The following is a 72,089-nucleotide window of genomic DNA, read 5'->3' as shown; positions in this document are numbered from 1 at the left end:
CATATATTTTGGAGATGTACCTTCTGTAAAAATGTTCTTTTTTTTTTTTTGAAAATAGTATATACTTATGCCATATACTCAGATAATTTTCAGAGTGAAACAGTCTTTGCATTTTCAATCAATCAGCTTGATCAAAGTATTATTCATTTAGTCACAACTCACCCAAATCAGTTGATTAACCCAAACAGTGAATACATATTTATTGTATTCAGTCTCAACTGGGAACATGAACTCCCTAGCTTTTGCTATGTTTCCTGGGTAAATTATTTGTTTCACACTAAATAGATTCAATAAGATTTTTCTTTCATATGAAATCTTTCTACAATTACCTACAAACTTTCTACTTACATGTATGAATCAATAGCAGTAATAATACATTGCTACTTTGCACTAGGAAAATCCTAAGCAATTCACTAAAAGCAGTCTCATTTATCCTCATAGCAACCCTATGAGACAGGGGCCTATGTTCATCAGCATTTTCCTTATATGGAAACTGAAGCATACACTAATTCAAGGACTTGTTAATATCAGAGAGTAAGTGGCAATGATGAGATTAGAATTCAAGCCATCTGTGTATAAAGCTTATGTTTTTAAATGCTACACTTAAATTTCTTCTATTTCCTATGCAATAGGAGCCTTATATTTGAAATCTTTCCATTTTTTGCTACAATACAATAATTTTTACTATACGCATTTAACTTTTCCTCATTTTTATTGTTTGATTAGATAAGATATTGAACTTCGAAAGCTAATTTTCCCACTTACCAATCAGAGCTTATCCTCTCCATTTTTTTCATGGCACCTTCCATCCACTTTTTAATCTCCCCTGGTTGGTGAATCTCTTCTTCATAATTTATTATCATAAGAATTTAATTATGATCAAGTGTCTCTAGGCTTAAAACAATGAAACAATAAAATCCACAAATAAAGATCTCTTTCCAGCTGCTCTTCTTTTTTTTAACCATCAAAGTATAATATTATATACTAATAATAATAAAAAAAATGACTCTTCTCACTTTGACTTCCATTTACTTTGAAGGCCACTGTTTATTGACTATCTCCTGAAAATAATTTGTGTCTTCTACCCTCTGTGTAAAATCCATAAGGCAATTTCAATTTCTTTTCAGTTGTTCATTTTGCAGTTTTGACTTTGTCATTAATTACTTCTTTCTTGAAATATTCTTTTAAAGGTGTTCATATTGCCATACTATCTGATTTTCAATAACTCTTACCTCAGAGACTTACTCATTGAGCAACTGTTTTTCCCTCTCCATACTCCCCTCCATATTGTCATTCCTTAAGGATCACTCTTCATCTCTCTTCTCTAGCTTTATGTTGTCTCAAGCACTTCATGTTCTATCTTTTTATCATTAAGTTATCCTAATATTTATACATGGAATTATGATCTATACATACACTGGTCTAGCTGTGTTTAATACATAATATCAAGTTTCCCCAAGAGCTATCCAGTCACAATATCCTTTCAAAAAGATTTCCTCATTGTTCCAAATTTGTCTATCCATTACCCCATTCACTCGTATTTAGTCACTCTGTCATATTTGACTCTTATTGACCCCATGGACTGTAACCCAACAGATTCTTCTGCCCATGGAATTTCCAGGCAAGAATAACGGAGTGGGTTGCCATTTCCTTCTTCAGGGGGTCTTTCTAAACCAGGGATCAAATCTAGGTCTCCTGCATTGCAGGCAGATTCTTTACCATCTGAGTCACCAGGGAAGCCCACTCCATCAGCTGTTATTACTTAAATAAAGACCACATCCATTATTATTCAAATTATTATAACAGTTTGTTAACTTATACTCTTATAAAACCTAACTTTGTCTAATTCCTTTAGTCACATACATGTAGAGTGAACTTTCTATATCTTAAGTTGGATTATGATCACTCCTTTGATCAAAACATTTCACTGAGTCTCCATCACATTTAGAATCAAGTCCACACTCAGAATCTTGGACTTAGAATCAGGTCCACACTGGCCTGGTAGATCAGATGGTAAAGAATCCACCTACAATGCAGAAAAATGTGGTTTGATTCCTGGGTTGGGAGGATTCCCTGGAGAATGGAATGGCTACCCATTCCAGTTTTCTTGCCTGGAGAATTCCATGGACAGAGGACCTATGTCATTGCAAAGAGTCAGATGTGACTGGGCAACTTTCACACACATATCCACACTCATTAACATGATCAGATGGTTGGATGGCATCACGGACTCAATGGAGTTTGAGTGAACTCCAGGAATTGGTGAAGGACAGGAGGCCCACTGTGTTGCAGTCCATGGGATCACAAAGACTCAGGCATGACTGAGCTACTGAATTGAACTGAACTGAAGTTTTCTTTTGGCCTGGTTCTAATGAGCTCTCTAGGCATATCTCATCTTGCTTTGTAAATTGTAAACCCTTCTTAATGAATTTTTTCCCTGATATTCAGTTTGCTACATTTTTGTCAGCCAGTTTGTTGTTTCTGCCAGGAGCACTTTTTCATGCTTTACCTCACTCACATTTTTATGCATATCTAAGCTTTTTCTGGAAAGCCTTGTTCAAGTCTCCAAAAATGAGTTAGGTGTTCATCCTGCATGTTTGTAGTATGTTCTCTTAGCACTTAACAATATGCTTTGTTACTTCCTGTTTCCTTGTCTCCCTATCCACTATGTTCAAGTTTCATGAAGCAAGGACAATATCTGACCTCTTCAATGATTAATATTTAGTTGTTTCTCAGTAAACATGTGTTCAATTAATACATTATTAAATATTTTTTCAAATAGTGAAATTGTTTTGTGTATCTGTTTTCATTCTGATATATCTCACCTTCTACTCTAGATTTCATTTACATTATTTTCTTCTACACATATTCAGTTGTATTCCCCAAAATTATAACATTGCCAGAATTCAATCCTATGTGGTTGAGGGAATGATGGTGATATTTATAGAAACCTGAAAGTTGAAGGGAATAAGGCTTGAGACAAATGTTAGAGATGACTGAAATTGTCTTGCAATTTTGAGTTTGTGGAACTAGCAAAGTATTTGGAAAGCAATTTCTGGTAGGTAATAGAATTTGAAAGCCTGGAGCTTATAAAAGAAGCCAAAGCTGAAAATCTGAAATTAATCTGCATAGAGTTAATACATAAACCTGGGGTTTTTATGATATGGTTAAGTAAGATGACTGAGAGAAATGAGAACTGTGAACCATAACCTGAGTTTTATTCCCCCATATTTAAGGTATGGAAACAAGAATAGAAGCAACGGAAGCAGAAGAAAAGAAGTCACAAAATTCAAGGGAGAAATGGAAATACAGAGAACAAGAAAAAAAAACAATTTTAAAAAAAATCAGTGATTTTTTTTTAACAGTATTATGCTGAAGAACTATCAGACTGGTAGGGTCTGAAAAAGAACTTTGGTTGTTAGGACATCACTGACTTTTTGACCAGAATATTTGATTTGCAAATAATTAATTTAAATACATAAATATGCAATTGTTTATTGAGCAATGACTATTTGAAACGTTTAAGACTTGCTCCCTATTTCTAAAGGTTTAAATCCTACTGAGAAAGGTAAGCATAGTAGTGCTAAGATTTATTGAACCATACTATGCACTAGGTGTTGTATTGAGTACTCCTTGCAGTATGTATTCTTGTAACGAGCCTATGAAATAGGTACTAAGTTACCCATACTTAACGGAAACATAAACTTCATAAATACTAAGTACCTTTGCTAAAGTCACAAAGGTAATTAGTGATAGAGGCTCTATTTGAATATGTATTTGATTTCAGCTCTATTCTTTCCGTCACAATTATAGAAACTGTAATACAAGACAGATTGCAGTAAGTATTATCATGAGGGTGTCTTTCATATAAAATAATTGGTCGAATAGAACTTCTATGTGTAATGGAAGAAAAAAGTGTGTGAATAGTCTGAGTATTTAGAGGTTAAATATTATAACCAGCTATTGGTTGTTGGCCTACTATGATACAACATCCCATGAAACACAACTATTCATGTGCTACCAGAGATGACCTTTGTTAGCCAATGTAAGCAATATTAGTCTTTTACTAGACCTTTGTGGAGATAGTATCATCTAATTTAATTTAACGGTACCATGCTTTACAAATTTAATTTTCAGACAAACCAATCTCTTTCTAATCCTGCCTTTTAAATAGTTGCTATGTAAAGTTTGGTGCTCTGGATAGCAATTTTATTTCATCTGAATAGTGAAGCAAAGAAAGTTCATTTGTAGTAAGAAAAATAAAGTAGATATTCAGACAGAAGAAAAGTCAAGGAGAAAATGAGAGCATTGACTATAAGTTCCTTCAATGTTTCACTCCATTTTTTAATTATGGGTGATTTCAGACATTTTATTACATAAACCAACTTGTAACTTAGAGGCAATTTAACCTACCCTCTTAATTAATGCCAGTGTATTTGTCATGTATAGTTAGATTGTTCTACTATAATTTTGCACTTCTCTGGTGGTCCAGGGAACCAGAGATCAAATTTCCAATATCTGTTGGATCATAGAAAAAGCAATGGAATTCCAGAAAAAACATCTACTTTGCTACATTGACTTCTCTAAGGTCTTTGAATGTGTGGATCACAATAAACTGTAGAGAATTCTTCAAGAGCTGGGCATACCAGACCACCTTACTTGTCTCCTGAGAAACCTGTAGGCAGGTCAAGAAGCATCAGTTACAACTGGACATGGAACAACAGATGGTTCCAAATTGGGAAGGGAGTGTATCAGGGCTGTATATTGTCACCTTTCTATTCACTCATATGCAGAATACATCATGCAAAATGCTGGGCTAGATGAGTCACAAGCTGGAATCAAGATTGCTGGGAGAAATATCAACAACCTCAAATGTACAGATGACACCACCCTTATGGCAGAAAGTGAAGAGGAACTAAAGAACCTCTTGATAAAGCTTAAAGAGCAGAGTGAAAAGCTGTCTTAAAATTCAACACTCAAAAAGCTAAGATCATGGCATTCAGTCCCATCAATCATGGATAATAGATGGGGAAAGTGGAAACAAGTGACAAGTTTTATTTTCTTGGACTCCAAAATCACTGCAAATGGTGATTATAGCCATGAAATTAAAAGACTCTTTCTCCTTGGAAGGAAAGCTGTGACAAATCTAGACAGCGTACTAAAAAGCAAAGACATTACTCTGCCAAAAAAGATCCATCTAGTCAAAGCTATGGTTTTTCCAATAGTTATGCACAGATGTGAGAGTTGGACCATAAAGAAGTCTGAGAGCCAAAAAATTGATGCTTCTGAACTGTGGTGCTATAGAAAACTCTTGAGAGTCTCTTGTACAGCAAAGAGGTCAAACTAGTCAATCCTAAAGGCAATCAACCCTGAATATTCATTGGAAGGACTGATGCTGAAACTCCAATACTTTGGCCACCTGATGTGAAAAACCAACTCATTGGAAAAGACTCTAATGCTGGGAATGATTGAGCGCAGGAAGAGAAGGGGGTGACAGATCATGAGATGGTTGGATGCTATCATCAACTTAATGCACATGAGTTTGAGCAAGCTGGGAGACAGTGAAGGACAGGGAGGCCTGGTGTGCTGCAGTTCATGGGGTTGCAGAGAGTTGGACATGACATAGTGACTGAACAACAGCAACTATAATTTTAGGTATGAAATACATAGCAAAGAAAGAATCAACAATATTTGAAAGTTTGTTGGCAGTTTGGATTGTGAGATATTTTTATTTTAGAGATTTTAATCAGATCAAGGGAAGAGATAATATTTATACTTGTGATTTGATGAATGAGTGAGAATATAGAGGAAAGGGTTAATATTAGAGATAATATAATGAGAGAAAAGAAGAAGACTGAAGAGAAATTTGAAACTGTAATTTAATAGATGTTATGTTGTTCCAGCACAGAGTAGTGAGTATCACCCTTATTCTTATACCACAAGTAATTGTAAAACTTGATAGGCTATATTAAATAAACTTTTTCATGTATTAGACAACAAATGTAAAGACACTACCATTCAAATAAGGAAAACATATGAGATCAGTTTCATAATTACTCTGTTTTTCCATGGTCATTTTTCAAACTGTACTACTGAGAAGTCAGTTAAAAACAGAACAAAATGATATAGAGCTACATTCTAGATTGCTAATGTATCTATAATTTTCAGCACAGAGAAGGGAACTATGGAAAGAAAGAGGTCTAGAAGTTAAAAGAGTGTCTCTTGACTCTCTGACAGATTACTGAGCTGCACGTGCTCATGGTGAGACTCCATGAAACCTGGCAGAGAATAAAGACCAGCTTTTTAGAAAAGAGCCGCTGAAAAAGAGCTCGTGAGGTGTATGGGAATTCTGGAGCACTCACAGTGATTAGAGACATATTTACACCAGTTAGAGAACAGTCTCACTCATTCCCCAGACAATCAGTTAAGATCTCAGAAAGGTCACACCTTAATAGGAAATACTCTAACCATTAAGGTAGTACTCTAAAATCAGCCTTGTAGAATGAAACATGAGCCTTTATAGGACAAAGTGAATCCAGGAGGAAAATTACTGTGTGTCTTGGTTCAGTTCAGTTAAATTCAGTTGCTCAGTTGTGTCCGACTCTTTGTGACCCCATGGACTGCAACATGACAGGTTTCCCTGTCCATCGCCACCTCCTGGAGCTTACTCAACTCACATCCATAGAGTCAGTGATTCAAAATCTTTGAAGGAATATAAGGAAATCCAGACTTTCAACAATGTAATATGCACAATGCCAACATACAAGGACAATTTTAGATATGAAAACAACAGGAAAATGTAACACATAATCAAGAGAAAAAACACTAGTCAATATAAACGTATACAGCAAGGAAACACAACACTAAAAACGTAAAGTATGTTGTTAAACAGAAACGTATATCATACGTACATGTGTCTTCATCAGTTCAGTCAGTTCAGTTCTGTCACTCGGTTGTGTCCAACTCTTTGTGACCCCATGAACTGCAGCAAGCCAGGCCTCCCTGTCCATCACCAACTCCTGTAGTTTACTCAGCTCATGTCCATTGAGTCAGTGATGCCATTCAACCGTCTCATACTCCGACATCCCCTTCTTTTTCATCAGGGTCTTTTCAAATAAGTCAGTTCTTCACATCAGGTGGCCAAAGTATTGGAGTTTCAGCTTCAGCATTAGTCCTTCCAATGAATATTCAGGACTGTTTTTCTTTAGGATAGACTGGTTGGATCTCCTTGCAGTCCAAGGGACTCTCAAGAGTCTTCTCCAGCACCACAGTTCGAAGGCATCAGTTCTTCAGTGCTCAGCCTTTTTTATTGTCCAGCTCTCACATCCATACATGACTACTGGAAAAACCATAGCATTTACTTGACAGACCCTTGTTAGCAAAGTAATGTCTCTGCTTTTTAATACACTGTCTAGGTTTGTCACTGCTGTTCTTCCAAGAAGCAAGCATTTTTTAATTTCATGGCTCCAGTCACCAACTGGAGTGATTTTTGAGCCTAAGAAAATAGTCTGTCACAGTTTCCATTGTTTCCTCATCTATTTGACATGAAGTAATGAGACTAAGGCTGTATATTGTCACCCTGCTTATTTAACTTATATGCAGAGTACATCATGAGAAACGCTGGGCTGGAAGAAACACAAGCTGGAATCAAGATTACCAGGAGAAATATCAATAACCTCAGATATGCAGATGACACCACCCTTATGGCAGAGAGTGAAGAGGAACTAAAAAACCTCTTGATCAAAGTGAGAGGAGAGTGAAAAAGTTGGCTTAAAGCTCAACATTCAGAAAACTAAGATCATGGCATCTGGTTCCATCACATCATGGGAAATAGATGGGGAAACAGTGGAAACAGTGTCAGACTTTATTTTTGGGGGCTCCAAAATCACTGCAGATGGTGATTGCAGCCATGAAATTAAAAGATGCTTATTCCTTGGAAGGAAAGTTATGACCAACCTAGATAGCATGTTGAAAAGCAGAGACATTACTTTGCCAACAAAGGTCTGTCTAGTCAAGGCTATGGTTTTTCCTGTGGTCATATATGGATGTGAGAGTTGGACCCTGAAGAAAGCTGAGCGCCGAAGAATTGATGCTTTTGAACTGTGGTGTTGGAAAAGACTCTTGAGAGTCCCTTGGACTGCAAGGAGATCCAACCAGTCCATTCTAAAGGAGATAAGTCCTGGGTTTTCTTTGGAAGGAATGATGCTAAAGCTGAAACTCCAGTACTTTGGCCGCCTCATGCGAAGAGTTGACTCATTGGAAAAGACCCTGATGCTGGGAGGGATTAGGCGCAGGAGGAGAAGGGGACGACAGAGGATGAATTGGCTGGATGGCATCACCGATTCGAAGGATGTGAGTTTGAGTGAACTCCGGGGGTTGGTGATAGACAGGGAGGCCTGGTGTGCTTCAGTCCATGGGGTCGCAAAGAGTCAGACACGAATGAGTGACTGAACTGAACTGAACTGAATGGGACCAAATGCCATGATCTTAGTTTTTTTTGAATGTTGAGTTTTTAGCCAGGTTTTCACTCTCCTTTTTCACCTTCATCAAGAGACTCTTTAGTTCCTCTTCACTTTCTGTCATTAGGGTGGTGTCATCTTAATGTCTGAGGTCATTGATATTTCTCCCAGCAATCTTGCTTTCAGTTTGTGATTCATCCAGCACCACTTTGTGCATGGTTTACTCTGCAGATAAGTTAAATAAACTGGGTGACAATCTACAGCCTTGACCTACTCCTTTCCCAATTTGGAACCTGTCTGTTACATGTTCGATTCTAACTGTTGCTTCCTGACCTGGATACAGGTTTCACAGGAGACAGATAAGGTGGTCGGGGTATTCCCATCTCTTAATTTTCCAAAGTTTGTTGTGATCCACACAGTCAAAGGCTTTAGCACAGTTAACAAAGTAGAAGTAGATGTTTTTCTGGAATTTCCTTACTTTTTCTATGATCCAACAAATGTTGGCAATTTGATCTCTGGTTCCTCTGCCTTTTCTAAAACCAGCTTGAATTACTGGAATTTCTCAGTTCACATACTATTGAAGCCTATCTTGGAGAATTTTGAGCATTACTTTACCAACATGTTACATGAGTGTAATTTTGTGTGTAGGCATTGCCTACACACAATGTGTCTTAGGCATTGCCCTTCTTTGGGATTGAAATGAAAACTGACCTTTTCCAGTCCTGTGGTCACTGTTGGGTTTTCCAAATATTTTGGCATATTGAATGCAGAACTTTTGCGGCATCATCTTTTAAGATGGCACCCCACTCCAGTACTCTTGCCTGGAAAATCCCATGGACAGAGAGCCTGGTGGGCTGTAGTCCATGGGGCTGCTAAGAGTCGGACGTGACTGAACGACTTCACTTTCACTTTTCACTTTCATGCATTGGAGAAGGAAATGGCAACCCACTCCAGTGTTCTTGCCTGGAGAATCCCAGGGATGGGGGAGCCTCTTGGGCTGCCGTCTATGGGGTCGCACAGAGTCAGACATGACTGAAACGACTTAGCAGCAGCAGCTATAATTCTATCACCCCCACTAGCTTTGTTCATATTAATGCTTCCTGAGGCCCACTTGACTTCACAGTCTAAGATTCCTGGTTCTAGGTGAGTGATTACACCATCATGGTTATCTGGGTCATTAAGATCTCTTTTGTATACTCCTTGCCACTTCTTCTGGACAAGCATTATGGATTGTCTTATTAGTATCAGAAAAAGTAGGTGTCAAAACAAAGATATTTGTGAGAAATAAAGATAATTCTAATGATGTAATCAGAGTATTTAAAATAAATAAAAATTTTAACTTCTCTGTTCTTCAGAAAACAAGATGTAAAAATGGAGAGAAACAGAGAATGAGATAAATATATGCTTAGGTGGAGATTTAATACTTTTCAGAATCCAGTATAAGAATAAAAATCAGTGAATGTTCAGGAAATTGTAAAGCTCTATAAACAGAATGAACATAATGACATTCACGCTGCATTACACTCATCACATATACTATACACTTTATTTTGCAGAGGCATATGGGACATTCCAAGTAAGTCCATGGGTCATAAGAAGGTCCTGGTAGATTTCAAAGTATTGCAATAATGCAGAAAATAGCCTCTGACAACAATGGGATTAAATTGAAAATTAATAACAGAAAAGTATATAGAACATTTTCACATATTGCCAATTAAGCAAATTATTTTAAATGAGTCAAAGAATATTACAAAAATATTGCACATGGAGTAACAATGAAAACAAGTGTGTCAAATCCTGTAAATTATTCCTCCTCTTTGCTTTCTCTTCTAAAACTGAACAGTTTAATATTAAAACCACTGTATGCTTTACATCAAGGTTAAGCATCCAAGATGGAGACTGTAGGAAGAGAAAAATTGGCCAAAATTGCAGTATTAAAGCATGAACAAATAAGAAGGGTGACTGTAGGATGGTGCCTCTTACGGGATGTCTGAAAATGATCAGAACTAAAAGCATAGTTGAATGATCAAGTTTAAAAAAGTGTCAAACATAAACTCATCTTGGTAAAGGGCGCCAGAGCTCATAAGGAAGAATTTAATCCTCATATCAGCCCTTGAAATGTTTCCTACATTTTGTGGTGTAAAAAATGAAAAACTTGAAGTTTAAATAACTTTTCCAAGTTCTTACAAATAGTAAGTGGGTGTGTGTGTGTGGGGGAGCTGGACTACATGGTGGTTATACTATGAGTCCATTACAATATATTAATACTTATAGAAGATGTCTGAAGATCATTGCTTTTGGAAATAAGAGAGATGCTTCCTTTTGTGCTGACATCAGAAAAAAAATATCAGTGTAAGTTCAGAAAATAAGCATATTTCTATGTCTAGAATTCCTTTTTAAACTGTTTTAAGAGCAGAAAAGAAAAGGAATTATTAAAATACAAACCAGTGAGTCATCCAAATAAATCCCTGGGACTCAAACAGTGTTGGAAGAATGAAAGAAAAATGTTTATTTCAAAACGTGACCAGTACTTTGTATCTCTAATAGTGGAAACTAAAGGTACATGACTCTTTGTTTGATACAATACATTCATCACCCTTTGGCTATTAAAGGAAAGGCATTGTCTGCAACAAAAAGTTTGAGATAAAATGGAGTTGGGCTACTTTGCATAAAATCATAAAATGGTGGGTATAATATTATTAGAACCTTAAATGATTATTGGGCTTTCTGTAGGTCTAGAAAATATTGTTCAGGTCCTTGAGACTCAAAAGGGAAGAAAGCTTAAAGATATATTGGGCAAAAAGTCTATCTTGCAACAGAAGAAAGAGACAGGGAGTAAGAAATGTTAAATAAAATAGCTAAATTTTAATATTCTAATTTCAATAGGTTAATAATGGTTTTTAATTCTTTTATTCTAAAATCCTTTTTTTCCCCTTTTATTAAACACAAGTACCTCCTCTTCAGTACCAAATTGGTACTCCGTCCTCTTTTTACCCTCCCACATTAAAGCTTTAGGTAAGCACTATTTTTACCTGTATTTGTTTCAGGGCTGCCTTGGGAAATGAAAAGATGATCATGTCTTTCCTGGAGAAAAAGAACAGAAGCAGGAAGATAATACTGGCAAGGTTACTACAGTTTGAACCATGGAGATAACTTAGTTTTTCACATGACTAGGGATAAATAATCAGCCTGGAAATGCAGATGTAGGAGATGCCGATTTTATCCTTGGGTCTGAAGATCCCCTGAAGGAGGAAATGGCAGACCACTTCAGTACTCTTGCCTGGAAAATCCCATGAACGGAGGAGTCTTGCAGGCTACAGTCCATGGGATCACAAAGAGTCAGATGCAACTGAGCACACACATATAGCACAATGTTTTGTTAAGGCTCAGAATTTTAAAAACATAAAAAGCTATAATAAAAAATATTTTCCCAGATTCTAATTGTTCTTGGCATTCTTCCACACAAGGGAATCACTCACATTTTCCCGTGTATCATTCCAGAGCTTTTTATGCATATTTAAACAAATACAAATTTACGAATTTCTGATTTCCTACCTTAAAAAAAAATCGTATTTCCTATGCACACTGTTATACTTTATACTTTTTAATTATAAAGATACATTTTAAAGAACACTCTGTAACATTGTAAAGAACTTTCTTAGAGTTGTATATTTGTGTTTAGATATTGGGTTGAGCATAATGTTTGTTAGGGTTTTTCCATACAATGTTACGGAAAAACCTGAATGAATCTTTTCGCCAACCCAGTATGTTATCGTTCAAATCTTAAGTAATATTTAGACTGTCTCCAATCATTTGATTTAGAATAAATGATGCAATGACATACTAAAAACTTGTCTGTCTGTTGTTGTTCAGTAGTAGCTCAGTCGTGTCTGACTCCGCAACCTCATGGACTGCAGCACACCAGGCTTCCCTGTCCTTCACCATCTCCCAGAGTTTGCTCAAACTCATGTCCGTTGAATTGGTGATGCCATCCAACCATTTCATCCTCTGTCATCCCCTTCTCCTCCTGCCTTCAATCTTTCCCAGCACCAGGGTCTTTTCCAATGAACAGGTTCACATCAGGTGGCCAAAGCACCGGAGCTTCAGCTTCAGCATCAGTCCTTCCAATGAATATTCAGGGTTTATTTCCTTTAGGATTGACTGGTTTGATCTCCTTGCTGTCCAAGGAACTCTCAAGGGTCTTCTTAAAACTGTATTTCGAAGTCATCAGTTATTTGGCGCTCAGCTTTTTTTATTATCCAGCTCTCCCTTCTTTATAGGACTACTGGAAAAAAACCATAGCGTTGATTATTCAGACGTTTGTAGGCAAAATAATATCTCTGCTTTTTTAATACACTGTCTAGGTTTGTCATAGCTTTTCTTGCAAGCAGCAAGCATCTTTGAATTTCATGGCTGCAGTCACCATCTGCAGTGATTTTGGAGTCCAAGAAAATAAAGTCTGTCACCGTTTCCATTGTTTCCCGCCTCTATTTGCCATGAAGTAGCAGGACCAGACATATCTCTATATACATCTGCAAATACATCATTTGGATGATCATTCAGAATTGTTGGATCAAAAGTCATGTGACTATTGCTATTAATACAATGCTTTTCATAGGGTTTGTGCTAGTTTATACTCCCGTCAGCAAAGTATGAGTAGCTCCTTCCCCAAAGATTTGCCAAGTGTAAAAGTAAAAGACACTCAGATATACCAACCAGAAGAAGAAAACAGTATCTTTTATGAGGGAGATTAAGCATCTTTTCATATATGTAAATTATCTTTTAAAAAAATTCATCACTGTTTATGGCCTTTCCAATTTTTTTGTGGGGTTTTAGTTTCTAGGTTTCTTCACATATTAAAAAATACAGATCTTTTATCTAAGGTATGAGATGCAATTTTTTTCCTGATTTGCCTTTTTTATTGCGATTATGCTTATGATGTGCATATTCATTTTGTTAATAAAGGAAGATTTTAATTTAAAAATTAATTTTGTCAATCTTTTATTGTATTATATTTAGTTATGTACTTGGAATTAGATTTAGAAAGGCCTTCTTTTGTCCATGTTTTCAAAGAAATAGTCCAATCTTTTGGCATATGGTATGAGGGATAATTCCAGGTTAACTCTTTTTGTTTGTGTCTAGAAAGAATATGTTATGTATATTCATTGTGCCAACTCTTCTTTTGTGTCTATAGTAGTATTTTAAGTTATTTTTGGTTTATTATAATACATGTCTAGTGTTTTTCTTTAAATTTATTTATAAAATATTATATTTAATTTATGCTTGTGCTATTTCCTACATATTGTTCTTCATATGCATGAATATAGTTGTCATGTATGCAATTGACTTGTTATAGTTTCCTAGTTGTTTTTAATAGTTCTTTGCTTTTTCCTTCCAGGTATTCTGGTGTATTATTTATGCAAATGTTGTTTTTATCTCCTTCCTTCATTTTTTATAATTATTGCATCCTTCCTTCTCTTTCTGCATTGGTGAATGCATTTGTTTTGTTTTTAGCTTTAGTGAAAATTCCAGTATATTTTCCCATTAAGTATGATATCCATTTTATAATTGAGGTAGAGCTGTAGTATCAGCTTGCCAATGCTGGAGACATAAGAGATGCAGGTTTGATCCTTAGGTGGGGAAGATCTCCTCTAGAAGGACATGGCAAACCACTGCAAGATTTTTGCCTAGAGAATTCCATGGACAGAGGAGCCTGGTGGTCTATAGTCTACAGGGTTGCAAAGAGTCAGACACAATGAAGTGACTTAGTATGTATGTAAATTATCATATAAAGAATATTTTTATCCAATCATAATAATTCTGATTAATGGTTTTACAATTGCTTTGCAAATACTTTTTCGACATCTATGTATATTGCCGGGTATATTTTATCTTTCGATCTTTTCAAATAATGTGTTCAGGTAACATATTTATTAAGCACATAATTTATATCAATAGTTTTCTAAATGTTTACCTAAATTTTCATTCCTTGCACAAATCTCTCTGTGTCAAAAATATTTCTTACTTTTAATGTGCCCATATCAATAATTTACTAACTATAGTTATCAATGATGTTCAACAAATATTTCTGGCTTGCTTTCTTCTGGCATATTGTACAAATGTACTTTCCTAACACTTTTGAATTTAGTTATCTTAACAGAGCTTGAGTGATGAGTTTATATGCAGATATTTTACTTGGGGAAGTAATTTCAGAGAATAGGAAAGAGGAAACTGGGAAGAATAAAATAAGCAAACAAAAAGGTGGGGAAGTCAATCCATGATGAATTATTGAGCTATTATTTCAATGGAAATTTGAAGTCAATCTTGGCAAAAACTCTTGAGAAATCATGCAGATTCAAACATGGTATTGACTGCCTGGAAAGAACAGGGTTATTTTAATCCCCTATTGGTCAAAGATTGATCCAAAGATAGATCCAGGGGATATTACCCTTTTTCAGGCATGGGTTTTTGCATTTTCCTGGATGACTTCATGAGCTCTCCTCCAAATTCACTTCAATGGCTGGGAAAGAAAACTACATGGAAAGAAAAATATACAACATGCCACTAAGCCATGGTACTATAAAGCTGTAAGAATACACTTATTTCAGTACAGCAAAAGTCAAAGCCAAATGGAGGGCTGAGCTGTTTTGAGATGAGACGTAAATGATGTTCAACACTTTAACTGTGGTCAAATGTCTTTCCCTAGAAAATAAAATGAATGGGGGTGAAATATGCCATTTCTAGATGGAAACATAAGAGCCACTGTGCATTTTTTATATCCCATTCCTTCTCTCAGTGACTAACAATATAGTCAATGATAATTTCTTCTATAGTTTGTGTCATGGGGCCTTCCTTGATGGCTCAGCAGGTAAAGAAACTACCTGCAAAGCACGAGACATGGGTTCAATCCTTGGGTCAGGAAGATCCCTTGGAGAAGGAATGGCAACCCACTCCAGTTTTCTTGCCTGGAAAGTTTCATGGGCAGAGGAGCCTCACAGGCTACAATCCATGGGGTCAAAGAGTAGAACATGACTGAGCACACAAGCAGCTTGTGTTACAGGTGAAGAAAAAAACAAACAAAAAGACTGCTCCTTGATGGTCATGCAGAGTAGGTGAAAAATAATCTTTTGTTGTGTTAAACTATTGAATTTGGAGGATTTATTTATTTTTTCTTTTTACATAAAGATAGTTTATTTTATTTTTTTTATTTTTTTAAAAATTTATTTTATTTTTAAACTTTACATAATTGTATTAGTTTTGCCAAACATCAAAATGAATCCGCCACAGGTATACACGTGTTTATTTTAGAAACATGGTCCTACTCTATATTTCAATGTAATAATTTTCTAACACAACACATTTGTTGTAGTGATGGACAAGCATTCTTTTGCTATAAAGGAATAATACATATAAAAAATGCAATGGATAAAAAGAGAGAGAGAAGTAATAGAACCCGCATATGCTTGAAGAAGACTTCTGGCTGTGTCAAAAACCGCGATTGTTTACCTCTTGAAGTGCGGCCCTGGAGCAATATCATTATCATCACCTGGAAACACATTAGAAATGTAAATTCTCAGACCTCTTTCAAATCTAGGAAGCATAAACCCTGGTGGTGGAGCTTTACAATATGTTTTAACAAGCCACCCAGGTCGTTTTGATACACACTCAAGTTTGAAAACAGCTGTGAATGATCCCATTATAAAAGCTCGAATCTCAGACACTGGAGCAATTGCTGCAGATGCACTGAAATGCTTCGATCTTGCTGTTCGGAGAGGTTATTTCCAAATGGTGAGTCTATGATTCCAAGATTCTACATGATTTTGTACAATATTTTTAACATTTTGGGGTCAACTTATCACTCACTGCCTGTAGATATCAAACATCAGTTTACTTTTCAGAATGCAATGATGCCACACACATAAAACCCCAAACAAACAAACAATTTCTAGCATTAATTCCAGCTTGGAGCTCATTTTAAATCCTAAAAATCAGTGTTTGCAGTACAAATATTCAGTAAGTTAGTATCGTCACTGAAAAATGAATGTTCATGAGACTGTTGTTGAAAAATAAGACAATTTAGGTGATACAAACAAACTTCAACTCCTTATGAAAGGGACTGTCTCCTTCTGGATAATGGCAAAATGGAGGAAAAAGTAGGAAGATTTTACAGGATAAGTAACAAGAAAGAGAAAAATATATCTGAAGGGCTGGGGTCACATAGTCAACCTTGTTTGGGGAAGAGGAAAGAAATGTAGGGTCCAGGGTTGGCTTGGCATTTTGGGGATCATTTGGCTGTATGTATTGCCTTTCTGGTTGAGCAGAGTGTTAACAAGGACACAAGTGTTGATTATAAGTTTTGGCTTGCTGACTTGTCACGCTGGATAGCAGCAGCTTATCTTGAGCCTAGAAATTTATTTCAACACTATTAACTCCTTTGTGTAGTCTTGGGCTTCTCTGGTCTCACCATTATAAAAGCAGCATTATCAAATGCTGAGTTTTAAAAAACTGCAAAGTAGCTTCCAATACTTTGGCCACCTGATGCAAAGAACTGACTCATTGGAAAAAACTCTGATGCTGGGAAAGATTGAAGGTGGGAAAAGGGGCAACAGAGGATGAGATAGTTGGATGGCATCACCGACTCAATGGACATGAGTCTGAGTAAACTCTGGGAGTGGTGATGGACAGGGAGGCCTGGCATGCTGCAGTCCATGGGGTCGCAAAGAGTCGGACATGACTGAGCAACTGAACTGAATGTAGCTTATTCTTTCCTACATACTGATGTTTTACTTAAGTTTTTTCTGAACATACTCATGAGTGAATTTGTTCTGTGTGTGTGTATGTGTGTGTGTGTGTATGTGCACACACACACACACAAGAAATAGGCTTGGAGTTAGAATCAGGATTGGGATTGATGGAAAGGGGTGGAGGCAGCCTGATGTTTATTAAGAACCATCAACTTAAAATCAAAAAGCAAAAAACACAAAATGAGAGTTGCAATTTGAGTTTTATTTGGGGCAACTTGAAGACTGCAACCCAGAAGACAGCACCTCAGATAGCTGAGAAACTGCTCCAAAGAGGTAGTGGGGAAGGATAGTATATATGAGATTTTGGTGGAGAGAACATGCAATCAAGCACATATTTTTCTAGAAGGTTACTGTTAGTCCTATGAAGCTTTGGCAAGTCACAAGGAACAGTTGTCAACCATGAAGGATTTTAATGCTTGTCTGCATATGAGGAGATACAAGAATTGGGCTCATGAAATAAGCTCCTGAAAATATCTGCGTATCTGGAGATCTATTCTGTCAGTTTTTCCTCCAGTACAGAGTGCTTCATTTCTGCTCTTCACCTTGAACTCCTTTCAGCAGGTTTGAAAGTCAGCAACTACAGCAGCACATAACTTAACCCTTGTAGAGGTAGATGGCAAGTGCCAATTTGTAGTTGAGACAGAACATTCTTTTTCTTTTAACATAGATAGCTTTAACAAAGATAGATTTATCTTTTAACATTTGGTAGTATTCATCTGCAAAACCATGTAAATCTACTCTTAATTGAACTTAATATTTTTAAAAATTTATTCATATATTTATTAGTTGAAAAATTATGTATTCCACCTATAGAAAGTCATCTTTTTTAGTCTGCTTTTATTTTTTATAATATGCTTAAATAAACTATTTTCCTAGAAAATAATTTAATTTTTTGGTTTTCAAATATTTTTCAGAGTATTACAAAATTTAAATAATACTGGTACCTCTCTGTTTCTGTGACAGTTTTGAGCTTATCAGTGTTTATTGGCATTTTTGCATAAAATTTTTCTTGAAACAGTTTATAATTTTCAATGATTTTTTAAAAGCCAAAATGTTTAGAATTTTTTTCTCTTTTATTTCTTTGTTTAGATTTCAAGTATTTTCTATATAATTTTTAATTTTAACCTTATTATGTGTTTGACCTTCCTATTTTTTTTTAATGCCCTTTTTCTGAACTTTTGGTGAGGTATTTAATTTAATTATTGTCATTCATTCTTTTATAAATCTAAGTATTAATTCTATCACTTTTTTCTGTTTACCTCTAAGAAGTACTTTATTTTATCACACAGTTGTGGGTACTTAATGTTTGTGTTTTTAATTTTAACATCAATATCTCTTATCTTGGATACAAGGAATTTTGATACTTTTTAATTAGCAAAAATTAAAATATTTTTTTTTAAATTCAGACTTTACTGCAATGGAAGCATATATTAATGTCTGTACTTAATCTATGTTTATAAAATTACTGAATATGGTGAGATTTGGTTATGGTCAATTATTGTGACTACTTTATCGACACTTTAAAAGATGATCATTCACTGTTTTAAGAAGACAATTCAATTAAATTGGAACTAATACTTTTAGCTCTTTTTTTATAATATGTATTATTAATTTTTTCAGTTAAGTATAGGGAAAGGCAAATTAAAATTTTGTATTTGTCCCCAAATGGACAGAACCTGAATATACACCAAATGATGAATGGACAAAATATATATTTTATATAATGGAATATTACTCAGCATTTTAAAAATGTGAATCAGTGATCATGCTACCTACATAGATAATTCTTGAAAAATTTTTAAGGTAAAGAAGTCAATTGTAAAAGACCACATATTTTATGATTCCATGTGTGAAAAATGTCAAGAATAAGCAAGTCTAGAGGCAGAAATAAGATTAGGGAAATGACTGGGAAAACTACCAGAGTAGGAAAAGTGGGAGTGACTACTAATGGGTACAGAGTTTTATTTGGAGGTAATCAAATATTAAAAAAAAATAATTGATTATGATGATAACTACAAAACATTGTGAATCTAGAAAAAGCCATTGTACTTTATAATTAAAACAGATCAATTATATGATATGTTAATTATATCTCAAAGGGGCTAAGAAAAATCTCTTTTATAATCCTACTGTGTTTCTTTTAATATATAACAACATATTTTGACATTTCATATGTTGCAATAAGATTGTATTATAGCAATTATTAACACCTCTGTGATATCACATAATTATTTGTTTCTAATGATCATTATCATTAAGATCTAATCTCCTAGCAGGTTTATAATAATGTTGTCTATAATCAGTAAACTGTACATTATATCTCTAGAGCTGATGTATTGCTTTTTGCATTTGTGTACCCTTAAATGCTATCTTTTGTATCCCCTCACCCTGTATCCTCTGGTAACATTCATTGTACTGTGATTTTATGACTTTGTAATTTTTATATTCCACATATAAATGATATCATACAGTATTCCTTTTTCTCTGTCTGACTTATTTCACTAAGTGTAATGTCCTCAAGGTCCATATATGTTGTTGCAAGTGGCAGGGTGTCTTTCTTTCTTGTGACTAAATAGTATTCCATTATATATGTATGTGTGTATTACCACATTCTCTTTTTTTCATCTGTTAACAAGAACTTAGGTTGCTTCTATGTCTTGGCTAATGTGAATAATAATGTAGTCAACATGGGAGTGCATATATCTCTTTGATATACTGTTTTCATTTCCTTTGATATATTCCCAGAAGTGAAATTGCTGGATCATATGATAGATCAATTTTCAACTCTTTGAAGAATCCTCATATTGTTTCTGTAATGGCTGAATCAACTTATATTACCTTCAAGAGTGTACAAGCGTTTCTTTTTTTCCACATCCTTTCTATCACTTGTTTTCATTTATCTTCTTAATGATAACCATTCTAACAGGTTTGAGGTAGTATCTCACTGTGCCTTTAATTTGTATTTCCTTAATGATTAATGGTGTTCAACAGTGTTTCGTGTACCTGTTGGTCATCTATATAATTTTTTTGGAAAAATGTCCGTTTAGTTTCTGTGCCAATTTTGAAATTGTTTTTTGTTATTGACTTGTATGAGTTGTTTATATATTTTGGACATTAAACACTTATATGTGCTTTGCAAATATTGTCTTCCATTCAGTTTGTAGTCTTTATATTTTATTGTTCCCTTTGCTCAAACTTTTTGAGTTTGGTATAGTCCTATTTGTATATTTGTAGTTTCAGTTTTTTGTGCTTTAGGTATAACACTCAAAAAATTCATTGCCAAGGCCAATATTGAGGATCTTTCATATGTTTTCTTCTAAGAGTTTAACAGTATCAGGTCTTAGGTTTAAGGTTTTGGTACATTTTGAGGTATATTTTGTTAATGATATAAGCTGGGGGACCAATTTTTTTCTGCATGTATTTATTCAGTTTTCCCAGCACATTTATTGGAAAGATTATTCTTCTACAGTGGGTGTTCTTGGCTGCCTTGTCCATTTTAGTTGACTGCATGTACATGCATGGGTTTATTTCTGGGCTATCTATTCTATTTCATTGATTTCTATGTCTGTCTTCATGCCGGTACTATAGTGTTTAGTTCCTATAACTTTGTGATATAGTTTGAAATCAGAATGTATAGTACCTCTAGCTTGATTATTTTTCAAATATTTTGGATATTTAGTGTCTTTAAGATTCCACATGAATTCAGAACTATTTTTTCTCTTTCTGTGAAGAATGCCATTGAAGTTTTGATGGGGAACACATTAAATCTAAATAGGAATGCATTGATTCTATAGATGACTTTGGGTATTATGAACATTTTAACAATATTATTTCTTCCAATTCATGTGTACTAGATGTATTTCCATTTGTATCTTCAATTTCTTTGATCAAAGTCTTGGAGTTTTCACCATCATATTTCTCTGTATAGTTTTCACTGTATAGATATTTCACTGCTTTGGTTAAATTTTTTCCTTGATATTTTAAAGTTTTTTATGGTATTGTGAATAGGATAGTTTTCTTTATTTCTTATTCAGGTATTTCACTATAAGGTTGTAGAAATGCAATTGTTTTCTGTGTGTTGATTTTGTATCTTACAACTTTACTGAATTCATTAATGAGTTCCAATATTTTTTTTGATTTGGGGGATTTTTTTATATACAAAATCATATCATCTGCACATACTTAAATTAACTTCTTCCTTTCCAATTTGGATACTTTTTTATTTCTTTGTCTTGCCTAATTTTTCTGTCTAAAACTTCTAGTACTATATTGAATAAGAGTGGTGATAATGGGCATACTGTTTATTTTCCTCCAGATTTTTTAAAAGATAAAAATCGACAAAACTTAAATGACGAAAGACTTAAACATATTAAATATTTATTTCTTGACCAGTTCTGTTTTATGTTCATTGTCTTGAAGGGAATTAAATTCCTTGGTCAACTGTTTGTATGATTCTTTGGAGGAAAGAAACACAATTGAATCTAAGATATTCTGTTCCTGTACTCTTACAGAAGGACTCTTTCCTGCACACATGGTTTGTCTATGGATTTCTTTGTGTGGCCCTGGCTGTTCTGCTTTTCTGATCCAAAATAGATCCAGAACTATTTCAGTCAATAAACTTTCTCAATCCTTGTTCTAAGAAGCCCATATTGCAATTATACCATTGTTTTGCATTTCATGACAGATTCTGCTCCTTTAATGGTTTGGTTGTTGTTTTCTGGGAACTTTAGTGGCTGATCTCTCTTGATACTGGTGAACTTTTTTCCTTACTTTTTCAAAAACTTCTACCTAATTTCAATTAAAAAATCTATTCTGCCCAATTTGCTTTTACAAATACTGCTGAAACTATGAAACTAGACTATATCTGTCAGATTTTTATACTGGACATGTAACTTTGGGACTTTACCCCTATTTGTTTTGAATTTCTCTGATTTCCATGAGAAAGGGAAAGATGATTCAATGCAGTTATGCTGTTATGCTTGTATATTTGGTTAAAGACTGGATCAAGATGTTTATAGCTCACCTTACTCTGTAATCCAAATAAAATGTTGTTGTTTAGTTGCTAAGTCGTATCTAACCTTGTGACATCATGAACATAAGCATGCCAGGCTCCTCTGTCCATGGGAGATTGTTAGTCACTACTATTTCATTATTATCTGCTATAATTATGTTATGTACAAGATACACAAGTAAAAATGAAAAAAAAATTAGTATGTTTAAGTTGGAAGAAATTGCCTGAGACACAACAGATGATACATGGAATACTAAAGGGGGAAAGATGGATTCCAAAAGTTCCAGATTTATTAAATGTTAACTGCTTAAAAAGTTTTAGAACAGCTAATATAATAGATGATGTAGTAGCACTTGGAAGGAAAATAATGACGTGTAGAAGGCAAACAGCAAGTTTAAATTCATAATGTCAAGATTTTATTTCATTTATGTATTTGTGTGATTCAGGAAAAGTTTCATAATATCTCATTCTAGGGGATAGAGGATATTTCATTTATGTGTAACATTATAGTTACTGGTTGATTAATTATACCTGGGGGATGGATGAATGGATTGTTTTAAACCTGGAGAGAGGACCCTGAGGTTATGATACTAGATTTTATTATTGATTTCACACTATTTACCAGGTTTTTTTTTTTTCAATGATATGGCAGAATATAAAGAAAGTTGTTTATAGAGAACAAATGGTTCTGTACAGTAGATAATACATTATTTGTTAAAATTGAAATTGTAAATTGTTTTTAAGTTATGAAAAGCCAACACATGAAGATATGTTTTAAAGTGTTATATTAATAAATTAAAACATTTAAGTTTAAAGTTCAATATAATTGTTATAATGCTGAGAAACAGTTTTAAAAAAAGCTTTATTGTTTCAAAAATACCTAGAAATCCTACTTGAAATTAAGCTCCCTACTGAATGACATGAGTTAAAATTATTGGTATAAAATTAGATTCAGTTTTAGTGTATGCACATCTTGGTGCCCTGTAAATGACAGGAAGTAGGAACCATATGTGCATTATCAGCTGGATGGAAATAATCCCACAGTATGTGTGATATATCAGATCAGATCTAACACAGTGACAAACCTGGACAGTGTATTGAAAAGTGGAGACATTACTCTGTTAACAAAGGTCTGTATAGTCAAGGCTATGGTTTTTCCAGTTGTCACGTATGGTTGTGAGAACTGTGCCATGAAGAAGGCAGAATGCCAAAGAATTGATGCCTTTAAACTGTGGTGCTGGAGGATACTCAGGAGAGTCCCTTTTGCAGCAAGGAGATCAGACCAGTCAATCTTAAGATAGATCAACCCTGAATATTCATTGGAAGGACTGATGCTGAAGCTGAAACTCCAGTATTTTGGTCATCTGATGCAAACAGACGACTCATTGGAAAAGTCCCTGATGCTGGGAAAGATTGAAGGCAGGAGGAGAAGAGGGCATCATGAGATGAGATGGCTGGATGGCATCACTAATGCAATGAACATGAACTTGGGCAAGTTCAGGAGATAGTGAAGGACAGGGAGGCCTGGAGTGCTGTAGTCCATGGGATTGCAAAGAGTTGGACTTTGGCATCGTCAATAAAGCAGAAATAGATGTTTTTTCTGGAACTCTCTTGCTTTTTTGGTGATCCAGTGGATGTTGGCAATTTGATCTCTGGTTCCTCTGCCTTTTTGAAAACCAACTTGAACATCTGGAAGTTCACGGTTCACATATTGCTGAAGCCTGGCTTGGAGAATTTTGAGCATTACTTTACTAGCGTGTGAGATGAGTGCAATTGTGCAGTAGTTTGAGCATTCTTTGGCATTGCCTTTCTTTGGGATTGGAATGAAAACTGCCCTTTTCCAGTCCTGTGGCCACTGCTGAGTTTTCCAAATTTGCTGGCATATTGAGTGCAGCACTTTCACAGCATCATCTTTCAGGATTTGAAATAGTTCAACTGGAATTCCATCACCTCCACTAGCTTTGTCTGTAATTAGAGTTAAAATAAATAATTAATATGAAATTAGACTAATTCCTTGTACTTAGTAAATGCTTAACAAGTGTTTAGCTGAATTAATATCTTGGTGCACCATATCTGTGAAATTTTAAATCAGTAAGAATAAATATAAAACTAACTCGCTCCATGAGAAATCTATAAGTGCCTTCATGTAGTAATCAAATATTACTAATCTAGGAAGACTGATTTTACATTTAGTGTTCAGTTTCTCTGATAATTTTAATAATGCTCTCAAGAATAACAATATAAATTAATATAGTCTAAAAAGTGTGAATTATAAATTTCAAGTGAAAAGTCAGTTATATACTATCTATATATCATTGAAGACTTCACAGATGTTGCTAGTGATATAGAATCCACTTGTCAATGTAGGAGACATAAGAGACAAGGGTTTTATCCCTGGGTTTGGAAGATCCCCTGGAGTAGGGTATGACAGTCTGTCAGTTCCAGCGTTCTTGCCTAGAGAATCCCATGCATGTATCATTGAAGACGTTATTCTCTTTGGAATAAAAATGGAATTATATATTTGTCATCCTAATTTGAAAATAAATATGTAGATACTTTTTAAGAACATTTCTAATTCAGCATATTTGCTTTCTGTGTCTTAGATTAAAAAAAGCAATGGGGACATTTTTAAGTTCTTTAAGTTATATGTCTGTAGAAATCTGACTTCACCAACCTCCAATTTCCCCATTTATTCACTTACAGATTTTGGTTTCCTTCTGTATTTTCTTTCTTTAATAACTAGGTAAAATGTTGGGGAGTATATAGTTAGTAATTGTAAGTAGGGAAAAGATTTTGGGCAGAAGTTTCTTTTTGTTGTTGTTCTCTTAAACTTGTCTTCCTCTGGAAGATTATATTTTATGTTGTAAAGAGTTCAAATTTCTTGTGACTTTTAATGTAATATTTAATGCACACAGTAAACCACCTGAATCTACAGATTCTACACTCACAGAACTACTCCATTTTTTATAAAGAACTTGAGCATCCTTGGAGTTTGGTTCTAGGACCCCTTGTGGATACCAATCTCCTACAGAAACCAAGGGAAGACTATTATTTCTGTATATGGGTGATCTTTATTTTTGTGTCTACAGTCTTTTCTTCCCTTCTACTTCCATGGGCAAGCATTTGTGATTCTCTTCCCAAATATAATTTTTACTTAAACACTTTTTTACAGAATATATTATACTGTAAAGCAACATCATATTTGATAAAGTATTTTGTTCCTTTAAAAACATTTATTTTAAATAAGATTTATTATAATATTATTGACCCAATTCACCAGTAGAAAATATTTACAAAGCAAGATTTTGCCAAGGTTTAGACAAATTTCCTTGCTTTTAATAAACAGATGGTGGCTATTAATTGTTACTCTGTTAAGCCATGCTAATAGAGCATCATTTATTATTCAGGTGCCAGATATGTCTCTGACAGATGGAACATCAGTGTAGCTAATGTGGGGTGATATGAGCATTGAAAGCATGATACTAAAGTGATAGCTGTGGCATTGCCACTTGGAACCATTGAAGTCATCTTGGCAGCACTGGAAGGGCTGCCGTGACTGGCTGGATGTCTACGGCCAACTGAGCATGTAACTGTCAGTCATACTATTTGGAAGGAAGGTATAGTCAAAACTAAAACTGGCCACTGTATGTTTCTATTTAAACCCAACTCTGAATTTTGTCAAGTCCATATGCTTTACTCTGTTTTCCTTGTTGTTCGTGTAACATTTAAGATAAGAAGACATCTGCTAACTTTGGCTCAGAATGCTACATGGACTTATTCTCAGTCATTCTGCTCTTGAAACAATTTTCTAACAACAAAAAAAGTTTTTCAGGAAGCTTCAGGCCTAGTCAGTCATTTTGTATAATTCAGTGTGTCTGAAAGATCTTTTTTTTTTTTTTAAATGATTTTTAGTGGGCTTTTCAGAATTACAATTGCAGGTTGTTTCCTCTCTGAAATCTCTGAACAAAATGGCCTTAAGCATGCTCCAAGAACAAGCTGCTCTTTGGCATAAGCCATTTGACATTCATCCTACTTCCTAAAACCTGATTCATCTGGACTGTGACATCTCACTGAATTTAGCCAGAAGCTAGAGAATTTGCCTTCTAGCATTTTTTTATGCATTTCCTGAACCTAGATACAGGTTTCTTTACATCCTGACCTTCAGCTTCTGCTGAGGTCTTGAAGCCTTTCTGTTCCTGAGGCATATAAGAGTCATCTAAGATTGTGCTGTCGAATATGCTTTGTGCTTAAGTAATATTGATTCCAACTGACATTCATAGAAAAATACTAAGTCATGCATGCCTTATCCTGTTTAGTATGTTCATTCTATCTTTGTAAGATTAAAAGCTCAGATTACAAAAGAGAAGCTGGCATTTAGCATTGGGAAACAAAGTAAAACAAGTCCTGCTTCAGCTACCATATTGAATTTTGCTGACTTCTATGCACTATGATGAATAGATAAATATGTTGTATTTTCATTGTCAAAATTGGTGAAACTTTCTTTTCAAATGTATGCTGGATAGTCCGTTAGCAGTTTCTGATTTAGACTTCAATCAATGTGCTGAAAAACCCAAAGGAGCATGAAAAGTACACTCAACGTTTTAGATATCAAACCAGGCATTCTGGTAAAACTGTCTTTTCATTAGGAGGATGAAAAACTAGCAAAATATAATGGTAGTTAAATTTTCATTAATAAACCACTATTTTAAGTACTCTAGAAATATTCTATACTATAAAAGGTTAAAAGCATTCCAAAGTGGATTGGTGTGTATTTAATTAATCTGTTACCCTTTATGCATACAACTAATTTTTAAATGATGTTATTGAAACATATGGTTATATATTATTTTTAGCATCTTTAGAAATTGGTTTAATTTCTTCACATTACTAAAAATATCAGTAATTTTATTGGCAAATATAATTTGTATCAACCCTCAATCTATAGAGGCACAATGATCTGTTTTGTTCAATCTAAGTTTTCTGGAAAAGCATGCCTGACAATTGTTATTTTTGGTAAACATTTGCTTGAAATAGCACAATATCTGATATGAGATAGGTGGAGCAGCTGTTTTAGTTTCACAGAAAATGTTGCCAAACAGAAATTGTGTCCCTAAGGCATGGACTGAGTTACAGCTTTAAAAAATTAAATTAGCTCAGCACAAGTTTGGCTCCCCAGTTACTTGGCTACCTTGTATCATGGCCCTCCACCATGGCTTCCTATTTGTTTGGCCCAAAGTTTTCTGTAGTTTGTTGACAGTAGCATGATAAATCACAGTTTCTACTGGGCACCATACCTGCTCACATGGTCGTAGTCTCTGTAAGGGGGCCAATAGTCATGCCTTCTCATTCAGGATTGTGAAAGTGCTCTTTTAAAAGCTTAGAAATTGATGTTCTATGAAACAAAGTGTTCCTAATCCAAGCAGTAATTCTTAGGGAGTTGTGATTCTTCTCTCAAAAATGACCACGATTCTGCATCTGAATTTGCATCTGTTCATCTTCTTGTAAGACACATAGTCATAAATATTCCATGTATGGAGGAAATGATAAATATAACTATGGATAGAAGAGGTAGACTTTCTGATTTTTAATTATTAAAACTATTTTAGGTGAATGTTAATTTTTGGATTTACATATCAGTTCTTAAATGGCAATAGAAAATATCCTTTTAATCTGAAACAATTTAATTAAATCTCATTTGACTTTCATTTATGCCATGAGTTTACCTCATATGTGAGAGGGAGAAAAAAAGGCATATTACTTGAATTATATGTCTCAATCCTTTTACTTACCTTAGGCCACTGTTCAATTAAATTTTAATTATAACATGTGTCTTGAATTTATGGATAACCAAAGAACCTCTATTATATGACATAACACCATCATAGGATAAAATTAAAGTCTCTGTGGCTACTTGGAGAGGAATGTGATATTGCAATGAAATATTAATCAAAATTTGATATAAAGCAAAAGGAGAAAATGAATAATGAGATATCTTCCAAATTGGCTTAAGTGAAAAGCCTGTGCTGTGATAAAAAATTATTATTCTATATTAAGTAGAAAATATGTGTGTTTAATATTGTACCTGTTGCTTAGGAAAAAAGAATTCACCTTTGACTTCTCATAGCATTGCTTAAGAATTGGGTGCTCAAATTAAATAGACTGCATTGTTTCAAACCAGTACATTTTCTACAAGTTTGTGTCATTTATTCATTTGACCTTGTTTTTAATAAATATAAGTAGAATTGCATTTCATAGTGACAAATGTATAATAGATATATTAAAATAAGCTGAAAATTTTAGAGTTTTGTAAGTTAAGAGGTCAAATGAATTGAGTGAGGTTCATGCTTACTTTCAATACTTTTCTGCCTCATGGTTTTACCCAGGGCTAATAATGTTATCCAAAGGACATTTTTAGAGTACATTTTTTGCTATTTCTTGGGTAGTTTGATTTGTTTTTTCAGTGTTGTCACTAACATAGTAAATCAATGTTCCACGACACTTTTCCAGTGATATATAACATAACTCTTCTTATTTTGTCTGGATTCAGAAGAAAGCTTTAGTAGACGAATCCCTTTCAGCCTGATTCATTTCTAGTATTGATTTCCAAAAGTCTAGAATAGGATGGCAGCATTTCAAGTTATTGAACACTTAAAGAGTAATCTACTTGAATTATTTTTTTATGCATCTTAAAACTTGATACTAAAGAGATCTTACTGATTTTTAGGTTATAGGGTATTTATAAAAGCAAGAATTATTTTTTTCCCTAACTTTTGGTTCTATCATCAGTTTGCTTAAGAACCAGTGATGGTTTTCTGTCTTGTGTATGGATATGGACCATGAAAATATAATGGGGTATCTGCTGTCACAAAGTTTATCTTCAAAAAAAAAAACAAAGAAGAAAACCTGCAGTAACTAAAACAAAACTCAGGAAGTTCATTTTGCTTTCATTTTAAGAGGGAAGGAATTCCAAGCCATTTAGCTTTGTGGTATGTAGTTGTTTTCTTACAAAAAAAAAAAAAAAAAAAGCATCCTTCACTTAAGATATATTTAATGAATATTGAAGTATAGTAGATATTCTTAGAATTTTAGTTTTTGTAAAAGTTTTCTATATATAATCTAAGACTTAAAAGACAATATTGTAAGAATAGCAACTGAGATTAAATTAAAAATGTTTTTCAAGTTTCTATTTGTACCATTTTAGTTTTTATAAAAGTTTTCTATATATAATCTAAGACAAAAGACAAAATTGTAAGAATAGCAACTGAGATTAAGTTAAAAATGTTTTTCAAGTTTCTATTTGTACCATGTTTACATATTGCTTAGCTTGACACTGTATTTTGGAAATATGGGTCAAATGACAATATTGCAGGGTAGTTCGGTTAAATATTTCATATAAATCTTAATTTAGTGATCTTTAATAAAAAGTTTTGTTCCTGTCCCTCCACCCAGGAAAGCTTTTTGTTTAAAGATCAGATGGAGTATGGCATTGACATTTACTGAATGCTTACATGAGTCAGTCTCTGTCTAGGTATCTCAAATTCCTAATTTTATTCAATTACCAATCATTTCTATAAAGGAAGTATCATTACCCTTATTGTGAAGATGAAATAGAAGCCTAGAAAGTTAACTTCACTTGTCTAGCAGTATTATTCAGTTAGTAGCTGAAACAACTACAGTTTGAACCCTGATGTTTAGGAAATTAAATTCAAAACTTTCCATTTTGCTAAACAATGGAAAAATACATTTTCAAATTACTTTTGTTACTGTTTTTACTTTCAAATTTTGTTGCTTATGCTACAAAATTAAATAACTTATATTCATCTCCATGTGTATTGTCTGAAGCAAAACTGCTGGGAACATGAGGCATGTAAGTTGCCTTCTGTTTTATTTTTTCCCCAATAATCTGTGCATTGGGAAAGATATTTCACTAATGCAACTAATCATAAAAGCATAAATAAAAATAAGACTTTTGATGACATTTGAAGAATTCATTTTTTGTAACCAGCTTAAAATATGCTATTTGGGGTATTGAGTGATCTGTAATATAAATTAATGTAGTAGTTAATAACATGGCATCTGGAGCCAAGATCCTAAGATTCAAATATCAGTTCCTTTACTTAAATCTTTGACATTAGGCATGTGGCTTACATTTTCTATGCTTCAATTCCCTCATACGTAAAGTGGGGATCAAAATGGAGTCTTTCACAGGTTTTTTGGAATTCTAAATATCTTTATAGAATTTATATATGAAAAAACCCTCCTCACAGTGCCTCAGAAATTGATAGTTATTGGTATTATTAATTTTCTATGCTATTCTCAAAATCCAACAGAAATGATTGTATATCAGTGTGTCCATATTTATATTGGGTAAAATATCTGGAGAAGAGCATGGCAATCTACTCCAGTGTTCTTACCTGAAGAACCCCATGAACAGAGGAGCCTGGTGGGCTACAGTTCATGGGGTTGCAAAGAGTTGGACATGACTGAGCAAAATATACTTACATGAGAGATTAAATTATATAAATATATATTATTTGATTTAATTTTAAGAAATAAAATATTTTAAATAACAGAACAGTGTTTTATCCTCAGCTAGAGAAATTTAGTTTCCATATATATGACTAAGGGATATGAAACATATTTATTCAGATATATCTAAGGAAATCAAGGGACAAAACAAGAATAAGGTTTAAACAAGATTTTTTTAGCACTTTTGCCTGGAAAATCCCATTGATGGAGGAGCCTGGTGGGCTGCAGTCCATGGGGTCATTAAGAGTCAGACACAACTGAATGACTTCACTTTCAGTTTTCACTTTCATGCATTGGAGAAGGAAATGGCAACCCACTCCACTGTTCTTGCCTGGAGAATCCCAGGTGTTGAGGTCCTTTAATGGACCAGAACTCGGTGGTCTGGAGTCAATGATAAGACAGTAAAGGAGAGAAAGAGGCTGATATTCCTTGGTTTACGCAGAAAGCCAATAAAGCCCCTAACATGGGACTTGCTCTGTTCGCGGAGGCCTCAGGCGCCCTCTCGATGGGGAGAAGACTCAGAGCGCCTTCTTGAGAGGGTCTTAGAAGCCCGGGCAGGAAAGTGAACTCAGAGGGCCTCTGCGCTCCAGGAGATCAGCCTGAAAAAGAGAAGGAGAGAGAGAGAGAAAGAGAAAGAAAGACATGGGGACCAGAGCTCTGATGGAGCAAAGGTGTTTTAATCAACATGGTGTGGGCATATATACCATCTTACAAAGTAGTTATTCTCAGCAAAGATAAAGATTAAAATTCCAGACTTACAAAGCATAGGCAATCCATATTGAAGAGAGAGATTTGTAAACAATCACTTTTACCATATGGTTCACAAGAAGGAAGAGGGTACTTATCACCATATAGAAACACTAATGAAGGAAATGACTGGATTCCTCAGCCCCCGGGAGAGGCTTGCCTCTCCTCTTAATTCCTGAATATTCAGGAATTAATAAGGAACAGAAAATTCCTGACAGATCCAAAACAGCACACAGGAAGCCTCCTGTTAAATGCTTCCTGACACCCAGGGATGGGGGAGCCTGGTGGGCTGCTGTCTATGGGGTCGCACAGAATCAGACATGACTGAAGCGACTTAGTAGCAGCAGACCTTAGCAAAAAACACCATAGTTAACAACATTCTCATAAAAATAAATAATTTTGCTCTACAATAGTCTTGTCTTTCAAGAATGTAGAATTTAAATACAATATATTAAGAAAGTGCAATGTCCTAGCTTATTAAAATATCTGAAACACTTTAATGTAATGTTTCTCTGCAGATTAATGATTCCATTTATACAGTTGCCTCTTAACCTGTGCATGAATCCCACCATTCTCTTGAGGTCACTAAGGGGATCAGGGGGGGCAAAATAATAGTACTTCCACTCAATATCAACACAGTCTCTCTGGTTCTATTCTCACTTTTTTTTTTTTTTTTCCTATAAGCACCTATATTTTAGTCTTTTGAAAAGCAAATTATACCCTGTCATTTTTCCTACTTTTTATAATCAACTGCAGATATCATAGTTACTCAACATATTAATTAAAATATTCCTGTGATAATATTTGATAATTTCAATATTTATCTTTATATACCTCTATGACTCAGGCAGTAAAGCATCTGCCTGAAATGTGGGAGACCTGGGTTCGATCCCTGGGTTGGGAAGACCCCTTGGAGAAGGAAATGGCAACCCACTCCAGTACTCTTGCCTGGAAAATCCCATGTATGGAGGAGCCTGGTAGGCTACAGTCCATGGGGTTGCAAAGAGTCAAACACTACTGAGCAACTTCACTCACTTCTATCTCAATGCTTCTCAGTCCTTGAATTTTTCAGGGATCTTTTCTTCTATACTGTGTCACCAGTGATTTTTGTCATTACCAAGAATTGTACCTATATGCTAGTCTCAGTTTTAAGCATCCCACTTTCCAAGGAACAGCCTTTCTATTTCTCTCCCACAAACAACTTGATTGCAATTTTTTTAGAACTTATTATATCTGAAAATCTATTGATTCTAACTGAATTTGTATTGTTTTATTTGTTGTTGTTGTTAGCCTATTCATGTGTTCAATTCTCTTTCTCCTTCTGAAGTACATGTCTAAAAAAACATACAAAACACTAGATTAACTCATCTTTAAATCCATTACTACCAATAACTGCTGGGTCCTTGATAATCCTATTTCTTTATTTTCCTAAGGACCTTGATAGAACTTTAATTCTACTAACTATTTAAGACACTTTAAGTTTTTTGGATTTCATATGCAGATAATCTTTCCATCTTAAGCAGTTTTATTTTTATTCATTTATTATTCCTTTTTGGTTAACAAAGTACTGGCTAGGATCTCTAGTCCACTATTGAACAAAAGTGGAGAGAGAGGACTGTCTTGCTTTGTATTCAACCTTAGGATCCCACCCTTTATTTAAGTCACAAGAGAGATCTTTCCCCCATACCGCTTTACACAAACTGCTCATCAAGATGAACATGAATCCCATTGTCTTAATTCTAATGGTCAATACTTAGACCTTTTACTTGACCTATTTTTTAGGCACTCCTTCCCTCTTTGGCTTCATAATATTACACAGTCCTGGTTTTATTCCTGGCTTACAAGCTGCTGCTTTTAAATTCCTTTAGTTTTTCTTTCTTATCCCTTCAAAATTTAAATTTCATTTGCTTCAATGCTAAGGCCTCATAATTCTTCTGTTCTCTATCTGGGCCAGTTCTATACATTTTTTCTTCTAGTTTCATGGCATATATCATGTAAATTCAGTCAAATTATTTTTTCCTAATTTGAATATATATGGAAGACCAATCTTGTGTAGATTAGTATATTTAAATGTATTTTCTTTGATTTATGTTAGATACATCAAACTTAACAAGTCACATTTAATCTCAAAATCTTCCCTCCAAAATTGGCTATTTGCATTCTCCACTTTTTCAGTTGCTCAGATCAAAAAACTTGGCGTATTTACATTTTTTTCCCATCATATCTCATAGCAAATTCTGCTAATCCTGTTTACTTTATCTTCAAAATATACCAGAATCCAACACTTTCCAGCACATATGTCGTAGTAAACTAGTCCAAGCTACCATTAACTCTTGGCAAAATTGTTCTATAACCTGAAACTGCTATCCATATTTCTGCCTTTTTTCCCCTTTCCCAATTCATTCCAAACATAGCAGCAGCTGTTGCTGCTGCTGTTGCTAAGTCTCTTTAGTCGTGTCCGACTCTGTGCGACCCCATAGATGGCAGCCCACCAGGCTCCCCCATCCCTGGGCTTCTCCAGGCAAGAACACTGGAGAGGATTGCCATTTCCTTCTCCAATGCATGAAAGTGAAAAGTGAAAGTGAAGTCGCCCAATTGTGTCCGACTCTTAGCGACCCCATGGACTGCATTCTACCAGGCTCCTCCATCCATGGGATTCTCCAGGCAAGAGTACTGGAGTGGGGTGCCATTGCCTTCTCTGAAACATAGCAGCTAAGGAGATCCTTTTCAGAGTTGGTCTTCTAATCATATTCCTCAAATGGCTTCCTAGTTTCTTCAAATTGGAATTAAAATTTCTCAGATAAGATTTTCAAATACGCTGGCCTCCCTTTCAAATATCTCAATTAATTTCCTATTCTCCCTTTGCTCAGTCAATCCAGATGCACACGTGTCCTCTGTATTCCTCTAGTGTGGCAAATAAAACTTGAGTACTTTATCGTTGGTATTTCTGAGCTTAGGACATTCTTCCCTCTGATACCCATGTAGTTCCATTTCTCATCTTTCATGCATTTTATCAAATGTTAGCTTATATTTGAGCACTTTTCTGATTATATTCTTTAAAATACTATGTTTTAAAAATATTTGTCAAACATATATTATCATCTAAAATGCTAATATTTAGAATTGTTGTCAAAGAAAAAAATTCTACTGAGTAAATTTTTAAGATCTTATTGGCTTTGATCAGTCATTCATGAATCAGGCAACACCTAATCTAGCAGATAAAAAGGATCTACAAAGGTTATATGCAGAAGGGAACAAGAGTAAGGGTATTATACTAGCATGAAGCAGATTTATTATTGAAAAATTTCTTTATAGGTGATGACTGTGTTGGGGGGGGTGGTTATCTGGCAGAATACCTAACGTTAATCATGTGATTTCTGATTGGTTGGGTAAGATTCCATTTCTGGGAGAGCCAAAACTGTAAGTTCATTTTTGGTTTGATGACCTGGGACTTTGTATAAGCAATTTCATCCTGGACCTGTTGTCTTTAACAGTATTCTTCCTTCACAAAAACTGCAGCTAAGTAAGACATCTTTTTATTTGCTCACAACTGTGTTCCAAACATATAGAAGTTTTAATGGTACAAAACATGTTTTTGAATGTCTGGATGACTGAAGGAAAAACATTTTCCGTTTTATTTTAAAAACATTTTCTCTGTTATCTGAAATGTCTTGTTTGTAAGAGATCAATGATAACTGTTAAATAAAAAGATAACCAGACCAAAATATAAACAATTCCAATTGTGTAAGAGCAAGAAAATTTTACTTTGCGAGAATCTTTTATTGTCAGGTACAGCATCATTCTTTTCCATATATTCAAATGTATAAGGTATGGGGGAGAGAAGGGAGGCTACAGAGGGAGGGGATGTATGTTTAATTATGGCTGATTTGCATTATTGTATGGCAGAAACCAACACGACATTGCAAAAATTTAAATATATATATATATATATATATATATAGTATGACATTTACATAAATAAGACATTGCAATAAAAAAGATGACTCAGAAAGTAATTATAAAAAAGTAAACATCTTTAGTCAAGAAATGTGTGAATATGTTGTTGTTCAGTTGTTCAGTCGTGTCCGACTCTTTGTGACCTCATGAGCTGCAGCACTCCAGGCTTACCCGTCCTTCACTGTCTCCCAGAGTTTGCTCAAATTCATGTGCCCATTGAGTAGATGCTGCCATCCAACCATTTCATCCTCTGTCGCCCTCTTCTCCTCTTGGTCTCAGTCTTTCTCAGATTCAGGGTCTTTTCCAATTAGCTGGCTCTTCACATCAGGTGGCCAAAGTGTTGGAGCTTCAGCATCAGTCCTTCTAATGAATATTCAGGGTTAATTTCCTTTAGGATTGATCTTTCAAGTTTTTAAAAATACCATTTGGAAATTTTTGTGCGTAAATTTTTAAATTAAACAGATTTTGTATCAGTATAGCCTATTTAACAATATTATGATAGCTTCAGGTGGACAGGAAAGGTACTCAGCCATACATATACATGTATGCATTCTCCCCCAAACACCCCTTCCCATCTAGGCTGCCACATAAAATTGAGTGGAATTATATTGTCTTAAGGTCTTCCCAGGTGGCTCAGTGGTAAAGAATCCACCAGCCAAGCAGGAGATGCATGTTCGATCCCCAGATTGGGAAGATCCCCTGCAGATGGAAATGGCAACCCACTCCAGTATTCTGTTGCTTGGGAAATCCTGTAGACAGAGGAGCCTGGTGGGCTCTGGTTCATGGGATTGCAAAAGAGTTGGACATGTCTTAGTGACTAAAACAACAACATACTAAAACAACAATAAAGAACACGACTATAAATCATTGTGATTCTGTATTAATGATCAGATCTGATCAGTTGCTCAGTCCTGTCTGACTCTTTGTGACCCCATGAATTGCAGCACACCAGGCCTCCCTGCCATTACCAACTCCTGCAGTTCACTAAAACTCACGTCCATGGAGTCAATGATGCCATCCAGCCATCTCATCCTCTGTCGTCCCCTTCTCCTCCTGCCCCCAATGCCTCCCAGCATCAGAGTCTTTTCCAATGAGTCAACCCTTCGCATGAGGTGGGCAAAGTACTGGAGTTTCAGCTTTAGCATCATTCCTTCCAAAGAAATCCCAGGGTTGATCTCCTTCAGAATGGACTGTTTGGATCTCCTTGCAGTCCAAGGGACTCTAAGAGTCTTCTCCAACACCACAGTTCAAAAGCATCAATTCTTCAGTGCTCAGCCTTCTTCACAGTCCAACTCTCACATCCATACATGACCACAGGTAAAACCATAGCCTTGACTAGACGAACCTTTGTTGGCAAAGTAATGGCTCTGCTTTTCAATATGCTATCTAGGTTGGTCATAACTTTCCTTCCAAGGAGTAAGTGTCTTTTAATTTCATGGCTGCAGTCACCATCTGCAGTGATTTTGGAGCCCAAAAAAATAAAGTCTGACACTGTTTCCACTGTTTCTCCATCTATTTCTCATGAAGTGGTGGGACCAGATGCCATGATCTTCGTTTTCTGAATGTTGAGCTTTAAGCCAACTTTTTCACTCTCCACTTTCACTTTCATCAAGAGGCTTTTGAGTTCCTCTTCACTTTCTGCCATAAGGGTGGTGTCATCTGCATATGTGAAGTTATTGAGATTTCTCCCGGCAATCTTGATTCCAGTTTGTGTTTCTTCCAGTCCAGCATTTCTCATGATGTACTCTGCATATAAGTTAAATAAGCAGGGTGACAATATACAGCCTTGACGTACTCCTTTTCCTATTTGGTACCAGTCTGTTGTTCCATGTCCAGTTCTAACTGTTGCTTCCTGACCTGCATACAAATTTCTCAAGAGGCAGATCAGGTGTTCTGGTATTCCCATCTCTTTCAGAATTTTCCATAGTTTATTGTGATCCACACAGTCAAAGGCTTTGGCATAGTCAATAAAGCATAAATAGATGTTTTTCTGGAACTCTCTTGCTTTTTACACGATCCAGCAGATGTTGGCAATTTGATCTCTGGTTCCTCTGCCTTTTCTAAAACCAGCTTGAACATCAGGAAGTTCACGGTTCACATATTGCTGAAGCCTGGCTTGGAGAATTTTGAGCATTACTTTACTAGCGTGTGAGATGAGTGCAATTGTGCGGTAGTTTGAGCATTCTTTGGCATTGCCTTTCTTTGGGATTGGAACGAAAACTGACCTTTTCCAGTCCTGTGGCCACTGCTGAGTTTTCCAAATTTGCTGGCATATTGAGTGCAGCACTTTCACAGCATCATCTTTCAGGATTTGGAATAGCTCAACTGGAATTCCATCACTTCCACTAGCTTTGTTCATAGTGATGCTCCTAAGGCCCACTTGACTTCACATTCCAGGATGTCTGGCTCTAGGTCAGTGATCACACCATCGTGATTATCTGAGTCATGAAGATCTTTTTTGCACAGTTCTTCTGTGTATTCTTGCCATCTCTTCTTAATATCTTCTGCTTCTGTTAGGTCCATACCATTTCTGTCCTTTATCGAGCTCATCTTTGCATGAAATGTTCCTTTGGTATCTCTGATTTTCTTGAAGAGATGCCTAGTCTTTCCCATACTGTTGTTTTCCTCTATTTCTTTGCATTGATCGCTGAAGAAGGCTTTCTTATCTCTTCTTGCTATTCTTTGAAACTCTGCATTCAGATGTTTATATCTTTCCTTTTCTCCTTTGCTTTTGCTTCTCTTCTTCTCACAGCTATTTGTAAGGCCTCCCCAGACAGCCATTTTACTTTTTTGCATTTCTTTTCTATGGGGATGGTCTTGTTCCTGTCTCCTGTACAACGTCACGAACCTCATTCCATAGTTCATCAGGCACTCTATCTATCAGATCTAGGCCCTTAAATCTTTTTCTCACTTCTACTGTATAACCATAAGGAATTTGATTTAGGTCATACCTGAATGGTCTAGTGGTTTCCCCCACTTTCTTCAATTTAAGTCTGAATTTAGCAATAAGGAGTTCATGGTCTGAGCCACAGTCAGCTCCTGGTCTTGTTTTTGCTGACCTTATAGAGCTTCTCCATCTTTGGCTGCAAAGAATATAATCAATCTGATTTCGGTGTTGACCTTCTGGTGATGTCCATGTATAGAGTCTTCTCTTGTGTTGTTGGAAGAGGGTGTTTGCTATGACCAGTGCATTTTCTTGGCAAAACTCTATTAGTCTTTGCCCTGCTTCATTCCGTATTCCAAGGCCAAATTTGCCTGTTACCCCAGGTGTTCCTTGACTTCCTACTTTTGCATTCCAGTCCCCTGTAATGAAAAGGACATCTTTTTTTGGGTGTTAGTTCTAAAAGGTCTTGTAGGTCTTCATAGAACCATTCAACTTCAGCTTCTTCAGCATTACTGGTTGGGGCATAGACTTGGATTACTGTGATATTGAATGGTTTGCCTTGGAAACGAACAGAGATCACTCTGTCGTTTTTGAGATTGCATCCAAGTACTGCATTTTGGACTCTTTTGTTGACCATGATGGCCACTCCATTTCTTCTGAGGGATTCCTGCCCGCAGTAGTAGATATAATGGTCATCTGAGTTAAAGTCACCCATTCCAGTCCATTTCAGTTCGCTGATTCCTAGAATGTCGACATTCACTCTTGCCATCTCTTGTTTGACCACTTCCAATTTGCCTTGATTCATGGGCCTGACGTTCCATGTTCCTATGCAATATTGCTCTTTACAGCATCGGACCTTGCTTCTATCACCAGTCACATCCACAGCTGGGTATTGTTTTTGTTTTGACTCCATCCCTTCATTCTTTCTGGAGTTATTTCTCCACTGATCTCCAGTAGCATATTGTACAACTTCTGACCTGGGGAGTTAATCTTTCAGTATCCTATCATTTTGCTTTTCATACTGTTCATGGGGTTCTCAAGGCAAGAATACTGAAGTGGTTTGCCATTCCCTTCTCCAGTGGACCACATTCTGTCAAATCTCTCCACCATGCCTGCCCGTCTTGGGTGGCCCCACAGGGCATGGCTTAGTTTCATTGAGTTAGACAAGGCTGTGGTCCTAGAGTGATTAAATTGACTAGTTTTCTGTGAGTATGGTTTCAATGTGTTTGCCCTCTGATGCCCTCTTGCAACACCTACCGTCTTACTTGGGTTTCTCTTACCTTGGGCGTGGGGTATCTCTTCATGGCTGCTCCAGCAAAGCACAGCCATTGCTCCTTACCTTGGAGGAGGGGTATCTCCTCACCTCCGCCCTTCCTGACCTTCAATGTGGGATAGCTCCTCTAGGCCCTCCTGAGCCCACGCAGCCACGGCTCCTTGGATGTGGGGTTGGTCCTCCCGGCCACCGCCCCTGGCCTCGGTCGTGCAGTTGCTCTTCCCCACAGCCGCCCTTGGCCTCGGGCTTAGGGGCGTGGGGCACGCCCTCCTCCTGCATGATATGGCAAAAGCATGTATGGCAAAAACTGTTTGGACTTTGATAGCAACCATATCTTTTAAATTTTACTACAAATCCTTAATGCTAATCACTACTCCCTCAATGTGCATAACCAAAAGTATTCACAGTTTTTGCTATAGTTATATGCATGCTTTTGATAGGTACCTTCTCAGCCATTTTTTTCTGATCTAACCCATAATGCCCTTGAGTTGTTAGTTATAAAATATTAATGGTGTCAATAAAAATGGAAACCAGAAGACAGTTAGACATAATTTGTCAAATGAGAAAAACCAGTAAAAATATAAATGCTTCCTTATCCAGTGTATACAATAGTTGAACATAATCTGAAGGCCTTGAACAATTCATTAACAGAGTATTTAGAATATAGAAATTATTATTGAGTTTTTATTTTTCTCCAAATATAAAGCACTAGAATATCTGTTTTCTACTTTGCTTGATAATGAAGCATGTTTACCTCATAAACCCTTCTACATGTTACCTTTTATCATCTAAATTACTGTTTTTACCAAAACCTACCTTATAAATAGTAGATGAAAGAACTTCTGGCCTTTTTAAAGTCCTTTCCTTTTAGAAGCTTTGCCTTTTGGAATGGTGATAAATCTATGTATCTGCCAAACTATTTCGTAGTGTAGGCTAGTGCCTTGTTGCTAATCCTGTATAAAATATTATAGAAAGAATAGCAATGTGATTTTAGAATTTTAAAATATATTATAGGCATTAGCTCATGTAAGCATGAGCCATAGATGGTCTTTGATAGCAACTGGTTAAATATTTATTATAAGAATTTCTTTGTGGCAAAATATAAAATCTCTTATGTTATTTAATTGTATTTGGATTCTTGGGTTGAGTGCCATTATATGACTTGTTAACATACTTTTCTTTATCCATCATAAGTGATAGATTCATAGCACTTATTTGGTGCTTAGTGTAGAAGAAGCACCCCAGAATATGGAACCTGTTATCTTGAATGGCATTTCTTACATTTTAAATAATTATGTGTGTGCATCATATTTGCTTAAGTGTCTCCATGACTTCTTCAGTAATCATCAGGTTCAGATTGTTGACCTGTTTGAATTGTATTTCATCTTTACCCAATAAACTGAAAAATTTATTCAGAAAGTGAAAGTCACTCAGTCTTGTCTGACTCTTTGTGACCCCATGCACTATACAATCTATGGAATTCTACAGGCCAGAATACTGGAGTGGGTAGCCTTTCCCTTCTCCAGGGTATCTTCCCAACCCAGGGATCGAACCCAGGTCTCCACCATTGCAAGCGAATTCTTTACCAACTGAGCTATCAGGAAAACCCATTCACAAAATGAACTTTAAAAGGAAAACAATGTAATTCGTCTTTCAACCAAATATTGCATAATTTCCTCAAATATTTATATAAACCATTTGAGAAGAATCTTTAAATCTTATTAATTAAATGAAGGCATAATAAGCATAGTTCCATTTATCCCCCCTTTTTGTTATTGTTTAGAATATCATCAAATGACATTTTGCTGTGACGATATACAGTCCATGTCCACAAATATTATTTGTTCCTTTTCCAAGAAAATACAAGAAATTCTTATCTGGAATGTAATTTTATTTTTTTTTTTTTGGCTTCTTTTTTTTTTAATTTTATTTTATTTTTAAACTTTACATAATTGTATTAGTTTTGCCAAATATCAAAATGAATCCGCCACAGGTATACATGCATCTCTCATGCAGTCTTTCAATATGCTTTTATTTTTCCTATCATATTATGGAAAATAAAAGCATATTAAGGATACCATTAAATATATAATAGTAGTCAACAGGTATTGATGACTAGAGCAGTGTCTGAGTGAGTATTAAGGGTGTGTCCATTTTCAGTTTGCTTTCTCTAACATTACTAATTCTTGATAAATCAGAAATGGGAGTCTTCAGTGGTGTGTCAGTGTGAAGCATTCTGATCTTCAATTCTAATAAGATAATGGTCATTTTTAATCAGATAAGTAATAAAAACTATATGATATTTATAACTGTCTTAAGATTACCTAATTTGCAACTGGTATCTCATTTAAATTTTAGGGCACAACTTTTTATAGTCATATTCATGATAAAGACATAAAGACTCAGAGTCTTAGAAGCTTTTAAAAGGTTATAGAAATTAATTGTCATGTGAACTTTGTTTAATATCACTATAGTTCTTATTATGAGCCATTTAGGAATTGTATATTCCTTTTTACTTTTTAAATTTTTATTTTATATTAAATATAGTTGATTACCCATGTTTTAGTTTCAAGTGAACAGCAAAGTAATTCAGTTATGCATATATATGTATCCTTCTTCCAATTATTTTCACCTTTAGGTTATTACAGAGTACTGAGCAGAGTTCCCTGTGCTATATAGCCCGTCCTTGTTGGTTATCTATTTTAAATATAGCGCTATGTACATGTCAATGAGAAGAATGGCAAAATAAGATGTGTTAAGTACTTTTATATGTGTAATCTATTGTGTTTAAGCACAATAAACCTGAAAGTTAGGAATTGTTTTTTTAAATTGCATAAAGTGTTATTCTAAAATGTTGTGCAAATTGCAGAGGATCACAGTTTGATAAATGGTTGACCTAGAAATAGGACTTAGCTATTTCTGATCCCACAAAATCTTTTTCCTGTTCTTTACTATCTATTAAAATATAGAGGACAAATGTAAACTTATTTTCTTATTTGTTTTGTGCTGGTACTCAAAATGGTTTACACTCTAAAAAATTTTCAAGAAAGAAAAAATGCCTATAATTAAACAATTTACCTTAATCCTTGTTTATGATGTTACTACAATGTAATGTAATTTTATAGAGCCTTTGTGCTTTCTTCACAAAGTATTTTTGAAGTCCAAAGTACTTGAAGAAGAATAAAAGAAACTTCTGAATATTCTGCTGTGTTATTGCTAAATTATTGGGGTATCAGTTCAGTTCAGTTCAGTCACTCAGTCGTGTCTGAATCTTTGCGACCCCATGGACTGCAGCACGCCAGGCCTCCCTGTCCATCACCAGCTCCCAGAGTTTACTCAAACTTATGTCCATTGAGTCAGTGATGCCATCCAACCATCTCATCCTCTGTCATCCCCTTCTTCTCCCACCTTCAATCTTTCCCAACAACAGGGTCTTTTCAAATGAGTCAGCTCTTCACATCAGGTGGCCAAAGTATTGGAGTTTCAGCTTCAGCATCAATCCTGTATACTTAGTTCTAATATTGACTAGTCACAACCCTCGTTCAGAATGAATAAATTAATAAAAATAACAGAGTGAGTTTTATCAGTATAAATTATCAGCATTTATAATAATACACAGTGCTGAAAAATAGAGATTGGTGTTGGTTTTAGGTGTTAACTGTATTAATAATCAATGTAATATATGGTAATGAAATGAATGTTTTTCTAAGTTTCCTTCATATTTTAATAGTAAATAATGTATCAAATAGATTTTATAAGGTCAAATCAAAGAGAAGTAGCTACTCTGGATACCTTAGTAGGAGAAATCTGGTCTTACTAGCAATAGGTTATAAACAAAAATGACACCTTTGTTCACAGTTGCATTAATCATATCTATAATTGTATATATCTAATTTCCTATTAAAATATTGCAGTGTTTCTTATTATAAAACTTAATATTACCTTGAATTTTAAATCATTTTCAACACATATATTCAAGAATTAGTAAAATTAAACATGTTATTTAATTATAGTTAAAGGTGCCAGATAAAAAATGAAGCATCTATCTCCTAACTACTGTGTTTTCTTTAATATTTTTAGATCATTATTAAGAAAAATTTGCATGGAAAATAATTAAACATTATATAAGCAAACTGATAACTGTAAACTATAAAAAATACTCTCATTTATATTAACATTATATTTTCAAGTTGATTTTATGATTTCCAATCACAAATCTCTTTTCAGTAGGCATTCTTCTTCAGGATGGTGTAAACTTGTCTGGGCATCTTGGCCTCAGAGCCAATCTGTGACCTTTTGGGCTTTGGATGGCCTAAAACTTTAGCATACATTTTGCATAAAAAGCAGATTTTCATATGTCAGAGAAGATACTATTTTTTATTGTATAATTTTGAATGTAAACTACTTTTGTATACTGGCAAAATGAATATTTGGGACCATTTTGTTGCTGCAGTTAAAATAGCTATTTTGTTTTTCAGTGGTATATTGCCCAGGGGGATGGAGATTCTGCTTACTGTGCAGTCTTTCAGGTAGTAAGATAAAAGGAGCTGAAAGAGGTTTACATAGAAAAGTGGGTATCTCTTTGTTTTTATAACAAATTGGAACTTTATCATTGGCAACCTTATCATTATTTGATAGCCCAATTTTGATAGCATGTTTTAATGCACTTGAGTTTTAATGGTTTTATTGATTTATGAAGACAAAGTACAAAGTGCTTTGCTTACCTGATCTTTCTCTGAACCCATTCCAGACTATTATTCCTTAAGGAAATGATACTTTTAACTTTACAATGAGCAGGTCTCAATTATCTGCTATCATTAAAGAACAATTGGGTGGAATATGATAATTTTTGTTTGATTTAAATCTTTATAACTTTTATGATGTAACATTTTTATTAACTGTATTATTTCACTAGCGCACTCTTCAGAACACTGTGAAATTATAGTTAAGTACCAGAGTGTGCTTAACAAGATCCTTCAAATGTTCTTCTATATGCTTGGAGACAAGTATGAAAAAAAATCATTTCAATTAATATGTAAGAGATGAAGGTGACCTCAATAAATTATAAAAAATTCCACTTCAAACTTTTAGATAGAGTTACTTTTGAATAATTAAAATGAGGCCTCCCTACCTGTACCCCATTTTTTTAGGCAATCCAGCTCATCATATTTTGGTATTCAGATGAAGTTTTCTCTAGGGACTGAAGTCTTATTGGTTTCCTAAGAAGCACATGTCCTTCATATATTTCATGTTAATGAGTAGGGTGAGTTGAGTGGAATCATTTTAGAAAGGGGATCAATTTTGATAAAAATTGAAGCATTATCATAAAAGCTCTGTTTCCTTGACTGCAATGTGAAATATCCTTATTTGCAATACATACTTGATTTAGCTAGCAGTTGCTTCTTGCCTTCCAATATGAATGACTCAAAGGTTAAAGCAAATTTTAAACACATTAAAATACCACATACTGAAACATGAGAATATGGTTGAGTTCCATTATAATTTTGTAAGAAAATTAATTAGTCTACATCAGAAAAAAAGTAATATATCTTTATTTAATCCTTACCCGTATGATACATACTATATTCACACCAGTTTTTTATTTATGGTCAAATATGTTAAAATTATGAGAAAAATAGTCTACATGAAATGACCATAATTTTAAAAGATATTATGTACATCAGTGTGGAAAACTCAAAAGTTCAGCATTTTGATATGAAGTAGAGTAAAAAGAGTAAAATAGTATAGACTAGTACAGAATTCAAAAGAGGCATTTTAAGAAATGCAAGGCCAGTATTGGGAAGTATGTGGAATATTAGAAAATATGATTTGTAAAGGGAAATTGGTTACAAGAAATTTAAAAGCTCGACACATAAATGGTTACATTTAACTACAAAAAAGAAATTTTGTATTTTCTCTTCAATGGATTTGAGATATCAGTAAATTAGAAAAAAATTCATTAATAGATACAGTGATCACATTATAAGACATTAATTCCTTAACATGGATAAAATAATTAGCAGGCAATAAAAATCATTTTCTTTTTAAGCTGTATTCTTTATAGAACTAAGAAAGGCCATTCATATATTTCATATAAATTTTCCAATCGCACAAACATTCCCATATGTGTGTGTGTTTACATGGATAATTTTGATGATACTGATAAAGGAAATGTGAAATTTGTCTCTTTAATAGAACATTAATTAGATTACACACACTCATTTTAATAGAATGATGGTTTATAAAGTCAAATGACTGAATAGTAGAATCAGTCCTAAGAATAATTAAAATATTAAAATAGATTAATATAATTATTAGCCAAGTTATAATTATCCACACCTGATCAAAACTGTACAATGCATAACTAAGTCGAAGATAAACAATTCAATTCCAATGACATTAATTACGAAGCTCAGCTTTTTGTATTTTTATGCACTAATACTTAACTTTTGAAAATCTTTAATTTGTGCCAAGCACTGTTAAAAAGTATTTCAATAAATTCCCTCAACCTGTCTCAATATTCCTATAGATAACTTGACTAGTATTGCATAATCAAGAAATAACAGAACTGGAATTTAATTTCAGTCTGTATTTTCAACCACTATCAATGAATAGTATGTAACTATAATTTTTGTCACATTTCCTGGTCAGGTCAACAGTTGCTGCTGCTAAGTCGCTTCAGTCATGTCCGACTCTGTGGGACCCCATAGACAGCAGCCTGCCAGGCTCCCCCGTCCCTGGGATTCTCCAGGCAAGAGCGCTGGAGTGGGTTGCCATTTCCTTCTCCAATGCATAAAAGTGAAGTCGCTCAGTCATGTCCGACTCTTAGCGACCCCATGGACTGTAGCCCACCAGGCTCATCCATCCATGGGATTTTCCAGGCAAGAGTTCTGGGGTGTGGTGCCATTGCCTTCTCCCAGGTCAACAGTGAACACGTTTTTATAGACCTCACGATCTACTTTATGTGTGCACCAGAAAAGAAGCTAGGTATTTAGAAGGCCTATTCTTATTATTATTATGTGGCTTCCCAGGGGTTACAGTGGTAAAGAATCTGCCTGCAATGCAGGAGACACTATAGATGCGGGTTCAATCCCTGGATCAGAAAGATCCCCTGAATTGGGAAATGGCAACTGGCTCCAGTATTCTTGCCTGGATGGACAGAGGAGCCAGGCAGATACAGCCCATGGGGTCGCTAAAGAGTTGGACAGGACTGAGCATGCGCACACATTCTAATTATGAGTATGAATAGAATGCCTGTCTCTGAGTTTCTCAGAGAAAATAAGTCTGAAACACCTGACGGATTTTTACATAGTTGGGACACTGTTTAGCATCATAGTATACAGATTTAAATACTACATATAGAGTAGTTCCCCAATTTAGTGTGTAAAGTAAAGTGTTAGTCACTCAATCGTGGCCGACTCTTTGCGACCTCCATGGCCCATAGCCCGCTGGATCCTCTGCCCATGGGATTTTACTGGAGGGAATACTGGAGTGGGTTTCTGCTGCTTCTGCTAAGTCGCTTTAGTCCTGTCCGATGCTGTGCGACCCCATAGACGGCAGCCCACCAGGCTCCCCCGTCCCTGGGATTCTCCAGGCAAGAACACTGGAGTTGCCATTTCCTTCTCCAATGCATGAAAGTGAAAAGTGAAAGTGAAGTCGCTCAGTGGTGTCCGACTCTTAGCGACCCCATGGACTGCAGCCTACCAGGCTCCTCCGTCCATGGGATTTTCCAGGCAAGCGTACTGGAGTGGGATGCCATTGCCTTCTCCACTGGAGTGGGTTACCATTCCCTTATCCAGGGGATCTTTTAGACACAGGGGTCAAATCTGGGTGTCCTGCACTGCAGGCAGATTCTTTACCGTCTGAGCCACCAGAGGCGTCAATGTGTAAAGGTAGAACTCTACGTTGTGAACCATATTTTTGAATTAGAATACCCTGGAATTAACCCCTGAAGAGGGGAAAGGCTACCCACTCCAGTATTCTGGCCTGTGGAATTTCGTGGACTGTATACTCCATGAGGTCGCAAACAGTCTGACATGCCTGAGCGACTTTCACTTCATTTAATTAACCTACTTTGCAACTTACTGTAAAAGAGTTGTATTTTAAACATTTATATCATTTAGTCAAATTATTGAGAAATCAGCATATTTTATGGAGAAAGTATCTTTCACTAGTACATTTGTTATATGAACAATTGTCTGGTACCAATTATCTAGTGCCTAATATGCTTCAGTTATTTATCAAATATTATAAGCATTTTCAAGGCCCACAAAAATGCCCACATTTCCCCATATTCCTCCAGCCTCTTTGAAGTTTGTCAGGGCCATGTATCACTTCTGAGTGAAATTACTTAGAGTCACAGCATGACAACTCTCATTATATTCCCTTCTGGGAGAGCTAAAAGCTACCATTGATATTACAGGACATAAAATGAAAGCAGTCTAAGATTCATGAGTAATTGATTGGAACAATGTAGTTCTAAAGATCCTTCTAATTCTCAAAAGATCTTCATGAGTATAAAATATTTGTTATATTTAAACAGTGAGATTTCAGTCAATTTGATACAGTCATATTGACTTCCATCCTAAGTGATAGTGATATACATTTGGTAAGGGATAAAACATGGTTTCTCACCACATGGATCTCATAATTGGCTACAGTATAAAGACAGTAATCAAAACAAAAAAGTATTCAGGTTAATGTTCCCTGTGATTCTGTCAATCAAGTTTTGGCAAAACTTGATTGATATTTAAGTGAACACAGCATTGCAATATCAATATCAAAGTGATAATATGACATATAATTATTTGTTAATATACTGAAGTAGGTGATTGAAAAAATAAAGCAAGAATTTTACTGTCTTTTCTTCAGGCTTCAATAGTACTTAGTGCTCAGTCTATCTTATTCTTTATCGATTTTTCCTCTACTCTTTCTGACTCTTTGTGTCTTCTGATGTTGTCTGTCTCTGAAAAATCACAGGGTTTGTACTTTTGGCCTTAGCTACTGATTTGTACTAGAACTACAGTGACATTGATAAGTAGAATCTTTTGTATTGCTCTGATTCTAGTCTTAACGGTGATATTGGGCTAGTACATAATTTTGTGGTTATGTGTTAGCACCAGACAACTGGGGATAAGAACCCAATTAATCTGTATATATCTCATTTGTTTAGTTTTTAGAAAGAAAACTATTATTTTCTTCACCAAAATATCTTCTCAACTTCCCTGAGAACCATATTTTCCAATTTGGAGCATTGAGTTATACTGGAAAAAGAAAAGAAAAATAGAAAAGAAAAAATAGATAATTTCAATAAAATACTATGTTTAAATAAACTCTTGTTCCCTAGCATAGTAAAGACAGATCCAAATAATTGAGTAAACTGGGCTTCCTTGATGGAGAAGGAAGGGACGGGGGAGCCTGGTGGGCTGCCATCTGTGAGGTCGCACAGAGTTGGACATGACTGAAGTGACTTAGCAGCAGCAGGGCTTCCTTGAAGGCAGAAACAGAAAGCAACTTGATTCTTCCACTAGATCACCTGATATGAACCAAAGCAGATGTTCTCTCCTTACACAGAGACATTTCATAATGGGTTGTGGGTGCAGGGGAAAGATACAATAGTAACAAAATTGTAGGCAGGACACATTCAAAGTAGAAGAGACAGACTAACTGGGAAGTGCCACACTGAAGCAAGCATTAACTCTTGAAATCTGTTCCAAAAACTATAGGAAGAAAGTGGGGTGGGGAGATTGACAACAATAATTGTCAACAGGAAGAAGGATATTTTCAGGTTTTCTGCCATTTTTGTTTTTGTATTATCAGTATTCTCCTGCATACTTGATTTGGCTATTTAAAACAATTGCCCTGTAGCAGAAATTATCTATAATAAACAATATTCATAAGGGCCAAACCATCTCACCTGTCTGTGTCTCCTGAGAAGCCTGTAGGTAGGTCAAAAAGTAACAGTTAGAACTGGACATGGAACAGTGAACTGGTTCAAAATTGGGAAAGGAGTATGATAAGGCTGAGTATTGTAACCCTGCTTATTTAATTTATATGCAGAGTACATCATGCAAAATATTGGGCAGAATGAATCATGAGGTAGAATCAAGATTGCTGGGAGAAATATCAACACTCTAATGGCAGAAAGAGGAACCAAAGAGGCTCTTGATGAGAGTGAAAGAGAGTGAAAAAGCTGTCTTAAAACTCAATCAAACTTAATAAAAAACTAAGGTCATGGCATCCGGTCCCATCACTTCATGGCAAACAGATGGGGAAACAATGGATACAGTGAGAAACTTTATTTTTTTCAGCCCCCAAATCACTGTGGATGATAACTGGGGCCATGAAATTAAAAGACACTTGCTCCTTGAAAGGAAAGCTATGGCAAATCTAGATTTCATGTTAAAAAGCAGAGACATTACTTTTCCAGCTAAGGTCCATATAGTCAAAGCTATGGTTTTTCTATTAGTCACGTATGGATGTGAGAGCTGAAGTATAAAGAAGCCTGAGCGCCAAAGAATAGATGCTTCCAAATTGTGATGCTGGAGAAGACTCCTGAGAGTCCCTTGAACTGCATGGAGATCAAAACAGTCAATCCTAAAGGAAATCAACCTTGAATGCTCATTGGAAAGGCTGAAGCTGAGGCTCCATTACTTGGCTGCCTGATGGGAAGAGCTGACTCAATGGAAAATGAGTCAGTCTTACCCACAGATGTAGGAAGGATTGAATGCAAAATAAGAAATAGGTGAGAAGGAGATGAAATTGTTAGACAGCATCACTGACTCAATGGACCCGAACTTGAGCAAACTCCAGGAGATTGTGAAGGACAGGGGAAGCCTGGTATGCTGCAGTCCATGGAGTCACAAAGAGTCAGACTCAACTAAACAACATAAGAGCCAGGCTCACATAGATTTAAACTCTTATTCTTGGAAGTCTTGTCTGGATATCTGGGCTATCATAAGTCTTCCTCATTAGGTGATTTTGAGAATCAAATAAGATGGTTGTGTGGTGCCGTGTAAACTATGACACATTTACAACTCTGGACTATAATGACAAGGGGTCAGGAAGGACATAGTGGTACTACATTAATCATGGCCTATAGTCTTATATTCTGGTTTATGTTTTTTCTGGTAACTAAGTTATATAATATAGGTGACCTCATAATAATAAATCATAGAATTTTGTCAAGTGATTTTTGACTATGAAATCATTTTATTTATGAACAAGTTTGAATTCAAAGGACTAATCAAATGCAAATTGTATCTGGCAGATTTTGGCAGATAATCTGAACTTGAGAATACATGATTAAGGTGTTGTACATCAGCTTTTCAAAAATCATTTTTTACATCTCATATCTAAACAATGAGAATGAGAAGAATAATTAGTAAAATACCCCTCCTGTTGTAGGATAATTATTTAATTTTGGGAGGAGGAAGCATGAGTTATTAAAGCTGCTGAGACTATATTATTTATTAAAATTTTAAATGAAGGGTATATTAATATAATTTATTTAATATATTTAATTTACAATTAAAACACTCCCCCCAAAGGAGTACCCTGCTATTTTCTCTCCTCTACCCTACTCAAGGCTGTTAACCAGCTATGCATGTATTTTCAAAATAATCAATTAAAAGTTTCTTCAATAACAAATAGTCACAAAATTTATTATCTTAATTAAATGAAAAACACATAAGTACATTGAATATAGAGATTTATTTTTTTGAATTCCATACTTCAAGTAGCATTGAAGAGTCCTGAAATACTTACAAATAAAAATGAATTTTATTTTGCCCAATATACAGATAACTAGTTATTATTTTCTATACTCAATGAGGTGTTCTGTTTACTCTGAATCACGTATTTAAGGTCCTATGAGTTCAATTATGTTTACCAAGAGTTATCCACTAAAAGTTGATAGCTTCAATAAATAGAAATAAGGCAACTTCTTTAGTGTCAGAAAAAGCATGATTAAAGGGAGATAAATGACAGAAGTAGTTGCATTAGGAAAAGGGCAAGGCCCATATTCTACATTATCCAACCTGGGATAGAAACATCTAGAACCAAAAGATAATTCTTACAAATTTTTGAACTAATATTTACTTGTTTTAAGGACCTGCCATTATGAATATTGGTATATTTGTGGCTAGGATAAAGTACCTAAGCTTTATTATTAAAATTTGAAATTGCGTTTTAAATTTGTTACATCTAAACTTTATTGTATTTAGGCATTCACAAATATTGTAGAAAAATATTCTTTAATAAAATTAATAAATTTATTGTATGTTTCAAATTAGAAAAATATGAAGGTTTACTCCAGTAGTCAGTTTAAATTATTTTGTCATCTAAATATAGTGAGCAATTACAATGAATATAAGCACTGATAAAACAAATTGTGTTTGCAAAGTGCTCATTTGCTTAATGTGATTTTTTAACAGATTATACAGTGAAGACTAATTGGCAAAAGAAAATAGTAACTAAAACAGTTCCTTAAAATCAGCACACACCAATATACACTCCTTAAATGGCTCTTTATCATAAAACATATCTCAAAAGTTCAATGCAGGCATAGTATTAACTAGGGCATACTTGAAAAGGTGTAATTGGACTTTATCCCAGAAAAGGCTAAATAAATTGAAATACGTTTTGAATAGTTTTTCATATTCTTCTGTGATAAAAATAACCTTATATTTCTTTAGTAGCATGAAACATTGTCCAACAAGGGAATAATCAGAAAAGAAGGAAAAGAAGCAATCAAAAGAGAAAGGGAAAGAATTTTAGCAAAGAAAGCAATAAATGACTTGTGTGAATAATTTCAAAGCCTTGAATAAGCTGCTTGTACCTCCCAGAAGACTTGTGGAAAAAATTAAAGAAATGTTTTAAACACTTGAAGAGAACATATAAGACAATTTTCTTGTTTTTTTTATCTAGAACATAAAAATGTGAGAAGTACAATATTTACTGTACAAAGCCTTATCTGAGAAGCCATTAACACAATATGGAAATAGCTTAATATTGCAAATCTATAGCCCATGAAATTTCTCCAGTCAACAAAAGATCCTCCCTAACGTGTAAATTCATTTTGGTGATGTTCAATGAAGAAATTGCCTTATTACTTCTATAAAACTTTTGTAAAGGGCTATATTTACACATACAAGGGAGGTGGGATCTATAATTTAGCATCATTTTCACATTTGTTGAAAGTGAAATATGGGGGATTCTACCACAGTTATGGGATTTCGATTTCTAATTTTTAGTATTTACGCATATGGAGACAAAATATTGCAACCCTGCCATTACTGGGATCTACATGATTTTTATATCTTGTAGTATTTCTGTGTATAAGCTTAAAATAGTAAACTGTAACCAAATTGATCACAAACTTCCAACACAATTATATAGATAGTAGTATTTACTCAATTATATATGAACAGCTTATATATTTCAAGATCTTAACATTTTGAATACTTCAAGCCTCACTATTATTAAGATTACCTTACTGATATGAATCATATTCTAGTTTTTATCTTTCACTTTTTTAAGTCCATCTCTTAGCATTCAGACTCGGAAAGAGTGAGAATTTTCTTTCTTGAGTGGATTATAGTTTTATTAGTCAAGGATTACAGTTTTATTAGTCAATTGAGAGCAATTCTCTTTATCTTAGAATAGGCTGAGTCAAAGGATTATAGAGTAACTTTGAAGAATAGATCTTCCTTTTGTTTACAGAAATCTCTTCAGATCTATTTCAGCCCATAAATCTGTAATCTTTAATCACTGTGTTTTACCCTTTTCCAAAATTACCACTTGCTGCTTAATTTCTTTGATTTTTCTTTTTATAGTCATCGATTGTGAGCTATAGACACTTGGTATATTTATTTAAATTATAGGAGTTATGAGAGGGTGTGTATTGTTAAGAGACTACAACTGAATTGAACAGATACAGAAAATTCCATTCTCTGGCTTCTACAAACTTAGTGTTTACACACAAAATGAGTAAGCCAAATACAATCTCTTGAATTTAATTATTTTTATAAAAATGTTTTTCTTTCAGATTCTTTACCGTCTTAGCCACCAGGGAAGCAACATAGACAATGGCCTTAAAAATCAAGGTATCTGAGGTCTGTCAAGAAACTTGCTTTGAAAACAAATATTTCAATTATTTAATTAAATGCCAGAATTAAATGCAATTTAATGCAAGAATTCATTCTTGCATTCTTCTTGAATTTAGCATTTTGCTTCATAAAATTCTTATAATTTATGATATTGTTGTTAAGTTGCTAAGTCATGTCTGACTCTTTGCAACCCCACAAACTGCAGGACCTCTGGCTTCCCTGTCCTTCAGTATCTTCTGGAGCTGCTCAAACTCATGTCCATTGAATCTGTGATGCCATCATGGTATAATAATATAATGATAAAAATTCTGTTCTTTGTCTATCTTAAAATTTTGTTGAAGAATAGTTCTTTATCATGTTGTCTTAGTTTCTGCTGTACAGCAAAGTAAGTCAGTTATAAGTATACATATAGCCCCTCTTTTTTAGATCTCCTTTGCCTTTAGATCACCACAGAACATTGATTAGAATTCCTTGTACTATACAGCAAGTTCCCAATAATTATCCATATTATACATTGTGCTGTATGCTGTGCTAAGTCTCTTCAGTTATGTCAGACTCTTTGTAATCCCATGGGCTGTATTAGCTTAAGCTTAATATATTTACTCAATCTGAGTCATGTCCGACTGTTTGCCATCCCTTGGACTGTAGGCTCTTCTGTCGATGAGATATCCCAGGCAAGAATACCGGAATGGGTTGCCATTTCCTACTCCAGGGGATCTTCTCAGTCTAGGGATACAACCCCTCATCTCTTGAGTATCCTGCACTGCCAGGCGGATTCTTTCCCACTGAGCCACCTGGGAAATTTTATGCATAGTAGTGTATATATGTCAATCCCAATATCCCAGTTCATCCAAGCCTCCCTCCCCCTCTTGGTATTCATAAGTTTATTCTCTACATCAGTGTCTCTATTTATGCTTTGCAAATAAATTCATCTGCACTATTATTCTAGATCCCACACATAAATGGTATTATATGATATTTGTTTTTCGGAATAGCTTCACTATATATGACACTATGTCTATCCACATCTCTCTGTAAATGGATCTATTTTGTTCATTTTTTAGGGCTGATGATAGGGTGGAGAAAGAAAATAAGGGTGCAGACTGCACATTCACCATCTACAGAGGTGAAGATATGGATTTTCCAAGAATCACACTATTATTTCAAAAAATAATGGGATTTAAATCTTCTTCCTTATACTCCAACCATGGTAGAAAAGGGATTCCTTATAATAGGGAAACAAATGGAAACAAAAAAACCCATAAACTTGTGGAGTATCTTTACATGAGAATATATATATTTTTATCCACATGAAAAGGTAACCCCTTTGGACCACTGTCACACACAGAACTAATTGTTGACTACTGGCTTATGAAAACAGTGAATATTAACAGGAGAACTACCAAACAGATACTTAAAGTATTATGTGTCTATTTTTCTCTTCTTTTTTCCAATGCTAACACTGTGAGAACTAGTTCTAGAAAAATAATAAAAATGAGGCATTTAAGAGTTAGCTTAAATTTCCTCTAACTTTATACCATGAAGGAATGAAACTTTAAAATTTCAGTCTAAGAATTTCAAACTGCTTTGTGTTCTATTTTAATAATTCAAAGTAAACATAAACATATGGAATCTGCCACAAGTGTCATTAAAAATTAAAAAAGTTTATGAAGTGTGATAAAAGCAGTACCAAAAAAAAAAAAAAAATGACTTCTTGTTTGTGACTCACCAGTTAGTAGCAATTACATTCATAACTCCATGAACCTTCAATAGTGGAAACTCATGTTGCTTAGGAAGCATCACTATAAACAAAGCTGGTGGAGATGATGGAATTCCAGCTGAACAATTTCAAATCCTAAAAGATGATGCTGTGAAAGTGCTGCATTCAATATGCCAGCAAATTTGGAAAACTCAGCAGTGGCCACAAGACTGGAAAAGGTTAGATCCCAAAGACGGGCAATGACAAAAATGTCCAAACTACTGCACAATTGCACTCAATTCACATGCTAGCAAGGTAATGCTCAAAATCCTTCAAGCCAGGCTTCAGCAGTATGTAAACTAAAAAGTTCCAGATGTTCAAACTGGATTTAGAAAAGGCAGAGGAACCAGAGATCAAATTGACAACTTCTGTTGGATCATAGAAAAACCAAGAGAATTCCAGAAAAATATCTGCTTCATTGACTATGCTAAAACCTTTGACTGTGTGGATCACAACAAATTGTGGGAAGTTCTTAAAGAGATGGGAACATGAGACCATCTTAATTGCCTCATGAGAAAACTGTATGCAGGTCAAGAAACAACAGTTAGAAGTGGACATGGAACAATGGACTGGTTCCAAATTGTCACTCTGCTTATTGAACTTATATGCAGACTACATCATGCAAAATGCTGGGCTGGATGAAGCTCAAGCTGGAATCCCAATTTCCATGAGAAATATCAATAACCTCAGATATGCAGATGATACCAAGCTTATGGCAGAAAGCAAAGAAGAACTAAAGAACCTCTTGATGAAAGTGAAAGAGTAGAGTGAAAAAGCTGGCTTAAAACTCAGCATTCAGAAAACAAAGATCATGGCATCTGGTCCCATTACTTCATGGCAAATAGATGAGGAAAAAAATGGAAACAGTGACAGATTTTATTTTCTTGGGCTCCAAAATCACTGTAGTTGGTGATTGCAGCCATGAAATTTAAAAATGCTTGCTCTTTGGAAGAAAAGCTATGACAAACCTGGACAGCATATTAAAAAGCAGAGATATCACTTTTCCTACAAAGGTCCATATAGTCACAGCTGTGTTTTTTCCAGTAGCCATGTATGGATGTGAGAGCTTGACCTTTAAGAAATCTGAGCACCAAAGAATTGATGCATTTGAATTGTGGTGTTGGCGAAGACTCCTGACAGTCTCTTGGACTGCAAGGAGATCAAATCAGTCAATACTAAAGGAAATTAGTCTTGAATATTCATCGGAAGGACTATCGGAATATTCTGGAAGGACTGATGCTTAAGATTAATCCCCAATACCTTGGCCATCTGATGTAAAGAGCTGACTCACTGGAAAAGACCCTGATGCTGGGGAAGATTGGAGGTAGGAGGAGAAGGGGATGACAGAGGATGAGATGATTGGATGGCATCACAGTTTCAGTGGACATGAGTTTGAACAAACTCCAGGAGATGGTGAAGGACAGGGAAGCCTGGCATGCTGCAGCCCCATGAGGTCGCAAACAGCTGGACATGACTGAGCAACTGAACAGGAACAACATGTTGCCAGGGGATTGAAGGACCTGGGAGAATACCAATAGCACCCAAACAACCTGCCATTTGAAAACAAAAGTCAAATAGGTTCACTAGGTTGTCCAATTTATAGGCAGGATAAGCAGAGCCCTGCAGATCCATGGAGAAGCTTTGTGAATCTCAAGTAACCAGGAAGCAGACAGATGTTAGGTGTTTTTTTTTTTTTTTTTTTTTTTTTTTTTTGACAAAAACACATGATGATCTCAAATACAAAATTATTACAGAAGTCTGATTGTGTTAAACCTCAGTAGGTAAAACTCAGGTCCTGATCAACTATTTTTCATCTTGTTTGATGATAGTGTGGTTATCTGACTAATTTGGAGAACTTCAAGACTTTTAAGTCAAGAAAGAATTATGAGGTGATATTTTGTATCTTGACATTTGACCTGAAGTTACAAATTATTCAACTGTTCTCCACAACTGGAGGAACATCTTTATACTACTTTCATACTGCTCTTTGGACAAAGATTATGGCACTTTCAAATACCTTTATGAGGGGAATTTATAAACTAAATGAGCTGGAGGAATTTAGAAGATTAATTGGAGATGAAAGAATTATTATGAGTAAAACTTAGGAAAGCTAAGTGAGAAATATAACTTTGCTTTTGATGATAACTGGGATGAAAATGTATTTAATATAATTAAGCTAATGACCTTTTTAAGTGGGCAGTTGTAAATATTAAAAATCAAAATATTTGATGAATAATTCTATATTTTAGAATATTAACTCACATTGGAATTTACTTGAAATATATAAATACATTATTATATTTTATGATGCTTATACCTGTCTGTCACTGGTTTTAATTTCCTATGGAAGACCCATAGATGTTTGGTAGATCTACTAAAATGCTCTGATGGCAATATTTTTTTTAAAGTATACTGTTTTAGTCAATTATTAAGAACTTGTTTTGCAACAAAAAGTCTTTAAAGCATACAATGGCAAAATGAATGTCAAAGTACCATCTGTTAAAATTTCAGAAATAGCCTTCCTAGCCTATAATGAACCTTAAAAATCAGAACATTATACAAGTATCAAGTGTCACATTGCAAAGACACTAGGACTTTTATACCATTAAATATACTTTTGATATTGCTGAATCCTTATAATTTTTTTTTAAAAACTGGATGGTGTCCAGATTGGGGAGGGGGATCATATTACTATATTGTAGCTAAAAAGTCCATCTGTATATGACTCAAAGTTACATCACATAGAAGATATGATTAAAGGAAAAAATATTACCTCCAGGCATGAAGCAATTTCCACAAGAAAATACATGAGTTGCAATTATTCTCTAGTACCAGACCTGAAAAGAACCGACAGCTAGACATTAGTGCTGTAATTGTAGTCCAGAATCTTTCAATGAAGAGGGTTGATTAAGTTGCTTTAAATTAGTGGTGTTCAAATAGTGAAATATCCTTTATTCATTTATTGCCACAGGGATCAGTGCACATGGGAAAAGAAATTATCTGAAATCTAGATTAGGCATTCAGTGGCCAAATTAAATCTGTACCAAATTTAGCAAACTAGCTGCCTGACTGATATTGTGCAAAGACCCCAAGAAATAAATCTGTTTTAGCCTTGTGATACCATTGTCTGAGAATTTTACTTGGTGCACTATGGATGGAATGCATTTACTATCAAGTTTGACTAAGATTAACTTAATAATATATTCTCTTCTAGATATTGAGATAACTGAAAAATTTTCTAAGACAGTCACTGAAATATTGTTTATACTCTAGAAGAGCCACTTATTTTGCTTGTAATATTCTGCTTCAAATACTTTTAAAAATCTGATTTTATCCCATGTCTATTGAGACATAATTGTTAGACAACAAAATCTAAGTGTACAAATTAGAAACTTTGACATTCATAGACAGCTTTGCAACTATTTCAAAATCAACGGATAAACATTTTATAACTTCCCAAAATCTTTTTTCATACAGTTCTGGGGTCAATCCATTTCCCAAACTCTAGGAAGTGCTGCTCTGGTTTCTGTCTCTATAAATTTACATTTCCTTGAATTTTGAATAAATAGATCATACAAGATATATACTTTTGCATTTTATTCCTTTAATAGAACACAATGCTTGTGATATTTGCCCAAGTTTTAGCACCTGTCAGCAATGTATTCATTTTTATTAATTAAAGATATATCATAATTTGGTTATCTATCAACCAGGTAATGGACATCAGGGTTGATTCTACTTTTCGTTTCAGTTCAGTTCAGTTCAGTTGCTCGGTTGTGTCCAACTCTCTGCAACCCCATGAATCGCAGCACTCCAGGCCTCCCTGTCCATCACCAACTCCTGTATTCCACCCAAACCCATGTCCATAGGTGATGCCATCCAAACATCTCATCCTGTCATCCCCTACTCCTCCTGCCTTCAATCCCTCCCAGCATCAGGGTCTTTTCAAATGAGACAGCGCTTCACATCAGGTGGCCAAAGTATTGGAGTTTAAGCCTCAGCATCAGTCCTTCCAAAGAACATTCAGGACTGATCTCCTTTAGGAGGGACTGGTTGGATCTCCTTGCAGTCCAAGGGACTCTCAAGAGTCTTCTCCAACACCACAGTTCAAAAGCATCAATTCTTCGGCACTCAGCCTTCTTTATAGTCCAAATCTCATATCCATACATGACCACTGGAAAAACCATAGCCTTGACTAGACAGACCTTTGCTGGCAAAGTAATGTCTCTGCTTTTGAATATGCTATCTAGGTTGGTCATAACTTTCCTCCCAAGGAGCAAGGGCTTTTTAATTTCATGGCTGCAATCACCATCTGCAGTGATTTTGGAGACCAAAAAAACAAAGTCAGCCACTCTTTCCACTGTTTCCCCATCTATTTGCCATGAAGTGATGGGACTGGATGCCATGATTTTAGTTTTCTGAAAGTTGAGCTTTAAGCCAACTTTTTCACTCTCCTCTTCATCAAGAGGCTCTGAAGTTCTTCTTCATTTTCTGCCATAAGGGTTATGAACAAAATGTTATGAGCAAAACTTTTATTAACCTTTTCTTAACAATTGAAGTATAGTTAATTTGCAATATTGTTAGTTTCAGGTATACAGCAAAATGATTCATATCCTTTTGCCTTATAGATTATTACAGGATATTACATATTTATTCCTATGGTATACAGTAGGTCCTTGTTGTTTATTTAGTTTACATACATAGAAGGGTGTACATGATACATCCAAATACCTATTTTACCTCTTCTCCCACTAATCACTATCCCCTTTGGTAACCATAAGTTTGTTTTCTATGTCTTATGAGTCTATTTCTGTTTTTTAAGTAGACTTATTTATTTCATATTTTTTTAAACTTGACGTATAAGTAATATCATATGATATTTGTCATTCTGTCCAATTTGCTTCACTTTGTATGATAATCTCTAGGTCCATCAATGTGGCTGAAAATGGTATTATTTCATTCTTCTTTAATTTTATTGTATAAATAAATATATACCACATCTTCTTTATCCATTTTTCTGTCCATAGATATTTAGGTTGCTTCCATGTCTTGGCTGTTGTAAATACAACAATGAGATGCATAAATCTTTTCAAATTAGAGTTCTCTTCAGTTATTTGCCCAGGAGTAGAATTGTAGGATAATATGGTAACTCTGTTTTTAGATTTTGAAGGAACCTCCATACGATTTTCCATACTGGCTGCATCAATTTACATTCCCAACAAAAGTGTAGGAAGATTTCTTTTTCTCCACATGTTTCTAGTATTTATTATTTGTAGATTTTTTTGAGGGCTTTCCTGGTGGCTCAGGTGGTAAAGAATTTGCCTGAAATGCAGGAGACCCAGGTTTGACCCCTGAGTCGGTAAGATCCTCTGGAGAAAGAAATGGAAACCCACTCCAGTATTCTTGCCTGGAGAATTCCAAGGACAGAGGAGCCTGGTGGGCCACAGTCCATGGGGTCATGAAGAGTCGGACACGATTGAGCAAGTAACACACAGACTTTTTGATGATGGCCATTCTGACTGGTGTGAGATGATATATCATTGTAGTTTTTATTTGTAGTTTTTTTTTATTCTCTAATAATTAGTGATATTGATCATCTCTTCTTGTGCCTGTTGGCCAGCTTTATGTCTTCTTTGGAGATATATCTATTTAAATCTTCTGTCCACTTTCTGATTAGTTTGTTTATTGTTATTAAGCTGTTTGTGTATTTTGGAAATTAATCTCTAGTTGGTAGCACCATTTGCAAATATTTTCTCCCAGTCCATAGATTGTCTTTTCAGTGTTGTTTATGGTTCCCTTTTCTGTGCAAAAGTTTTTAAGTTTAGTTACTTCTCAATTGTTTCTTTTTATTTCCATTATTCTGGAAGGTAGATCCAAAGAAGTATTGCTGCTATTTGTGTCAGAGTGTTCCGCCTATGTTTTCCTCTAAGAGTTTTATAGTATCCAGTCTTACATCCAGGGTTATAATATATTGCGATTTTATTTTTATATATAGTGTTAGAGAATTTTCTCATTTCATTTTTTTACATGTAGCTGTCCAGTTTTCCCAGCACCACTTATTGAAGAAACTGTCTCTTCTCCATTATATATTCTTTTCTCTTTTTTTGTAGTTTAACTGACCATAATGGTGTGAATTTATTTCTTTGCTTTCTATCCTGTTCCATTGATCTACATATCTGTTTTTGTGCCAATATCATAAGGATTTGGTTACTATAGTTTTGTAGTATAGTCTGAGACAGGCTTGATTCCTTGAGTTCCATTCTTCTTAAGATTGTATTGGCTTTTTAGGGTATTATGTGTTTCCATGCAATTTTTGTCATTGTTGTTGTTCTAGTTCTGTGAAAAATGCCATTAGTAATTGGATAGAGATTGCATTGAATCTGTAGATTGCCATGGGTAGTGTGTTCCTTTTAATACTATTGATTCTTCTAATCTACAAACATACTATACCTTTCCATCAGTTTGTGTCATTTTCAGTTTCTTTGTGTCATTCTTCAGTTTTGGAGTACAGGGCTTTTACCTCCTTTTAGGAGTTTATTACAAGGTATTTTATTATTTTTGATGAAATGGTATGAAAAATACCAGTTTTTAAAATTTCTCATGGCTAAATAGCCATGATTGGGTTTGCTGTATAACCTGCTCACTGAAGTGATTATAGCATTTTTTATTAACATCAGCAATGTATGAGAACTCCAGTTGTACCATCTACTCATTGACATATGGTATTTCAGTCGTTTTAATTGGAGCCATTCTAGTATGAATGTCTTGGTATCTCAGTTCAATTTAGTTCAGTCGCTCAGTCGTGTCCCACTCTTTCCGACCCCATGAATTGCAGCAAGCCAGGATTCCTTGTCCATCACCAACTCCCAGAGTTCACCCAAACTTATGTCCATCAGGTCGGTGATGCTATCCAGCCATCTCATCCTCTGTCATCCCCTTCTCCTCCTGTCCCCAATCCCTTCCAGCATCAGAGTCTTTTCCAATGAGTCAACACTTCACATGAGGTGGCCAAAATATTGGAGTTTCAGCTTTAGCATCAGTCCTTCCAATGAACATTCAGGACTGATCTCCTTTAGGAGGGACTGGTTGGATCTCCTTGCAGTCCAACGGACTCTCAAGAGTCTTCTCCAACACCACAGTTCAAAAGCATTGATTCTTCGGTACTCAGCATTCTTCACAGTCCAACTCTCATCCATACATGACCACAGGAAAAACCATAGCTTTGATTAGACGGACTTTGTTGGCAAAGTAATGTCTGTGCTTTTGAAGATGCTATCTAGGTTGGTCATAACTTTCCTTCCAAAGAGTAGGCATCTTTTAATTTCATGGCTGCAATCACCACCTGCAGTGATTTTTGAAATCCCCAAAAGTAAAGTCAGCCACTGTTTCCACTCTTTCCTCATCTATTTCCCATGAAGTGATGGGACCAGATGCCATGATCTTAGTTTTCTGAAAGTTGAGCTTTAAGCCAACTTTTTCACTCTCCTCTTTCACTTTCATTGAGAGGCTTTTTAGTTCCTCATCACTTTCTGCCATAAGGGTGGTGTCATCTGCATGTCTGAGGTTATTGATATTTCTCCAAGCAATCTTGATTCCAGCTTGTGCTTCTTCCAGCCCACAGTTTCTCATGATGTACTCTGCATAGAAGTTAAATAAGCAGGGTGACAATATACAACCTTGACGTACTTTTTTCCTATTTGGAACCAGTCTGTTGTTCCATGTCCAGTTCTAACTATTGCTTCCTGACCTGCATATAGGTTTCTCAAGAGGCAGGTCAGGTGGTCTGGTATTCCCATATCTTTCAGAATTTTCCACAGTTTACTGTGATCCACACAGTCAAAGGCTTTGGCATAGTCACTAAGGCACAAACAGATGTTTTTATGGAACTCTCTTGCTTTTTGAATGATCTAGCGGGTGTTGGTAATTTGATCTCTGGTTCCTCTGCCTTTTCTGAAACCAGCTTGAACATCTGGAAGTTCACGGTTCACATATTGCTGAAGCCAGGCTTGGAGAATTTGGGGCATTACTTTACTAGCGTGTGAGATGAGTGCAATTGTGCAGTAGTTTGAGCATTCTTTGGAATTGCCTTTCTTTGGGATTGGAGGGAAAACTGACCTTCAGTCCTGTGGCCACTGCTGAGTTTTCCAAATTTGCTGGCATATTGAGTGCAGCACTTTCACAGAATCATCTTTTAGGATTTAAAATACCTCAACTGGGATTCCATCACTTCCACTAGGTTTATTTGTAGTGATGCTTTCCAAGGCCCACTTGACTTCATATTCCAGGATGTCTGGCTCCAAGTGAGTGATCACATCATGGTGATTATCTGGGTCGTGAAAATCTTTTTTGTACAGTTTTTCTGTGTATTTTTTCCACCTCTTCTTAATATCGTCTGCTTCTGTTAGGGCCATACCATTTCTGTCTTTTATCAAGCTCATCTTTGTATGAAATGTTCCCTTGGTATCTCTAATTTTCTGAAAGTGATCACTAGTCTTTCCCATTCTGTTGTTTTCCTCTATTTCTTTGCATTGATTGCTGAGGAAGGCTTTCTTATCTCTCCTTGCTATTCTTTGGAACTCTGCATTCAGATGCTTATATCTTTCCTTTTCTTCTTTGCTTTTCACTTCTCTTCTTTTCACAGCTATTTGTAAGGCCTCCTCAGACAGCCATTTTGCTTTTTTGCATTTCTTTTCCTTGGGGATGGTCTTAATCTCTGTCTCCTGTACAATGTCACAAACCTCAGTCCATAATTCATCAGGCACTCTATCTATCAGATCTAGGCCCTTAAATCTATTTCTCACTTCCACTGTATAATCATAAGGGATTTGATTTAGGTCATATCAAGATTGCCAGGAGAAATATCAATAACCTCAGATATGCAGATGACACCACCCTTATGGCAGAAAGTAAAGAGGAACTAAAAAGCCTCTTGATGAAAGTGAAAGTGGAGAATGAAAAAGTTGGCTTAAAGCTCAACTTTCAGAAAACTAAGATCATCGCATCTGGTCCCATCACTTCATGGGAAATAGATGGGGAAACAGTGGAAACAGTGTCAGACTTTATTTTTCTGGGCTCCAAAATCACTGCAGATGGTGATTGCAGCCATGAAACTAAAGATGCTTATTTCTTTGAAGGAAAGTTATGACCAACCTAGATAGCATGTTCAAAAGCAGAGACATTACTTTGCCAACAAAGGCCCATCTAGTCAAGGCTATGTTTTTTCCAGTGGTCATGTATGGATGTGAAAGTTGGACTGTGAAGAAAGCTGAGCACTGAAGAATTGATGCTTTTGAACTGTGGTGTTGGAGAAGACTCTTGAGAGTCCCTTGGACTGCAAGGAGATCCAACCAGTCCATTCTAAAGGAAATCAGTCCTGGGTGTTCTTTGAAAGGACTGATGCTAAAGCTGAAACTCCAATACTTGGGCCACCTCATGCGAAGAGTTGACTCATTGGAAAAGACTCTGATGCTGGGAGGGATTGGGGGCAGGAGGAGAAGGGGATGACAGAGGATGAGATGGCTGGATAGCATCACTGACTCAATGAACATAAATTTGTGTGAATTCCGGGAATTGGTGATGGACAGGAGGCCTGGCTTGCTGCAATTCATGGGGTCGCAAAGAGTCGGACACGACTGAGCGACTCAACTGAACTGTACTGAATGGTTTAGTGGTATTCCCTACTTTCTTTAATTTAAGTCTAAAAATGGCAATGAAGATTTCATGATCTGAGCCACAGTCAGCTCCCGGTCTTGTTTTTGCTGACTGTATAGAGCTTCTCCATCTTTGGCTGCAGAGAATATAATCAATCTGATTTCAGTGTTGACCATCTGGTGATGTCCATGTGTAGAGTCTTCTCTTGTGTTGTTGGAAGAGGGTGTTTGCTATGACCAGTGCGTTCTCTTGACAAAACTCTATTAGCCTTTGCCCTGCTTTGTTCTGTACTCCAAGGCCAAATTTGCCTGTTACTCCAGGTGTTTCTTGACTTCTTACTTTTGCATTCCAGTGCCCTATAATGAAAAGGACATCTTTTTTGGGTGTTAGTTCTAAAACGTCTTGTAGGTCTTCATAGACCCGTTCAACTTCAGCTTCTTCAGTGGGGCATAGGCTTGGATTACCATGATATTGAATGGTTTGCCTTGTAAACAAACAGAGATCAGTCTGTTGTTTTTGAGATTGCATCCAAGTACTGGATTATGGACTCTCTTGTTGACTATGATGGCTACTCCATTTCTTCTAAGGGATTCCTGCCCACTGTAGTAGATAATGGTCATCTGAGGTAAATTCACCCATTCCGGTCCATTTTAGTTCACAGATTCCTAGAATGTCGATGTTCACTCTTGCCATCACCTCTTTGACCACTTTCAATTTGTCTTGATTCATGGACCTAACATTCCAGGTTCCTATGCAATATTGCTCTTTACAGCATCGGACCTTGCTTCTATCACCAGTCACATCCACATCTGGGTATTGTTTTTGCTCTGGCTCCATCCTTTCCTCCTTTCTGGAGCTATTTCTCCACTGCTCTGCAATAGCGTATTGGGCACCTACCAACACAAGGAGTTCCCCTTTCAGTATCTTATCATATTGCCTTTTCATACTGTTCAGGGGGTTCTCAAGGCAAGAATACTGAAGTGATTTGCCATTGCCTTCTCTAGTGGACCACATTCTGTCAGACCTCTCCACCATGACCCATCTGTCTTGGGTGGCCCCACATGGCATGGCTTAGTTTCATTGAGTTAGACAAGGCTGTGGTCTGTGTGATCAGATTGGCTAGTTCTCTGTGATTATGGTTTCATTGTGTCTGCCCTCTGATGCCCTCTCACAACACCTACCATCTTACTTGGGTTTCTCTTACCTTGGACATGGGGTATCTCTTGACGGCTGTTCCAGCAAAGTGCAGCCACTGCTCCTTACCTTGGACAAGCGGTATCTCCTCACGGCCGCCCCTCCTGACCTTAAACGTGAAGTAGCTCCTCTTGGCCCTCCTGTATATCTCTTAGAATGTTTCAAATCTAGAACACTGACAATGTTACATACTGGTAAGATGTAGAGCACAGAAAATCTTACACATTTCTGGCATGAAAGCAAAATGGTATAGCAACTTTAGAAGACAGTTTGCCAATTCCTTACAAAACCAAATATTATTTTATCTTAGAATCTGACAATGATATTCTTGGTTATTACCTGAAGAAATCGAAAAACTTATGTTCACACAGAAGCCTGTTCATGGATATGTATATCAGCTTTATTCATAATTGATAAAAGTTGGAATAATTTAGGTAAATGAATAAATAAATAGTGGCACATTCAAACAACAGAATATTATTTACTAAAAATAAATGAGAAATTAAATTACAAGAAGACATATAGGAAACTTAAATCCTTTCTGCTTAGTGAAAGGAGTTAGTCTGTAAAGACTACATACTTTATAATTCCAACTATGACATTCTGGAAAAGACAAAACTGTGGAGACATTAAAAAAAAAAAAAAATGGTTGTCAGGGCCTACGGGTTAAGGAATGAATAGACAGAACCAGAGGATGTTTAGAGCAGTAAAGATACAATGTAGGACACTGTAATGATAGATGCATGTCATAGATTTATTCAAACCCATAAAACCATAGAATGTACAACACAAACAGTGAACCATAAATGTAAACTATGGACTTCAGGTGATTTTGTTATGTCAATATAGACTATCAATTGTAATAGATGTACTACCCCTTGATGGTTTTGTTGAGAATAGAGGAGGCTATGTTTGTGTGGGACATGGAGTATATGGGAAATCACTAGATATGCATTTATACTTAAAATATTTTTTAGAAAACAGTGCAATTAAGCAAACTACATTAAATCATAATTATCACTGATCTAATGATGGCCATGGTTGACAATTTGCCTCCTAAATCACTGAACTTTTAGAAACACTAAGTTGAGGAAATACTTCATATGTTACATTTTTTATCATTTAGTTTGAATAGTTGTATTGCATTAGAAGTTGGCAAGGAACTTAAAATCATCAAGTTAAATTTCTCTAGTTCACTTTCACAATGTAGAATTTCTATTCCACACATTCCTTTATTACATATTTCAGGGGAGTTGGGGTATGTGGTTCTTGAGAGGAAGGTAAAAATTAAAAAGTCTATTATTTAAACTTAACACAAAATATACCACCAGCTTTTGAAGACCTTAGAATCCTACTCTATCGTGGAAATGACATTTTCCACAATTTATTGCTATTCTGAGGCCAAGTCTGTTTCTTTCCATCCAGGAAGAAATTAGTCTCATAGGTCTTTCATAAAGCAAAGTTGGAATGTTACTCAGATGCTTTCTTGTCAACTCCCACAATGTTCACTTGCAGTTCTTAGAGATGCAAATTTGTCTAAGATTTATAAGGGCAAAGGAGAAGAAATTTTACTCCCACATCTTCTAACTCCCTAGCTCTTTTGTACATTTAAAGGGCTTGCAACTTCTACTGAGAGCGCTGTGCCTGTTCCCCACAAGAGCGTGGTCACTCTGGGGATATTTGGAAGGTCTAAAATTAGCCACTGATTTTCACATTTGCTATAGTAGAAAGATGAATTCAACTTGCTTCTTCCTTATTCTTTCAGGAAAGGCTTACAAAGGTTAAATATACCTCAAACTGACTAGTCAATAGAGAAAAATATGATTTATCCATAAGAAGACAGGTCTACATTTCTTCTGGTAGACTGTCATGGCTATATTCTTCAATCTATTGCCTTTATTCTCATACCCTTTATTTATTTCTGATCCGCACCCCAAGGGCATTTGAAAATATATGGACATTTTTGATAGTCCTGGAAATTAAGGAGAATTATTGTGTTTAATAACAATAAACACATATTTAACTCACTGGAATGTCAGTAGTCCTCCTAATGAGAAACGTTACTGAAATGGGTTATTAGGGGTTTGAATTTTAGGAGTTTGTGTGTTTTCAGAGAACACATAGGTACAACTGATGATCATGTTATAGAAAATGAATTTTATAAAATTTTCTTTTTCTTATCTTCCATAAAGTTTCTATGTATAAATGCCATATTGACATTAATTAACTTTCATGCAATTTACTACACCTGTGGTGGATTCATTTTGATATTTGGCAAAACTAATACAATTATGTAAAGTTTAAAAATAAAATAAAATTTAAAAAAAAAAAGAAAAAAAAAGTTAAAAAAGAAATTATGTAAGTTCTTTTCAATTTTCTTGAGATATAATTGACATATAACACTTTATAGAGTTAAGGTATACAGCATAATGACTTGATAAATATGTTATAAAATTATTACAGCAGTGTTTAGTCAATATGCATCTATTCATATAGCTAAATATTATTTTCTTTGTGATGAGAATTTTAGGATTTAAACTCTCAGCACATTTCAAATATACCATTCATAAATATTAGCCATAGTCATGATGTAAATTATATCCTCTGTATTTATTTGTCTTAGAGCTGATAATTTTGTACTGTTTTACTGCTTTCCTTCAATTCTACCAACCTCTATCCTCTTATCTCTGGAAACCATAAATATATTTTTTTCTATGATTTTTATTTTTTTAGTTTACACATAAATGAGATTATATAGTATGTCGTTCTTTATATGACTTACTTTACTAAGGAAAATGACTTTTTTATTCCCTTTGAATGTGTTCCCAGAAGTGGAATCACTGGATCACATGGTAGCTCTTCTAATGTTTTGAGAATCTTCTTCATTACTTTCCATAGTGGATGTACAAATTAAAATACCATCAGCAGTGCACAAGTCTTCTTTTTTCTCCATATCCTAGCCAGCATATCTTATCTCTTGACATTTTAATGGTAACTATTCCAACAGTTACCAGGCATGAGATATCTTGTGGTTTTGATTTTCTCACCCACTCCAGTGTTCTTGCCTGGAGAATCCCAGGGACGGGTGAGCCTGGTGGGCTGCCGTCTATGGGGTTGCACAAAGTTGGACACGACTAAAGCAACTTAGCAGCAGCAGCAGCAGCATGATTAATGATGAATATCTTTTCATGTACCTGCTAGTCATTTGTGCATTTTTCTTGAAAAATTATCTATTCAGCTCTTTTGCTCATTTTTAAATTGGATTATTTGTTTTTATTGCTATTGTATTTTTGTATTTTCTGTATTAATCCCTTATTAGATATATAGCCTCAAAATATTTTTCCTATTTTGTGGGTTGCATTTTTACTGTGTTGGTCTTTTTTTTTTTTCTCCTGTTCGGTTTTCAGTTTGATACAGTATCGCTTGCTTTGTTTTTATTTTGTTGCTTTTGCCTTAAGTTCATATCCAAAAAATCATTGTCAAGGCCCATGTCAAGTAGTAGTTTTCCTGTTTTCTTCCAGTGGTTTTTATGGTTTCTTGTCTTACATCTAAGTCTTTCATTTATTTCAAGCTAATTTTTGTGGGTGGTGATAATAGTGACCTTCTTTTATTCTTTTACATGTAAATATCCAATTTTCCCAGCACCATGTATATTTCCTTCATTGATTATTCTTAGCTCCCTTGTCAAAAAATTAGTTGGCTGTATATGTTTGGATTTATTTCTAGGCTTTCAGTCTGTTCCATCGGTTTATTTGTTTTTATGCCAATATTTCACTGTTTTTATTACTATAGCTTGATATAACTATTATATAGATTTAAATAAGGAAATATGGTCTGATACTTAAAGGTCTGATTTGACCTTTTATCTCAGGATTTCTTCACCTATTCAAAGCCTTTTGTGATTGCATATAAATTTTAGAATTTTTTGTACTTCTCTACAAAATGTCATGCTGTCTTGACAGGGATTGTATTAAATCTATAGATGACTGTAGCACTGACATTGAACCAATATTAATTTCTCCATTCCATGTACACTGGATACTTTTCCATTTTTTTGTGTATATCTTGATTTTTTTTCCCCATCAATTTCTGATAGTTTTCAGAGTAAAGATATTTAACCTTCTTGGTTAAATTTATTATTTTTTTTTGGTTATAATATTGTCATTGTTAATATATTCTTAGTATTGCAAGTGGCATATTTTTTTCTTTTTCAAGTAATTCATTGTTAGTATATAGAAGCACTACTGCTTTTTATATGTTAATTTTGTGTCATAGCTGTACTGAATTTGTTGATTAGATTAACAGTATTTTGGTGGAGTCTTTAGCATTTTCTATCTATAATATCCGAGAAGGCAATGGCAACCCACTCCAGTATTCTTGCCTGCAAAACCCCATCGACTGAGGAGCCTGGTAGGCTGCAGTCCATGGGGTCGCTGAGAGTCAGACACGACTGAGCGTCTTCACTTTCACTTTTCACTTTCATGCAGTGGAGAAGGAGATGGCAACCCACTCCAGTGTTCTTGCCTGGAGAATCCCAGGGTGGGGAGCCTGGTGGGCTGCCGTCTACGGGGTTGCACAGAGTCGGACACGACTGAAGAAACATTGCAGCAGCAGTAGCATGTATAACATCATATCCAAATAGAGAGTATTTTACTTCTTTTAAAAGTTTGATGGCTTTTTAAAAGTTTTTTCTTCTTCTTTTTGTTTTTTTTCTAAGTTTAAAAAATTTTTTGCCTCACTGATCGAGCTAGAACCTCCACTAAACAGGGAGAGTGAGCACCACTGTTTTGCTCCTGATCTTAGAGTAAACTTCCAACCTTTCACCACTGAATATGATGTTAGCTAGCTATGGGCTTGTCATATATGACCTTTATTCTGTAGATATACATTCTTTCTATACCTTAATGTACTAAGAGTTTTTATCATGTACAGATGTTTAATTTTGTCAGATGCTTTTTCTGCATCTGTTGATCTCATGATATGACTTTTCCTTTCATATTATTAATGTGATGTATTGCATTGATTGATTTGTGTATGTTGAATGATCCTTGAGTCACAGGAATAAATCCTGCTTATGGTTAATGATCTTTCTAATGCTTTGCTAAATTTGGTTTGCTAGTATTTTATTGAAAATTGTTGCATCAGCGTTCTACATTCATCAAGGACATCAAACTGTAGTTTTCTTTTCTGGTATTGTTCTTTCTGACTTTGTCATCAGGGTAATGCTGGCTTAGTAAGATGAATTTGGGAATGTTCCTTTCTCTTCAGTTTTTTTCTTTTCTTTTGAACAAAAAGGTGGTATTAGTCTTAATTTTCCTTTAACAGATTCACTCATAAAATTCACCAGTGAAGCCATCTGGGCTTTTCTTCATTCGTTGTGGTCAGAAAAGATACAAAGATACTTGGTATGGTTTCAGTCCTCTTAGAGTTGCTAGGCCCTGTTTTATGGCCTAACATATTGCCTGTCCTAGAAAATGGTCTCTGTATGATTGAGAAGAATGTGTGTTATACTACTGACACACACAAGTCGCTCAGTCGTGTCCGACTCTGTGAGACCCCATGGATTGTAGCCCACCAGGCTCCTCGGTCCATGGGATTCTCCAGGCATGAATACTGGAGTGGGTTGCCGTTTCCTTCTCCATCTGCTATTGACAGAATGTTCTAAATGTGTATATAGATCCATTTGGTCTATAGTGTTTTTCAAATCTATTTC

General features: G+C 35.3%; 1 long non-coding RNA gene across 1 annotated transcript; it reads left to right on the top strand.

The window, feature by feature from the left end:
• Window positions 1-16,139: 16,139 nt before the first annotated feature.
• Window positions 16,140-55,447, top strand: LOC129643403 (uncharacterized). Its single transcript, XR_008710289.1, has 3 exons — window positions 16,140-16,247; window positions 53,712-53,778; window positions 54,837-55,447. It is a non-coding gene; the product is annotated as an uncharacterized LOC129643403 (long non-coding RNA).
• The last annotated feature ends 16,642 nt before the right edge of the window (window positions 55,448-72,089 follow it).

The sequence above is a fragment of the Bubalus kerabau genome, chromosome 2, assembly GCF_029407905.1.
Source record: "Bubalus kerabau isolate K-KA32 ecotype Philippines breed swamp buffalo chromosome 2, PCC_UOA_SB_1v2, whole genome shotgun sequence".
Taxonomy (NCBI): domain Eukaryota; kingdom Metazoa; phylum Chordata; class Mammalia; order Artiodactyla; family Bovidae; genus Bubalus; species Bubalus kerabau.
This window is presented reverse-complemented; position numbering and strand designations above follow the sequence as displayed.